This window comes from Gymnogyps californianus, chromosome 3 (assembly GCF_018139145.2).
Source record: "Gymnogyps californianus isolate 813 chromosome 3, ASM1813914v2, whole genome shotgun sequence".
Lineage (NCBI taxonomy): Eukaryota > Metazoa > Chordata > Aves > Accipitriformes > Cathartidae > Gymnogyps > Gymnogyps californianus.
The window spans coordinates 71,277,098-71,349,186 of record NC_059473.1 but is presented as its reverse complement, the minus strand read 5'-3'; positions in this window follow the sequence as shown (position 1 = coordinate 71,349,186).

The following is a 72,089-nucleotide window of genomic DNA, read 5'->3' as shown; positions in this document are numbered from 1 at the left end:
CCTGACTTAAAAAATGTGTGCCCTGGACAATCAAAGAAGATAAAATACACAGGAGAAGGAATCCCCTTAGGTGCGTGACAGACCTTGGAAGAGGACGCTTAGAGCACAAATTCTACAGGAAAACAAGTCTTGTTCTTGTGTAAACTTCGACTGAGTTCAGATGCAGATGTTGTTTAACTACACAGGATCTACTGCAGGATCACTACACTACTGTTTTTCCTTGAGTACACAATTTGGCAGTAGCACACTTGCACATAAACTCAAGTCTATTACATCTCAGAGTAGTGATGTAAACACAGAACTATTGCTAACCTCTCCATCACTCTCATGAAAGCTTAGGTGTATGTCAGTTCCTGGAAAATACCACAAGACTCAAACATTTTCCGTACAACTTTCCTCTACAATTGAGTATTGCCTTGAAGAGAAGGACCTGTATTATCCCAAGTACTGAGTAGTTTGCAAACAACAGAAGGATTTAGGCACAAAATGATGGCAAATATAAGTATGGAAGGCACCCATTACCCAGAAAGACTGGATTTAACATAGATTTTTTCTTTCAGTGTCTCCTTATTGGCTGTTTTCAAGCAGATTCCTGTTCTGCTTTCTAGCTTTTGAGAAGGGTTTTTTAAGGTAAATAATGTCACCCCTGAACTGTACAAGGAAACAGGTGCTGTAATGTCGAGCTTTTCAGTAACCATTTTATGTCTAGCCATCACTGTAAGTGTGGTCAGATTCTCAGATATGTGACAATGAATGAGCTTCTTTTAATTTTTTTTTTGCTGTGTATTTTTGCTTGTCTTTGTTGGAAAACAAAATAATTTTTTTCCATTCATGACTTTCAGTAAACTTTTCATTATAAGTTATTTTCCCTTGATTTCTGATTGTCTTAGAAACTCAAATTAGTCTGTAAACCTCCCAGGTGCTCAGATGGCTTGACGATACTTCCATTTCAGCAAATCTTCACAGTGATTTAGACAAGAATTATGTTAAAAACAGTATTTGGAGTTAGTCTTTAGCTATGCATTCCTCAGATGCCACCTAGAATTCTAAATCCAGCTCCCTCCCTAGATTTAAATGCAGATGGCATGAATTTTTGTCTTTCGAGGCCTGATTCAATTTTCTCTTAAATCTTTGACATCTCTTCCACTAGTTTTAGGAAAGCTATAGTAAATCCACTGTTTGGAGTTAGGCCCTAATTGTAAACAGACTGCTCCACTTTCCATATTTTACTACGGACTGTTGTCACTTGCATGCCTATTACCGCACTAATTTTAACTATTCAAAGACTGAAGGTAAAACTTAACTGCTTAATTTACTGTAAACCTACCAGCTTCCAGGTGAGGATATGACATACGCTACTGTTAAACCAATGATAATTGGTAAGGACAAGTGACTTAATGTGCCTAATCTAAAATTATCTTAAAAATTTTGGATTCGAACATTTGTCTTGAACATCATTATCTTGACATTCTATATATGAAACAACTAAGAAAAAGTCCAATCAAAATAAAACCTAGTTTGACAGATAGTGTAGAGGAATTTCATTTGAGAGGACTGCAAAATGAGAGGTAGAAAACGCAAGAGAGAAGATGTCTTGTTAAAAAAAATAAGCTTCTTAAAATAAAGCACTTTAAAGTTCTCAGTTGAGGAGACATAACAGTATATATATGCTTTAAGAAGAGGATGCATTTAATTGCTTTACTGAGTCAGGAATAAGGTCTGTAGGACATGTGTATTTTATTGGTCTAGTTGAGATCAACTGTGATTTGGCTATGACTTAAGGATTTTTAAAAATCTTCTTTGCTGAGGTAGATTTCAGTTAAATATGCATCTCAGGAAGTCAATGGATGTATGCATATTTAACACTGTCAAACAAAATTCAGATTTAATATACTGCAGAATATGATTTGCAAAGGCATATGCAAAAGTAGTAAGGGCTTTGAAGAAAAAAGCAGCAATGTATTTTAAGTCTTGATGCCTGTAAATGTGGAATTTTCCACTTACTAGAATTGTTGTGGCTGGACCAAATTGGATTTTTACTGTTTTGGGGAAGTAAGGAAGGCTCTAAGATAAGAGGCTCCTAAATAATGTCACTAGGACAGTTCGACCTTAGAGAAAACAGTTGCACGAAACCATAACAATAAAGAAATTTTAAAACAAGCGCCTCAACCAAAACAGACTACCCTTGAAGGACATGATATACATGATCTCAGAACTGAGTATGTGCAAAACCAGAGGTCAGCCAGCGGACACAGTGAGGAAGAGTATATCCTTCATCCAGAGACCCCTGACGACCACCCGGAGACATAAACAGACATGCGCAAGAGACATTTGCATATGATAATGAGTTCCTGGAAATCTGATGAATATGTATGTATAAGCTTGTATATAAACTATGCAATTAACCTGACCAGACACACACAATAGGAGGAGATATCCCCTGTGTGTCCAGCACTGCAATAAAGAATACCTACTTAATAGTCCCTAGACTATTGAGTCTTTGATTTCAGCCTTTCACGGCAACAGTTTGTAGGGAGAGAAATTTACCCAAGTTTTCTAGCTTTCCAGTGCAACCCTGCACTTAGTCCTACCTTCAGGAGGTCACATATACCAATCCCCTAAAAAAGGACACTTGAAAATACGATATTTACACTGCATGTTAAGTTGATGACAGAATTCTCTGTCCTCTCTTCTGCTTGCATGGTTAGAAGTTTAAGTCTGGGCCTTGAATCCGGCAAATCCAACTCAAGTTTGTATGTCAGGTCTATATGCTGGGTAACTTTGCCTAAGTAGAGCAGTCTGCCCTCCTTTTTCAGTCAAAATAGACAACTTTAGAACAATTTCTGTAGTTCTCTGCTGCTCTGCCTGCCTTTACTCCCAGACAACAGGATTCCTTAATCTTATCAGTCTCACTTCACAAGATATTTAGTTACTATTCAAGTAGCAAAACAAAGGCACCCAGTCTCTTCAGTGTTTCAGAATGATTTATTTTCAGAAAGTAGCTGAAAATTGCCTTGCTTTGGTCACACAAAAGATAATGAAATTTACCACAGTCATGAGTGCTAACATGCAGTGTCCACACTACACAAAAAGTTATTAGCAATCACTACAAAAGCAAAACCACAGAACTGAAATACTCATATCAACCCCAGTTACTTCAATAACAGTCATGGTTTGCTCATCCTCCCCACTCCTGACTGCAGAATCAAAAGCTGTAGATTGAGCAAATACCGAGTCTGGAAAAGATTTTGTCATCAGGGTGTGTTTGCCTCCCATGGTGCCTTGGCCTTACAGATCTAAAAATCCTCAATGTTATGAACTACTATGTGCATTTACTACTTGTATTTATGTTTGGCTGTTATCCAGTAATAATTCATTTTCACATTTTTTAACAAATTCACTCTACCTATGCCATACTCACAGTAAGTTCCTTCTTTCTTTTTTTTTTTTTTTGTCACTCCCAATATGCAAGTATCATTCATGCCTGAACACCCTGTCAGGATAATTTTCTCCTTATTACTGAGTTACTGCAGTTACTGTTAGGGCGGGTGACATAATTGGCATCCTCTGACCCTGAACAGTTTCCATTCACCATCACTCTCACTGGTCCTTGCACAGAGCCATAGCAAAATAAGTTGTTTATAATAAAAATATTTCTGAAAAAAAAATCTGAAGAATACAAAAGGTGGTGAATTTATTTCTGTTAAGACAAAATATAGGTAGATGAAAGCAATCACACAAAGTGTAAGGGATGTTAAGAGTGGCCACCTCGTCCAGCAGCTCAGAGCCTGGGGATCCCTCCTGCCCAGCTGCTGGAGCCCTGCCCATGACATCTGGGGACCTGGGGTCTCCATCCCATTGTGATGGATGTGCCTGCTGCTTTCCTGTTTGCAGATTCAGCCTGTAGTGAAGCTGAGCATGTGTCTCAGACACACACACACAGAGATGACACAGACATGGCTGGCTATCCAGACCCCCACTTGCTCCAGTGGCTGACACCACAGGCCAGGGGAGTCTATATCCCTCCTCTGACTCTGGTTGCTGCCCCAACATCCAGTCACACCAGTCGCCCCAGTAGCAGGCAGGATAGAGGGCGAGATTACACAGAGAGATAGTCAAGAAAGGATTTAACAGGAAGGTAGCACAGACTGCAGTGATCAGACACAGGGCTCAGTCTGACAGGTGTACTGACCAGCCCCTTTTTACATGTGACTGTCCCTTTTTATACCCCTTTCTGTCTCTTCCCCCATTATTCCTACCTGATCCCCTTCCCCTGCATATTCCTTCATCAGTTCACATAGTTCCACTGTCCACTCCCTTGATATTCGGGACCCTCCAGGTTTGTATCCTTATCAGTTGCAAGGTATGGGTTTGCCTGCAGTTTCTTGATAGCCCATCAATTAGTGTGACCACTGAGGTTTGTTTCTTCTCATTGTGCCTGCTATGTTTGTCTACCAGGTTTGCATCTCTGTATGTTTTCTTCATTGCCTTCGCTTTTTCCTTTCCATCCCATTTTGACAAGTTCCTTGAGCAGATAATTTTACTGAAATCAACATTCTCACATTGCATGTATCCTTACGAATTAGCGTGACTGACCAGGTTTGGTTCTTATTACTGCCTCCCTTATCATTTGTCGGTCAGGTTTCTTCCTCTCTAAGTTTTGTTTGTTGCTTCCCACCTTTTCTTATTATCCCTTTACACTAGAAAGGTCTTTGACGAGGTACCCTTAACGAAGCAGATGCTCTCTCCTTCCCCATATCCTTCCAGAAACTGCTACACACATCTTTGGAGTGACAGAGTAGCTAAGTCAAATCAATTAAGTAGCAAGGCATCTCCCAGATCAGAGCAGTCCCTGAAAATGTAGCGTAAACGACTAGGATTACAAACAAAATCTCCAATAAGGAAGTGAATTGGCTTTTATTAGCTCTAAATGTAACTAGGATGTCACCTGGGTATTTGCCTCTTATATGAGCTGTCTCAGTCACGGCAGATGTCTTCGCTCCCTGCTTTTCAATAACCTCCATTCTTCACCACAATGCACTTACTTCTTTTTGAGTTCTGTATCTGAGGACTGCGGTTAAAAAAATAACATGGATTGTATGATGCCCTCTTGTAAATGCCATGGGAGCCTGTGTTGATGTGGTGCTTTAGTGTTTTGTCTCAAATCAATCTGTTCTGATTTTTATCTTCATTGTAAGAAAGGTTTCTCTCTCTCTCTTTTTCTCTCCCTCTCTCCCTTTTGCTTTTTTCTGGTACCCATCTCAAGTTTCTGAAGGTATGTCTGTCTACAAATAATATATAGCATCTATCCATACAGTTCTTTTCATCTGTATTTGTAAAAAAATTTATCAAGAGTGACTAAATCTTACTATCCTACTGTTGAGAAAACTGAGGTTCAGAAAATTTTGTAAGTCACCTAAAATCATATGCCCATCCAACTGCAAATCTAGTGATCTTCCACTGAATTTTTTGTCTCACCACTTGTGGACTACAGAAGATAAAGAGGTCTTTTTCTTCTTGAAAATAATTTCATGCTTGCCTGATTTTATACTTACTAGGTCAGATGTCTAATATTCTTATTTTATTCTCTTGTGCTTTCACTTTCTCTGGGAAAATTTCATCTTTGGTGTAAAACCACAGACTACATAGTTATGTTAATGATAAACTTGATCCATTGTGCATCTTGTTTGCTTTTTTTCATATTGGTACTTTTTGTTTTGAATACTTAATGCATCTTTTAAATTTGTTTTCCTTCCATTTGCCTTTCTGACCTTTGTTCTTCTCTTTGATATCTTCTCTTTTACATTAAGTTATTCTTTTTATTTGCTTATTTTTTTGTTTGTTTTTTCCTCACTTCTCCTATCATTGTACCTTGTCTAATGGCTTATTTTCTCTTTTCTGAATCTTTCCTGTAAAGAATAAATTCTTAGGCCTTTCTAGCGTTATTTGATCTGTTCTCCTTATCATTGACACACTCACTGTTACTTACTTGTTCTTCCTAAAGTGTGATTTTAGGTAGGAAAATGAAGTACAGAATATGACTTTTGGCTTGGGAGGTTCAGTTTTAGCATTAGGAATAATTTTTCCACCAGGAGGTTAAGTGCAGCAGTGAAATGAGTTGACCAGGGAAGTTGTGGATCTTTTATCTTTGGAAGTTTTTGATGCTTAGCTAGACAAAAGCAGGAGTGACCTGACCTAGTGTTGGCAATAGTTCTACTTTGAGTGGGAAGGCTGGGCTTGATGATCTGAAGACGTCTCTTCCAATCAACTTTTCTACGATTTTATGCAGTCTCAGATTGAGAACCAGAACCACTGAAGGCCAGTGGGTGCTGAACCCTGACTGCACACAATGCTGCTGCCAGGAATCGTGTGGTTGTTACTTGCAGGAAGCAAAAATCATTCTTTCCTGATGCAAATGGTGCTGATACTGTGAATATAAAAAGATAAAAACAACTTCCTGAACTCATCTATGCTTATAGCATTCTACAGCTGATTTTTAGAACCACAATTAAATGGGGGTAAAGTGAGAGAGGACAGCAATAAATTGCTTAAATAATTTATTCCCACTAACCTAGACAATTTTTTGCTTTCTCCCCAGTTCCTCCTTTCCCCTGTGTCCCAGTACAGAATGTTCTATACAGTCTCAAAGTCATTCAGTAGTTTATGTGCAGAGATGTCCTCACTAATTGTTCCTTTTACTTCAGTACTTTTGAATTGACATTCATTCTGAACATAATTGAAAATCCTCCATAGAAAATCAGTTTGAGCTACACAGTAATTTAATGAACATATGGATCTAATATTCCATGCTGGTCCCAGTTTGTTGACATGTTTAAACTGTAAGCTCTGTCTCTCTTTTTTTTCCTTCTTCTTCTTCTTTTTTTTTTTTTTTAAAACAAGAAGGAAGCATGTCCTTAAGAATTAGATTAGATCCTCATTTCATTGTGGCATCTCGTTTAAAACTACAGCCTACTCAGCCCATGGTAACAGAATAGTAGGTAAATGGGTAATAGAATCTGGAGAAGCAGTTATCAGCACAAACATATGCATTAAAAGGAAACACAAAATGTGTTTGAATATCTTTTTTTTTTTATCCTTTCAGCCCTAAATCTGAGGCCTCATTTTGAAGTTAAAAGAGCAACAACCCTTCCTGTTCCTGAACCACAGTTCTTTGAAATGTTAGGATGCACGCTTAACTTTTGTTTTTTGAATAATTGCTCTGACTTTTCTTGATCTTTTTGATATTATCAAGTGGCATATTCTCAATGCCTGGATAGAGAGGAAGGCAAGCTTCATTTACTTGCAGACTGGAAAATTTACACAGCATCTACATCACATGGGGTTTGCATCTGCAAGAAACTTTCTCGAAGAGGACAGTGCATTAGGCATAAGAATTATCTTAATGTGGTATTCCCCACGTACTACTGTTTCAGAGAGAGCAGAAAAAAGAAGGGAGATAGCAGGAGAACAATACTTTGCTCTGGAGAACCCTGACAGCTGATACAGTGTCATCTTCAAAGCTGCCTCAAATCAAGTACTCTATGAGGTTATAACTGTCAAATAGATGTTAGCATTACTACAATGAAAGAGAAATAATAATTCATTTAATTATCAGTAAAGTGCGTCTGTCAGAGCTGTAGATGGCAGTGCCATATTCTATATCAGAGAACTTTTGACAAAATGCAGAAAAGGACTCTGATTTGTCAAGAAATAAACTTAGTTTATTTATTCACATCTTGTTGATATAAAACTTATTCTTAGTTCCTACTGTGGAAAAAAGATGGAGTCTCCAAAAATTGGGAAGATTTCAAGTCCAGTGAAGAGAAGTAAAGAATACATCTGGTACTACTGATAATAAGTCAAATTGTTGACATATGAGACTTTATAGGTTTCAAAGGACATTTTATGTTTTAGGAGAAGAAATCTCTGTGGATTTCTAGAACAAGGCTATTTGCTGAATCTAAGTATCAGTCTAGAGTGAATATGTATACTACACCTTATAATTTCACTGGATAGACTACAGGGAAAGAGTCTACATGGAAAAAAAATATTTATATGTGGCTGTTAACACTTCACCATGGTTAGAAACTGCTCCATGCTCAAGGTGCCTGCAAACATTTGCTGTATATCACAGAATCCAAAAAGCTGTGAATATAAAAGAAACCTTGTAACAAGCTGTGAGGGACTGGAAGAGTTAATGTCTGTCAATGTCTCAAACATTGTAGCAACCAAGGTGCGGTCTGCATAACAAGGAGGGCCATTAGCAAGAAGTTGGCTGGCATGGACACAGGGGGTGTGCCGGAGGGTGTGCAGTCCTGTGTTCTGGCAGAACCAGCCTGGTAACCCACCACAGATGGCCAGAGGCCACACAAAGCTTATCTGAGGAGGGGGCTTGCAGCTCCTTGGAAAGTCCCTAAGACCACCACCCCGTTAAGCCGCACATGCTCAGTAGATAAAGAACCCTCTGGAACACTACTATATATGTTGAGAACTGTCTGGAATGAACCCATATAAGTCTTCAAGAGGCATGACTGTGGACGGAGCGTTAGACTATAAAAGACACAACTGCAAAGAGCCACGTTGTGCGCGCCCATCACCGGAGGATTGCCACGCTCGTCGCCGACACAGCGGGATCCAAGGGGGATGACTATCTCTCTTTTCTTTCCCCCCTCTTTCTTTTTTTTTTCTCTTTCCCTCTCTTTTCTCTCTTCTTGTGAAAGTTTTGCTGCAACCCACGCTGCCCACCGTTACGCCTTCCACAGTTTGGATTGTTCAAATAAAGCGTTCAAAGTGATCGTTTGGTGTCGTTTCACCTTAATTTAGCCCGGGGGGATCCCAGAACCTCTACGACCCTCTGGTCTGTCCGGTCTGGGTCGTAACACAAGCCATCAGAAAAGCATTATAACTAAATACTTTTTCATGCCTATTTTACATCGCTGAACATGGTTTGATGTAAGGGGAGTTACTCCCCATCAGTGTCAGTCTAAGCAATGAATCAATCAGGTGTTATAATTTTAAAGAGAATTTTTTTTTTTCACTTTTAAATGTCATGACTGACACTATATTAGTATAATGTTCAACTTTATTAAACAAACAAATAATAAATCCCACTCTGCTGCTTTCCTTTTTTTTTTTAATGGGTGCCGTACCATTTTTGGCTTAAAAACCCCCTCTTTGTATACAAGAAAATCAGGACTTTTGTAGTATTGACTGAGCCGTACGATCTGAATACTTGATCCATAGTGCCTGGGTTTTAACTACACAATGGGACTGTGCCAAAGAACTTAAAGGATTTTGGTCTGAAACTATTATAGTTGTCCTGGACACCTCTTTTAAATCTAGTGAAGTCAGTCAAGCAGATAAAATGAGATAACTGGAAGTTTAGTGTGAATGATCTGGTATGAATGCAGTGTTTTTCATACATCATAGCTTATTCCATCTGCATTCCCTACAGGATACCATGTGATTCAGAGTTAAAAGTTCTAATGTACATTTGATCAATTTTCGTTTGTCACTTGGAGGAAAAGCTGTGAAACTGCCATTAAACTAAGTTTCTCTTTATTTAGAATAAAAAATAGTACTTTTGTACTTTTTAGTACAAAAAAGTAACACTGCAAATAATATGAGCATCAGGCAAAGTGAACTTATGCCATAATAGGGAGTGATGCAAGTAAAGCACCCCAGAGTACAGGTAATTGCAATGGGACAAAATTACAAATACAGATGAATTCTGTCTTTCAGAAAAGCATTCATTTAGGTAGACAATAAAAAAGACCCCACAGCAGCAACGATGAAAACAATTCATTTTCTTAACACATTCCTGAAGATTTTACAAAGCCATTTTGCAATAATTCTGCAAATCGCTCTCTGGTGCTTTGGTGTTTCTCCTTTACCCGATAGTCACACTGCTGCAGGGCCCAAGGAAGGTGAGGGTGCAGGAAGGGACGGGATAATTCATAGATAAAGGAGTGATAAAATACATTTGACAGCAATGTAAATATTAAAGAGAGGTGGGACACCTGGGATTTCAGTTGTTCCACTTTCAAGACAAATTTAGTTCCGTATTTTAGTCTTCCTTACTGGCGCATTCTTGGATATTATAGTTAATTTATATTTAAAAAGTTAAATATCCAATTCTTGTCAGGGTCCTGAGGGCACCATCAGGCCTGACTGTCCCTGCCTGGCCCCCCGGGGATTCCTCCACCTGCCCACAGCCCAGGACCCCATGTCAGCCCCTGCCCCAGCGATGCCTCAGCAGGGCTGCTCTCCAACTCCCCACAGCCCTGCCTGATCATGGGTCCTGCTGACCCATGGGCTCACATCCCATCCCAGCCTTGGCCCGTTCCCCATCCCCAGGGAGGTGCCCGATGCCCGGGACTGGAGTTCCCCTGGTGACCTCCAGCTGCCCTGCTTCTGACTGAGGCAGTGCGACTGGTGCTGCTGGTGAGACCCTGACCTGCAGGCCCCTAGGGTTGAGGAGCCCCCAATGCTCCTGGTGCCCCAACCCCAGGGAGCTGCCAGCCCTTGCTGAGCTCTGACACTTCTCATGATAGGGCATCATGCTTTCTCCATGTCTGAAATACAGTTAATTTTCAGTAAGTCAGTCCTGATTTTATATACAACTGGTTACCTCAGATGTTATTAACTGACTAGGTGCTTTGTGAATGATAAATTTGTTAAAATCTAACCTGGCCTGACCTTGGTTTGAATGGCAAAACTGAGAAGAATTTCCTAGTGCATAAAGTGGTTGGCCTGTGGTGGGACGTGGTCAGAGACAGCTCAGACGTCTGACTGAAGATCAGCCAGGGCAAGGAAGGCAGCCCATCCAGCAGGCCCATCCCCTGGGCAGCACCATGGAGGCAAACTTGTCTGTCCTTCAAGTTACAGCCAAGCTGGAGACGTGGGGACCAGGAAAGTGGACAATAAGATGGGTGGAAAACTGAGTGGGCTCAAAGGGTAATGACCAGCAGTACAAAGTCCAGCTGGTGGCCGGTGACTAGCAGTGCTCCTCATGGGTCAATAGTGGGGCTAGTCCTGCTTCACGTCTTTATTAATGGCATGGGTGATGGGAGAGAGGGTCAGCAAGTTTGAGGATGTTACCAGATTGCAGGACAGGGCTCCTATTCAAAGGGACCTGGACAAGCTGGAAAAATGGAGTGACTTGAACCTCAGGAAATTTAGCAAAGGCAAAGTTCTGCACCTGGGATCAAATGCAGCAAAACAGCCCAGCTAGAAAGCAACTTTACAGCAAAGGACCAGACACTTCTGATTGATTGCCAACAAATTAAATGTGATTACCAGTGCACTCTTTCATCAAAAAAGCACCAGTCATGTCCTGGGATGTATTAGCAAGACTGGAGCCCACAGGGTGAGGGAAGTGATTCTTCCCCTTTAATTGGCACTTGAGAGACTGCATCTGGAGTACTGTGTCTAGTTTTGTGTCCTCAGTACAAGAAAAAGATTGACAAACTGGAGCAAGTCCAGAGGAAGGGTAACAAAATGGTTGGGCAGCTGGAACACATGACATAAAGCACAGGGTGAGAGAACTGGGTTTATTCCTCCTGAAAAGGCAGAGGTTAAGGGGAGATCTCATGGCAGTCTACAACCACCTGATCAGAAGAGACAAAGATGAAGGAGATGATGGATAAATTCTCTCAGAGGTGCACAGTGGAAGGGCGAGAGGCAATGGACACAAAGTGCAATATGGGAAACTCTGACTTGATATAAGGAAAAAAAGAACCCTGTGATAGTGGTCAAACACTGGAACAGGTTGCCCAGAGAGGTTACAAAATTTCCTCCCTTGAAGATTTTTAAAACCCAACTGAACACTGCCCTGAGTAATCTGATCTAACTGGACCTGCTTTGAGCAGGGAGGTTGCATGAGATGCAACCTGCAAAGAAGTCCTTTCCATCTTACATGCTTCCACGGTTTTATGATTGATCTTAGTTTATCACCTGCACTAATGGGAAGCAGACATCTCTGAGATAACATAAGGCTTGGTGGATTTATTTTTAATGCATTGCTGTCGTTAACAGAAATATCAATGATTCATTCATTACATGACCCTGTTGCCAAGGCAAGCAGCTCCAGTGCCAGCACAATCCGCAGCGGAGTGCTTTAGCGTGGTGCACAGGGGCGTTTCCTGAATGGGGGGAACCTCAGGGGGGAGCCGCGAGAGCCGCCAGGAGCCTGTAACTCGCACCATAGCGGCTGACGGGACCTGGGTGGGAGCCAGGAGCAACAGCGGCCAAGCCCCCCGGCATATAAAAGAAGCCCCTGGGGAGTGCTAGTGACCAGGAGCGCTGTGAACAGGGTGTGGCGCGGCAGCAAGGGCATTGCGTGGCAGTTTGCATGGAAGGGCATGCAGGAGGGGCACTGAAGCCCTGCCAGCTTGACCAGGGAGCAGTGGTATCCACTTGGCAGAAAGCCATGGCCTCTCTAAGCTCTGCACCTGCCACGACTGACACAGCTTCCCAGACAGAGCTCCAAGGGGAACACGCTGCCACCCAGGTGTCAGGCTGCAGGGTGTGCCCTACTCTTATGCCAGTACCAGACGGCAGTAGTAAGTACACCTGTGGGAGGTGCACCCAGGTAGAGGAACTCCTCTGCTCAGTGACAGAGGACTGGGAGGAGGTGAGTAGGTTGAGGAGTATCAGTGAGTGCGAGACAGAGATAGACTACTGGAATCGCATCCTACCTTCGCTGAGACAGGCCCAACAGGCAGACAGGATGCATGGTATGGAGGATTCCCTATCCTCTCTCCATCTGGCTGAACGTGGTGACTTAAGCGATAGGGGGGGCAACGGCGACAAGTTCCTGCCCGGCTGTCCTGGTTTTGGCTGGGACAGAGTTAATTTTCTTCTTAGTAGCTGGTACAGTGCTGTGTTTTGGATTTAGTGTGAGAATGATGTTGATAACACTCTGATGTTTTAGTTGTTGCTAAGTAGCGCTTATCTTCAGCCAAGGACTTTTCAGTTTCCCATGCTCTGCCAGCAAGCAGGTGTGCAAGAAGCTGGGAGGGAGCATAGCCGGGGCAGCTGACCTGAACTAGCCAAAGGGGTATTCCATACCATGTATGGAATATATACATGGTATATAAACAGGGGGGAGTTGGCCGGACAGCGCGGATCGTGGCTCGGGAACTAACCAGGCATCGGTCAGCGGGTGGTGAGCAATTGCATTGTGCATCACTGGTGATTTTTTTTGTTTGTTTGTTTGGTTTTTTTCCCTTCCTCCCCCTCCTTTTTTGTTGTATTCCTTTTCATTACTATTATTATTATTATATTTCATTATTACTATTGTTAGTATTATATTTTACTTTAGTTATTAAACTGTTCTTATCTCAACCCACGAGTTTTACTTTTTTTTTTTCCCCTCTTTCCTCCTCCTCACCCCACTGGGAGGGGGAAGGGGGAAGTGGCTGCGTGGTGCTTAGTTGCTGGCTGGGGTTAAACCACGACACCGGCGCAGCAGGCACGTCTCCTCTGTGACTACCCCACCTTCCCAGGTGCCCTTGCATAATAGGTATGAGGCCCTGCAAGTGGAACTGAACAATAGCAAGGACGATGGTTGATCTAGCTTGGAGGTGTCGCCGAGGTTGTCAGCCTGCAATAGATGGCTATAAATTCTTCAGAAGGGATAGGCAAGGAAGGAGAGGTGGTGGGGTAGCCTGATATGTTAGGGAGTGTTTTGACTGTTTAAAGCTTGAAGATAGTGATGATAGGGTTGAGTGTTTATGGGTAAGAATTAGGGGAAAGGCCAACAAGGCAGATATCATGGTGGAAGTCTGTTATAGACCACCCAACCAGGATGAAAAGGCAGATGAAATATTCTATAAGCAGCTGGGAGAAGTCTCACAATCGCTAGCCCTTGTTCTCACAGAGGACTTCAACTTACCAGATGTCTGCTGGAAATACAATACAGCAGAGAGGAAACAGTCTAGGAGGTTCCTGGAGTGTGTGGAAGACAACTTCCTGACACAGCTGGTGAGCAAGCCAACTAGGGAAGGCACCCCACTGGACCTGTTGTTCACAAACAAAGACTTGTGGGTGATGTGATGGCTGGAGGCCGTCTCGGGCATAGCAATCACAAAATGATAGTGTTTTCGATACTCGGAGAAGTAAGGAGGGTGACTAGCAGAACTGCTACCTTGGACTTCTGGAGGGCAGACTTTGGCCTGTTTAGGAGCCTGGTTAACAGAGTTCCTTGGGAGACAGCCCTGAAGGGCAAAGGAGTCCAGGAAGGCTGGACATTCTTCAAGAAGGAAATCTTCAAGGCACAGGAGCAGGCTGTCTCCATGTGCCGAAAGACGAGCTGGCGGGGAAGAAGAGCGGCCTGGCTAAACAGATTGTTTTGGCTGGAACTCAGGGAAAAAAGGAGAGTTTATGACCTTTGGAAGAGGGGGCAGGGAGCTCAGGAGGACTACAAGGATGTCGTGAGGTTATGCAGGGAGAAAATTAGAAGGGCCAAAGCCCAGCTAGAACTTAATCTGGCTACTGCCATAAAAGACAATAAAAAATGTTTCTATAAATACATTAACAACAAAAGGAGGGCTAAGGAGAATCTCCATCCTTTATTGGATGTGGGGGGAAAAAATAGTGACAAAGGATGAGGAAAAGGCTGAGGTACTGAATGCCTTCTTTGCCTCAGTCTTTAACAGTAACACCAGTTGTTCTCCAGGTACCCAGCCCCCTGAGCTGGAAGACAGGGATGGGGAGCAGAATGAAGCCCCCATAATCCAAGGGGAAATGGTTAGCGACCTGCCACACCACTTAGACACATACAAGTCTGTGGGGCTGGATGGGATCCACCCAAGGGTACCGAGGGAGCTGGCGGAAGTGCTCACCAAGCCACTTTCAATCATTTACCAGCAGTCCTGGCTAACTGGGGAGGTCCCAGTTGACTGTAGGTTAGCGAATGTGACGCCCATCCACAAGAAGGGCCAGAAGGAGGATCCGGGGAACTACAGGCCTGTCAGCCTGACCTTGGTGCCTGGGAAGGTTATGGAGCAGATCATCCCAAGTGCCATCACATGGCACATACAGGGCAACCAGGTGATGAGGCCCAGTCAAGATGGGTTTATGAAAGGCAGGTCCAGCTTGACTAACCTGATCTTCTTCTATGACAAGGTGACCCACTTAGTGGATGAGGGAAAGGCTGTGGATGTTGTCTACCTAGACTTTAGTAAAGTCTTTGACACCATTTCCCACAGCATTCTCCTGGAGAAACTGGCTGCTCACAGCCTCGATGGGTGCACTCTTCACTGGGTAAAACACTGGCTGGATGGTCGAGCCCAAAGAGTGGTAGTGAATGGAGTTAAATCCAGTTGGCGGCCGGTCACAAGTGGTGTTCCCCAGGGCTCAGTATTGGGGCCAGTTCTGTTTAGTATCTTTATCAATGATCTGGACAAGGGGATTGAGTGCACCCTCAGTAAGTTTGCAGATGACACCAAGTTGGGCGGCAGTGTTGATCTGCTTGCGGGTAGGAAGGCTCTACAGAGGGATCTGGACAGGCTGGATTGATGGGCTGAGGCCAGTTGTATGAGGTTCAACATGGCTCAGTGCTGGGTCCTGCACTTGGGTCACAACAACCCCATGCAACGCTACAGGCTTGTGGAAGAGCGGCTGGAAAGCCGCCTGGCAGAAAAGGACCTGGGGGGTGTTGGTCGATAGCCAGCTGAATATGAGCCAGCAGTGTGCCCAGGTGGCCAAGAAGGCCAATAGCATCCTGGCTTGTATCAGAAACAGTGTGGCCAGCAGGACTAGGGAAGTGACTGTCCCCCTGTACTTGGCACTGGTGAGGCCGCACCTCGAATACTGTGTTCAGTTTTGGGCCCCTCACTACAGGAAAGACATTGAGGTGCTGGAGCATGTCCAAAGAAGGGCAACAAAGCTGGTGAAGGGTCTAGAGAACAAGTCTTATGAGGAGCAGCTGAGGGAACTGGAGTCATTCAGTCTGGAGAAAAGGAGGCTCAGGGAAGACCTTATCACTCTCTACAACTACCTGAAAGGAGGTTGTAGCGAGGTGGGTGCTGGTCTCTTCTCCCAAGTAACAAGCGATAGGACAAGAGGAAATGGCCTCAAGTTGTGCCAGGGGAGGTTTAGATTGGATATTAGGAAAAATTTCTTCACCGAAAGGGTTATCAAGCACTGGAACAGGCTGCCCAGGGAAGTGGTTGAGTCACCATCGCTGGTGGTATTTAAAAAACGTGTAGATGTGGCGCTTAGGGACATGGTTTAGTGGTGGACTTGGCAGTGTTAGGTTAACAGTTGGACTTGATGATCTTGAAGGTCTTTTCCAACCTAAATAATTCTATGATTCTGTGATTCAATGGGTTGCAGCCAGCTCAATGTCACATCATTGCTCTTGGGTTTTAAAGATTAAGTAGGAAGTATATAACAAGAAAGCAATTATTTGCTTCACAAAGTCACTTCAGTTACATTTAACATCAAAATAACAACACTGACTTGCTAGACTCCCCAGTTTTGGGGGATTTAAAGAATTGCTTCAGGTATTAAGTAGAAGATCAACCCAAAGACAATTCTGGAGACCTGGCTTTCTCCGAAGTAACACAACAACAAAAATCAGTGTTCTGATTCTTGAAAATCATTTTGTGCTTGCAAAATACTAAGTGTGGGGAAAGGGCTAATAGCATGTTTGAACACTCTTTTTAATAGCAATAATGTTGGAAAGAAGGCTTCTGTGTACCACATGTTCTGTAGCATGACAGAAAACTTTACCCTGCACTAGCCAGAGTCACTGCTGGAGAAAGGTGGAAAGAGAAGAGAAACAGATAAAGGTGAGAATTTACAGCTTCCTTTGTCAGCTCTAGTAAATCTCTCCTTTGTAAGTGAGAAGGGGCATGGATTTTTTACTGAATAGTAAAACTTCACAAGACTGAGAAACTACAATCACAAGGTAGAACAAGGTAGAGAGGAAGGGTTCTGGGTCACCAAGTCCACTCTTTTCTATCAGGAACAATCTCATATAATCCCTATCAGAAATTTAAGCAGGTTGAAAAGGTTTTAAAGACTATCCTCTTCAAGCTTGACTTGCTCCTAACCAATCTCGTAGTATGACTTCATCCTTCATCAGTGTTTTTTCAGGCAGAACCCAAGATTTTGCTGTGTGGATTTCTGAGTAAATATACACTTCAGCACTTGGTTTAGTATCATTAAATGTGTTTCAATTGTGATCAAAGCTAAATTTCAAATGATGCTCAACATAGTCATCTGTTAAAGCAATTAATGAGCAGAAAAACTCTTCCTTGCATTACTTAGTTTTGCTTTAAAGATAAATTCTGATTTTTCTTTTAAATTAACAAAAGATGGCAACTACCAATCCTACAAAGGCAATGCTATTAAGGCAGCTGAGTTTTATGATTTCTCCAAGTGCTGCTTGGAGTGACTGTATCAGTCCTTAAAAATACCTGATTTCCAACCAGTGAATTGCCAATGAAAAATCTAGCTAATTATGACGCTTGTATCTATTTGTCACTTGATCCAGCATGGTTCTGTAATAGCCTACTTTGGTTTAGCCACAGTGGGTTCACCCCAGCCTCTGAAGAGGGATGGTGCCACTACAGTGGAACTGATCTGAAGCACTGAGCTGACATGAAGCTCATGCAGGTTCTAGCCTATTACGTGTCAGAACAGTAATCTTCTTTCCTTGACGCTTTAGATCTAATGTTTCCACGCAACAGTTTTACCAGCAGCAACTTATGAAGCTCAATGTCTCTATACTCAACCTTCCTAAAAAAGAAATTATAATTGATACTATAATTTTCTAGTAAAAGAGTCAGAAACCTGGTTTAAAAAAAAAAACAAACAAACCAACAACATACTGTGTTGGGTGGAACATGCATTGAGACTACTCAAAATGAACAGATGGAAAGGGAATTGTCAGAAGAAAGGTTGAAAATCTCTTTAGTCCTGACTCATCGAAGTCTGTAAAAATCTTTAAGCATCCTGATAGTGTCATTATCCTCAGTTTTGCCTGAAGTTAAGCATACCATTAAGTGTTTTGCCGAACTGGGCCTTTTGAGTTGTTATTATAATTTGCTTTTACACAGACACACACATATTGTTTATATTTAGGTATATAAGTCTCCATGTGTTTTATTTACACAAAACATATAGTATTACTGAAAATTCCCCAAACAAAAGCCTTTGTTTCAATAATTTGTTACATTACATATCAACAATAATATACTTTCTGTGAAGGCCCAGTTGGAAAAACTTCCGTTTTGCTAGTTTGGGGCCATAACTATACTAAACACATGGTTTTGAGGGAATAGAATTGTCCCAGAGGGCATGATCAAACTTCTTTTCCACACAAAGGAACACATGTGCTTGACCTTTTTTAGTAGAAACTTCAAGAAAGCTGTTTAGCCTGGACAGTAAGTTTTTTAATAGGTGTTATGAAGTTTTCTCAAAGTATATTGAATCTTAAGTTATCTTTTTGGTCTCACAGATTAAACTAAAAATAATTAAAAAAAAGTTCATATTTTCAGCTCTGCAAGCATGACCACTATCCAGCTATACACTGAGCGTCACTATCAACTGAAGGACTAAGCAATGCTCTGGGGCTGAACAGAAGGTTGAATTACTAGGATATTAGCTATTTGTAGTGTTGCAGTGAGTTGATCCCACCCCCCCACTGCCCCCTTTTCTTTCCCCAGTACAAACTTTAGAAAAGTGCCAACATTTTTTATTTTAAGAATAAAAAGAAATGTTGTGACTATAAATCTTGAGCTGGTGCACTTTTCTTCATTGATCCTGGAATACTGTTCCAGACTTTGGAGCCCTAGCAAAAACATAAGCCTTTCTTTTAAACTAATTTTAATAGTCCTGTACCTTTAATATTTTTTTCCTGCTCAAAATTTTGATACTATAGAAGTTTCCTTAGGAAAGCTTTTGCAATAAGATTCTGAGGGTGGTGAAAAAAAATGTTTCCCTATGGAAAGGAATCATGAGGAAAGAGATTAGATTTGAAGATCAGGCTACTGTAGGTCAGCAATTAGCTACTTCTGTACTTACAAAAGAATAGGTGTGCAGTGATTTGTATGTGCACACTCTCTTCATGTTGATGGAGTTGGTTTAAGGAAAGGGATGATGTTGACCATCTTCAATTATTAGTGCTGTGTTTTGGATTTAGTGTGAGAATAACGTTGATAACATGCTGATGGTTTAGTTGTTGCTAAGTAGTGCTTATCTTAAGTCAAGGATGTTTCAGTTTCCCATGCTCTGCCAGCAAGCAAGTGTACAAGAAGCTGGGAGGGAGCAGAGCCAGGGCAGCTGACCTGAACTAGCCAAAGGGGCATTCCATACCATGGAACATCATGCCCAGCATATAAACAGGGGGGAGTTGGCCGGGAGGTGCAGATCGCGGCTCTGGCATTGGTCAGCGGGTGGTGAGCAATTGCATTGTGCATCACCGGGTTCCCCCCCCCCCCCCCCCCCCCCCTTTTTGTTTTATTCCTTTTCATTACTATTATTATTATATTTCATTATTACTATTGTTAGTATTATATTTTACTTTAGTTATTAAACTGTTCTTATCTCAACCCACGAGTTCTACCTTCCTTCCCAATTCTCCTCCCCATCCCACCGGGAGCAGGGCGGGGGCGGGGAATGAGGGAGCGGCTGCGTGGTGCTTGGCTGCGGACTGGGGTTAAACCATGACACCTTCATAAGAAAGAAAATAACAAATTGTCTTCTTTTCAGAGCAAAGGGTCAAACATATTTCCAGGAGAGATGGCATTTCTTTGCACAGAAGTCATTCTGTTAAATGAACCATAAACTGGGTCCCAGTATTCATTTCTTTGCAGTCAATGATTGAATAGTTTCAAGCTGATTTCAAGAATATTACTGCCTGATAAACACAAGAATCTAAACTTCCTTTTGTTTTGACGTTAGAGAAAATTACAGAAACTCAGTCACAACTTTTTTATTTCTCCAGTGATCCTTACGAATTATGAGTACCTGGGGTCTAGGAATACTGGGGCAATTGTAAAGGACATGAGCCCAAACAGTGAGACAGTGAGCTTTATAGACAGGAAAATAAACCCGCTGCAGAGATCCATTTTCAGCATAGGTTTTTCCTCTCACATTCTTCATTTCATTCCACTGAGGTTGAAAATAGTTTAAATGCTTCGGTAGACAATGAAAAGATGTCAACACCATTTGCAGAAAACATCTACTGACTTTATTCTTTTCTAGGTCTAGGGAATTTTCTGCACTGAGCATTAGAAAAGTTGGCTTTGTGCACTGTAAGAGCTAAACTGCCCTTGGCTTTCCTGAATGGTGGAAGAAGTAGTGCAAGATATTCTCTTAACCCTACTCAACAAAGAATAAGTCCTCAAAAGTGAATTGCCTAGTGATGCTACTCAGCTAATTCAGATCAGGTTTTTCTTTCCTGGAAAATAACCACTGAAGTTCCCCTTTTGCCATCTATTTGCATCAATATTTTAAAGTGGTGCATAACTGCTGAGGGCACAGTAAATTATCTTGTGTAGTACTTCTACTTTTCATTGCAGATTTCTATTAAGCTACCAAAGAAACACTGGGATCAATCAGTGCCCTCTAACTCATGTGCTATAGGCTTTCCCTGTATTTGTTTGAGGGAGAACACAGATTTTTTTTTTTTTTAAATGTCCAGTTTGGGCTGAAAAACATCTAGTTAAGGGGAACCTGCTACGTTCTTCGTTGAGTGATGCTTGGACTGATTACCCTCCCTGTTAGTAGTATGTATCCTATTTTTTTATATAATATGTCTAGATTATTTTTTTCCACCTGTAGCTATTGGTTGGATCTTAGGCATTTGTCAGTCTGACTAAATAGCCCTCTTTTATCAATTTCCTGGTTTTCATGAAGCTACTAATATATCCCTTGGTCTTCTTTTTGTCAAGCTAAACAGCTTTGAGCTCCTAGAGAAAATTACCATTAGGGTTATTTCAAAATACTTAAGTCTTTCCATACATCTTCTCTATATCCTTTAATTTATCAACACTGTTTGGGAACTGTGGACACCAGAACAAATTGCATCACTAGGCAATTCATTTGCATTGCTACCAAGAACAGAGGGAATATGATCTTTCTGATCCAATATAAGATTTTATTATATTTATGCAACAGAGGAATGCATTGCTTCTTTTGAAATAGGAGCTCATGTTCAGCTGATTACCTATTATGCACTTCTAATCCTTTTCAAGATTTTTCTATTTTTACAATCTTTGTGGCATCTACAAACAATATTAATAATGATTTTATGTTTTCTTCCAAAGCACTGATAAAAATGTTGCATAGAATACAGTCAAGATCTCAGCCTTGCAGAATGCAGTAGAATATTCAGTCTCTAAGAACATTCCCGTTTATAGCTGCATCTTGAAACCTATCAGTCAATGAAGTTTTAATCTAGTTAATGTCTACAATGCTCATTTGCTGTTGGCTGAGTCTCATTTTTAATAACTCATATCTACAGAAAAGCTCAGAAATTACTTCAGCATTGAACAGTTCTATTAACCTTACATTCTTATACTGTTTTTCAGGTTCACAGAAGCCTCGTATAAAACTTTGGGATATCTTAAAAAATAACTACTGTTATTGAAAACACTGTTATTAACCCACTATACTTATAAAAAAGAAACGAAATTGGTTTGTCAACATCTATTTTCTAGAGAAGTATGATGAACAGTGGTGGTTTTATTATTAATACCATTCTGTACTACCAATTGCATTATTGCTTTTGGGTCATTCTGACAGTCCTTTGAATAGTTAGCTCATGCCAATTGCTTATCTGAACTCCTAGCAAACAATAGCCAAACAATAGATCTCAGAATTTACCGCATTGTCCTAATACTTACAGAAATTCAACATAAATGATAGAAGAATCTCACATACATTTTAAAATTCTAGGAAATAAACTATATAGATCCACTGATGTACTTTAAGCATTTCTGTTCAATACTATACTGCTTCCTATTCAAATGGAAAGTAGTGTATTTTGAAAGCATTTATTGTATTATGAAAATATTTTATTGTTTCCCAACAACACAATACTTATTGGAAGAAAACACTCATTGGAAAATTTCTCTTGGTTATTTTGACTAGTTCTACCACCTTGTCCTGTAAAAGCCAGTCCTATTTTTAGAATTAAAATTCTTCATAAATTAGAATTTAAATTCTTCATACACAAAGAACCTATTATTTTGTAATTGGCTGCAAAGTTATTTCTCTTTTTCCTTTTGCTTCTCTTATAATTTTCTACAGTTCCAAGCGCCTTATCTTTATGACTTATGAGACTCTTTTCTGTTCTTTCATTTCTTAATTTTCTTTTGTACTATTATTTTTATATGCATACTTTTACCTTCCTTCTAGACCATGTCACTGGGTTATTTTACCTAATATGGTTGTCTTTCTCTGAAGGATCATAGTTTTCTTTAAGCAGTCTTAGAGAGTTTCTGATTTTCATTTACATTTTTTGGCTTGATTCTTCTTCCAGTTGATCCAACTCAGAATTATCTTCTGCTTCCAAAATTGCAGAATTGAATCTCGCTTTCATTTTTCAATACTTTCAGATGGTGCAGTTTTATCACATCAAAACTTTAGGAAAATCAATGTTTTCCACACTTTTCTGAAAGTGGTACAATCATAACTGGACAGTTAACAGTGGTTGTTCAAAATAAGATCATTACTGGCCCTAAAAGGTAGTGCAGGAAAACTGTATCAGTTTTGTGAGGAAGAAATATGCTTTCACTATGTGTCCTTTCAAAATCTATTTTATTCATAGTTCCAGTTGTGATTCATAGTATTGGTTCCATAGGAAACAATGAATCGAAGTCGTACTCTGAACCACAAAGGCAGCTCCCGTAGGTTCTGGAGGTTGGTGGTCGGTTAATGCAAAACGTGCTTAGAGAGATTTCCATGTGTCCTGGTTTTGGCTGGGATAGAGTTAATTTTCTTCTTAGTAGCTAGGATGGAGCTATCTTTTGGATTTGTGCTGGAAACTTGATAATTCAGGGATGTTTTTGTTACTGCTGAGCAGTGCTTACACAGAGTCAAGGCCTTTCCTGCTTCTCACTCCACCCCAGCTGGGTGTCCTGGACTGTCATGGTTTAACCCCAGCCGGCAACTAAGCACCACGCAGCTGCTCGCTCACTCCCCTCACAGTGGGATGGAGGAGAGAATCAGAAGCGAAAAAGTGAGAAAACTCATGGGTTGAGATAAAGAGAGTTTAGTAAGTAAAGCAAAAGCCCCACACATAAGCAAAAGCAAAACAAGGAATTCATTCACCACTTCCCATCGGCAGGCAGGTGTTCAGCCATCTCCAGGAAAGCAGGGCTCCATCACACGTAATGGTTACTTGGGAAGACAAATGCCGTAACTCCAAACGTCCCCCCCTTCCTTCTTCTTCCCCCAGCTTTATATGCTGAGCATGACACCATATGGTATGGAATATCTCTTTGGTCAGTTGGGGTCAGCTGTCCCAGCTGTGTCCCCTCCCAACTTCTTGCGCACCCCCAGCCTACTCGCTGGTGGGGTGGTGTGAGAAGCAGAAAACGCCTCGACTCTGTGTAAGCACTGCTCAGCAGTAACAAAAACATCCCTGAATTATCAACAGTTTCCAGCACAAATCCAAAAGATAGCCCCATACTAGCTACTATGAAGAAAATTAACTTTATCCCAGCCAAGCCCAGCACACCATGTAAGTGGACTTTTTATGAGTTACTGAAACATGAAGCTACTTTACATTGGGTCATCTATAGCTGCAAAAATGTTTTGCCTATGGCTTCAGTCAAGAGGCTTCTGGAGTGATTTTTCATTCACCTCACATTTTCATTTAGTTTTTGCAAGCTCTTGATATCTCCTAAGGAGCTTTGGTATTTGTTCCATACAGTTAATATTGAATAAAAACTAACACATTATGGATAATCTATTTCTATGCCTTGCTTTATTAGCTCTTGAAGTCTCATTCCAACCTGGCATAGCCTACTAGAGTCATTTCCGAAACTGTCAAGAGTTTTGGGGATGTGTTAAGACCCTCGTAGCTGTTAATCAATGAGCACCCGGGACCTAAATCTTCTTAACCACATGGCAGATTCTATCTAGTGGATTACCAGACTAGCCAAATATTCAAATGAAGGTTCCTTGCTTCCTTGAATTGAGGCTTTCAACTAAGAAAAATAACTTTGCACTGAGGCTTTCAACTAAGAAAAATAACTTTGCACCAGCACACAGATGCTTTGAATGATAGTTCAAGTATGTATACATGTGCACTGGGGAGACACTTGATTTTACTTAGAAGCATCCGTGTTGCGTTTGTGTAGCGGTGGAGGGGCTACAGGGGTGGCTCCTGTGAGAAGCTGCTAGAAGCTTCCCCGGCTCCAACTTGGACCCGCCTCTGGCCAAGGCTGAGCCAATCAGCAACGGTGGTAGCGCCTCTGTGACAGCATATTTAAGAAGGGGGAAAGACTGCTGAGGAATAGGGGTGGAGGAAGAAGAAGATGGAGAAGGAGGAGGAGGAAGAAGGAGAAGGAGAAGGACAAGGAGAAGAAGAGCTACAGCAGAGAGAAGAGTGGGATGTGGGAGAAACAACCATGCAGACATCGAGGTCAGTGAAGAAGGAGAGGGAGGAGGTGTGCCGGAGCAGAGATTCCCCTGCAGCCCGTGGTGAGACGGCAGGCTGTCCCCCTGCAGCCCATGGAGGGTTAACGGCAGAGCAGAGATTCCCCTGCAGCTTGTGGAGGACCTCATGCTGGAGCAGGTGGCTGGGCCCAAAGGAGGCTGTGACTCCGTGGGAAAGCCCACACTGGAGCAGTTTGTGGAGGACTGCAGCCCATGGAAAGGACTCGCGTTGGAGAAGCTCGTGGAGGACTGTCTCCTGTGGGAGGGATCCCACGCTGGAGCAGGGGAAGAGTGTGAGGAGTCCTCCCTCTGAGGAGGAAGGAGCGGCAGAAACAACACCACAACCCCCTGCATGAACTGAACCCCCACATGAACTGACCGTAACACCTATTCCTCTTCCCCCTGTGTTGCTGAGGGGGAGGAGGTAGAGGAATCAGGAGCAAAGCTGAGCCCGGGAAGAAGGGAGGGGTGGGGGGAAGGTGTGTTTTTAAGATATGGTTCTATTTCTCATCATCCTACTCTGATTTGGTTGTTAACAAATTAAATTGATTTATTTTTCCCCAAGTCGAGTCTGTTTCACCTGTGACCATTAAGTGGTGAGTGATCCCTCCCTGTCCTTGTCTCGACCCACGTATTTTCTCCTCCCCATCCCGCTGGGGGGGGAGGAGTGAGCAAGCGGCTGCATGGTGCTTTGTTGCCGGCTGGGCTTAAACCACGACTGCATCTTTTAATATTTTTGAGATGGTAAGCTAGGGAATCAATCACCAAAGACAGACAGAGTTACTCTGACATTTCAAAGCATCTTAACTGCCTACAAATAAGGGCCCCAATCCCCATGCCGTTACGCTATATAACTGTAGCAGCCAAGTAAGCTATCCCAATTTTATCTCAGTATTTGGAGCAGAAGCAAAGACAAAAAATTACATTTTCCACAATTCTGAAAAAATATTAAGTAATTTATGAAGCAAAAATAAAATGAAAAAAACAGCATTGTGACTACAATGCTGGCTGTCACTGATGTGAGAAGGCGAACGTGTAAAGATGACTGGAGATGAGAAAATGCCAGATATCATGAGGGGTGACCTCATTGCTGTCTACAGCTTCTTAAGGAGGGGAAGTGGAGAGGGAGGTGCTGATCTCTTCTCCCTGGTATCCAGTGATAGGATGCATGGGAATAGTTCAAAGCTGCGCCAGGGGAGGTTTAGACTGGACATTAGGAATCATTTCTTTACTGTGAGGGTGGTCAAACACTGGAACAGGCTTCCTGGAGAGGTGGTTGATGCCCCAAGCCTGTCAGTCTTTAAGAGGCATGTGGACAATGCCCTTAATAACATGCTTTAACTTTTGATCAGCCCTGAAGTGGCTAGGCAGTTGGACTAGATTATTTTTGTAGGTCCCTTCCAACTGAAATAATTCTATTTTATTCTATTCTATTCTATAATTTTGTTTCCAGGCATTTGAGAGAAATGAAATCAAAACATTTTTCTATTTAAATAGTAAATATGTAAGGTGAAAAGTGATTTTACTTTTAAAATAAATCAATTCAGCGACAGAGCTAGTAATTTGTTTTCCATTTACAGCTGCCTAATGTTTAACTTCCACATTACATTCTATTTTCTGTCAGAATAGAGAGGCCAAATAGGTCCATGTGATAACACTAGTGTTAGGAAAAGTTCAGTGGTGCAATGGTGGTACTGTCATTTGTTAGAGCATGTTAGAGGCACAGAAAACTTTTTCATATATTCAGGAGTCTGTATCCAAAGGCCGCATACGGGTATGTAAGAATAAGATAAAACTGATGCAGTCAATGATTTATAGTTGTTTGCTGTCTGCAAAAATGACCTTGTTAAAAATAAGTGAAGTAATTAAATGAAACTGTTATCTTTTCAGTTGAATCTAAATATCAAAGCTGACTCTAAAAATTTATAAACATTTTAAGAAAACAGATGGTCTACTTCTGTAAATAAGGCTTTGAAGAACAAAGTTGGGGAAAGAAGTAAATTAGACTTTTCCACTGATCTTACTATTTAGTAAAGCTTTGAAAGAAAGGCTGTGAACATGTGTGCCAGTATTTTGGGGACCACTTTCATAACAAATGTTAGTTTGTTTTACTTTCACTAGTTTTTATCTTATCTTTCATACATTTTTGTGCCTCCAAATACAATACTTTCACACAATTAAGAAGCATTAAATCCTGAAACAGTTACATTAACAGGAGTAAAAGCAACTGCTAAGTATAGGAAGAAAATCTTAGGTTACCCATGAGAATACACAAAAAGAACTTTAGAGAAATATCTTCAGTTCTTCTTCCATCTATTATATCTCAGAGGGGGAAAAAAGCCATATAACACAGTTGCCTTTAAAACCTGTATGACATATCCAGAGAAAAAAACAAATAAATTTTTTTTTCTTTTACATACCCATGCATTTCCTATTACTACTCATAGAAGCTGAGCAGATTTAGCAGCCTGAATACCCACCTTTGGTGTGATTTTCTGCTGGAGGTAATTGAAGGAGACCTGTTTGCTTCTTTTGCATTTGTTGAGGTCATAGATTTGTGTACTAGCCTCTAATCTAAAGAAGTCTTTTTCTTTCCACATGCAAAGGACCCTCCAAGTATTTTTGGTGGTCACTTAGCAGAAGTCAAGGACCAGCCTGAACCTGATGAGGGGTTCCATGAGTAGTACCATGGCAGTCCTGGACAGGCAGAAGCTAGGACGGTGATGGCATGGCTATCAATGGACAAGAGCACAGGCGAGGAGCTGATTTGGATGGAAGGCATCAGAGTTCTGACACATGCAGATGCCTTCACACAGCGCTGCCAAGGCTGTTGATATAGAGGTCATCTGCAGGGAACAACATGGAGCACGACCTCTTCTGAGGGACACTAAATAGCCATGGCTGTTACATGCAAAGACTTGGTATAGATAGCAGTGCATTTGAAAAGCAGCACTGCTAATCTGCATGTCCTCAGCCAAGCCAAAAAAGAGTGGGTACATTAGTGGATTCTTTTTATCATAGACTTGATAATGCTTAACTTGCCTTCTACAGATTGGCGAAAGTTTGCCATGGCTATTTGCCTTAATGCAAAAGCTACTTGCTCTGGGACAAGGTTCGGGGCTTGGATGTGAGCAACTGCCTTTTAAGTACACATTTCCAGCACTATTCACACCTGAAGTCATGGCCTGTTGCTGAATCTCTGGAAGGCGGTGCAGTTTCTGGTGCTAGCAAAGTACATGCAGAATGGGTTTGAGAAAGCAAAAATGAACGTTTGCCTCCAGCATTGTAATTGTGTTCTCCTGTTACTACAGACAGATTGATACACCTCTGAGCCACCTTTTTAGAGCTGAGTTTCCTGTGGTGATATCATCATGGTCTTGTCACTGGCAGTGGGGGTTTTTTTGGAGACTCCCTGAGGCCTCCACAGAAGCTCATGCTCGTACTTCAGAGTTCACTAATTTCCTTGGTTTTACGTGCTGGTGCAGTGACATCAGTGCAGAAGCTGAAGGCTGTTAGTAGGCAGGGCATGTATGCAGAGTATCTGGGTGACCTGTGCTGTGGGCATGAAGTTGTTAGATTGGGATGATCTCACTGCGACAGTCCTCAGGAACATACTAAGAGCACAGGGGCCATAGTGCCCAGTTGTAATTTGCAGCCTGAATCCATCCTTCTGTGTACATCTTTGTCCACTTCATTTTGCTTATCTGCGTTCACCTTCCTTAATCCAGTATTATTGTCAGATTCCTGAGAATTGCCATTTCACATCCATTTCCAATGGTGAGGGACAGGATTTTGCAGGAGTAACGTTAGTCAGAACAAGAATTTTGTAGTCTGATTAGCTGTATGCCAATGACAGATATGAATGTATCCCTAAGGGACTAAGATGAGACACTCTATCCATTTCTGAGCTTCACAATGATTGACTGCAGCCCCAATTAGGCCGAGGCATTCAGTTGTATTTTGTGTACACTCTTCAAGGGCAACCTGAAATACCTTGTACTCTTAATTCTACCAAGTATACGGTTTAAAAAGTTTTTAAATTGAATTGTAAATTTAATTTCTTTAATGCAGTACTATGCTTTTGTCACAGAAAGGCAAATATTTTTTAGAATGAGTTTATGTAGGGGGTTAAATCTGCCTCAGACATTTAATTTTGAAGTGACCTTGTTTATGCTGGGTGGGAAGAAACGTTCATTATGTGTTTGTAAAACTGCAGCTGCATGCTCAGCATTATAGGAGTCTGGGCCCCTGCCTCCAAAGATTAATACAGTTTTGATTTGAAGTCAGTGAAAATCTTACAATGCTTTTGGTATTATATTAATAAATTCTGTATAAAATTTGACTTATTAAAAAAAGGAGCCTCATTCCACAGAAAAGATGCTGATTTTTCTCATACCTGTGTTTTGGTAACCTAAATAGTGTAGAAATCATCTTATAGCTTGGAAAACAAAGCCTGAGTGACACTGAAAATATTGTGTTTCAATAAACACCACAAAAAGCAATAAAACTCTTTCAAGGGCAGTGCTGTGTTGTTTGAGCATCAGGTGCGAATGTGATTAATGCTTTCTGAAATAACTTTACATAATGTACACAACAGAGGACACATCTTCGTTTTTTATCTTTCATTTTTATCAATGTAACTGAGTCTTTTCTTTCAAATTTCTGTTTATGACGTACTGGACGTATTTTATGATGCCATTTAGTATCACTGGTGTGGTCACTATGGCAGTTTGATTTTAGTAAGTTTTAAACAGGCATTGCCAGTCTGAAGGTTAGCCCTAAGGGTTATGATTTAGAGTTATCAGATTTACTCTGTACTATATCATGAAAGGAAAACAAGACATGGCCTCAAACCATGACATTTAGATGGAGGCTTGAGAAACTCAAAGACTGGAGCTTGGCAGTGTGATGTGAGGTTTTAATTCTGCCTCGTTTAACAAAAAGGTCACTTTGTAAAATTTAAATCTGAATTCACAGTCCTATTTCAAGTTACCCACAACTTTTAGAAGGTTGCTCAGATTCAGGGTTTTAGTAAAATATGTATCATGGGTTGAAATATGTTCTTACCTTCAGTTCTCAAATAATTTTACAGTCCAGGGACATTTTTGAGAGGATAAATAAAAAAAGGTTTTAATTGCAGCAAAGTCAAAACTGCAGTTGTTCACATGGAGTATTTGCTTCCTAAGTTGAAAGAGAGGAAGGAGATTGACTTTTGCAAATGAAAGGCAAGCATCAGCATAAAATGCATTGGTTCAAATCCTGTGATTTACGAGAAGGAAAAAAATAAGATGTAAAGCAACATACATTAACCACAAGCTATTTCTTAAATGGAATCTTTCCTCTCAGCTTTGTTTTTAGATCTCTGCATCTAGTAAGCTGTTTCCTTACTCTCTTGTGAAAGAGTCAGTGTTGATATTCAACAACATTAGGATTTGTATTTATGACCTCATAAAGACAAACTAACTACATATTAGTACTGCTTCTGATTGCATTTCTTTAAGCTAAGTTTATGAACGAATTAATCCTGCTGAGTGCACACACTGCAGTCAGATGGCATTGTTAACTTTGCCATTGATCAAAAGAGCAAAGAGAATCTCTGATGAACACCTTGCAGCCCTCTTTTAACTGTCTGTTGGTACCTGACTTCTGGCATTTATCAGTTCTTCAAACAGCCTTTATTTCTTACCCATCTGACCACCTTACCTGACTGATTTTGAAGAGTTAATGATGTCTGTCATGTATTTCTGAGAAACAAAAAATATGATTATTTGATGGGACACTGATGAGCTAGTTTGTATATGATTTAATTGTCTCCTTCCTGACCAACCCAGTCATCAAACTATACTGTAAGTTACATGCAAAAATTTATTCTGTAATGGTCTTCCTGCAGTCTCAGGCTCTAGACTCTACAGCATCAGATGCTGTAACAATATTCTTCCCATAGTGTTGATAAACAAGCCGGCTAGCTCTTGATGAGGTATGAATCAATCCCTGATGCCTATAGTTAAATTTTTCTGTTCCTGGTGCCAGAAGTTATGTGCAAAGCTAGTCATCACTGACTTCTTATTGCTAGCTGTGGTGTCTGACACATCAGTAGCAACAAACTATAGATGTACACAGACTGAGGCAAAATGGTTCTACTAAAGGACATTTGCCCCCTCTGGAGCTTTAGTCTTCAAGAGAGGTCTTCCAAGCAATACATGAAATATTCATTTGTACTTGAGTTGTCATTTGTCTATGTCCCCTTATACTTTGCTGTTGCTGAAGCGCTGAGTATACTGCTCTGTATTTTATCTCTTTGTATTTCATCTAATACAATCACTATATTTTGAGTTAAAAGATTATCTTCTCTAGGTCTTTCCTCTGAGCAGTTGATTTGTGGAGATTAGAAACTCATTAAGCATTCAAACCCCATGATGATGGGTGTATCCTACACAATAAAACGGACAGATTATTGGAAATGTGTATAAGGTGCAACATAAAACATATTTAGATAGCAATTGAGTGTAAATATTTCATAGCAGAAATCAGGTGCCAAGTCTGAATGCTTCCATCCAAAGAACTGACTGCATTTTTCAAATTAATGTCTCTTTAGCAGAACATAAACAATTTAAAAACAAAATCAGCTTAATGCAGTCCTCCCATGTAATTCTCGGTTTACATATCTGTGCAAATTTACCCTGTTACTAAATCAGATTACTCACTTCACAGACAACAAAAAACCATATATTTAGAAACTTGGCGTACTAATAATATTAGATTTCAAATTATCTCTCAGGCTAACAAAAATAAACCTGGGTTTTTTTTCCTTTTGTAATGTGAAATAACAAAACATTTTCTAAGGAGGTCCCACAGAGGACACAGAAAAGATCATATCCCAGTCGAATTATAGTTACCCTAAACTAGATTCTTTTTATTCTGCACTGAGACAATACTTATACTTGTAAATTAATGGGCATTACAAATATATATTAGCCTTGACCTAATGTAATGTAATGGATATATGTATGTTTATACAAACACATATATGTATACCTGTACACGTATGTGCATGTGTATATGTATGTATATGTATGAGTGAATGGCTCTAATTACATCCTTGTGTATCAGAGCAATCTGAAGTCATACTGTAATTCTCAAGCAAAAGCGAAACATTTCCTAAACACAGATGACAAATCTCTATATAACAATATTTTGCAACTGTCAAACTGGTAAAATCTTTAGGTCAGAATTTTCCAAAAATGCATGTATACTTTAGCTCAAGATTTTTCAGCTAACGTGTGCTTCTGCTTCTGAATTTGTATGTGTAAACCCCATTTGGGTGGGTGAATTTTCTGTATATTGGTATGATCAGCTGCACCTGAAGGTGTTAGTGCTTGAGCTATTGCTCATGTGCAAAAAAGGTTCAAGTCTGAGAATTTTTCAGTATTGTCAGTGAATAAGTAGGTTCCTCTACATTTCAATCTGATATTAAATGAATGTGAATTTTTTCAGCATTGGGGTTCTCAATTATTTTATTTATGGCGAGGATATTTCAACTACTGCATAAATATGTTATCTCATGGGTCATTGCAAATACACTATAGTTTCAGCATGCATGAACACAATACAATTTTACAATAAAAGTCCATAAATTAACGTTCCCATACATCTGAAAATCCTGCTGTTCTAAGCAGGAACTTTGCAGAATTTAATTCCATATCAGGTACATTTCTTTAGAAAATATTTTTTTAAAAGCCACATTACCCATAATTAAAATGAGAGACTGGTCTGGCTTTTTTCTCTTTTTTTGGCCCTTGTTTTGTGCCCACTTAAATTTTTCATACATAAGATCAATACATGAGCACCGCTTGAAAGATACTCATCAGTGTGTACTACGGAACACTGAAAATCCCAGTGGAAATGGGACACAACTAGATCAGGCATTTTCTTTTTCCAACTTCTTCCAAATCTAGCGTAATTCAAAAAAGAACAAAAACGGCACATATGCTACATCAGAGATTTTGCATCCATTTCTTAAATCTCTTCAGATTCAAAGTATATCTCTGCACAGCTTAAGCCTGACTACAGTGACTGCTGTGCATCTTGCTGTGTGAGAGGGCAGCAATGATAAATCACTTCTTGCAAAGTGAGTCATGCTCAGACAACGAACACAGCAAGAGTCCAAACAGTGATCAAAAGGCAGCGTGGCTCAGTATAATACTGCTCAGCAATTCCAGGCTGTGTGGAGCAGTTTAGAAATGATAATGAGAGGTGCAGAGAGTGCCAAAGACTCTCTCTACTCCCCCACAACAGCCTAATATGCTTCTGGTGACCTAGGACTACATAGTCCAGTCATGAAATACCTAAATGTTGGATCTTGATAGTCCTGTAAAAAGACCATACCCTATTAAAAAAGGAAAAGGACACTTTTCTTTTCTTTTTTTTCCCCCAGTAGTCAGCAATGAACAGGCAAAATGTGATATCACTGACCACAGCTGAATCCAGCTTGACATTGTAAAATATGATCGCCTCTGTTCTGGCAGATCTCTAAAGCTAGCTTCACTAGCCAGTTAGTCTGCTTTACTGAGCAGACTAGAATAGCCCTAATATTTTTATAAAATAAGCTGAAATTGAAGGAATGCAGTAATTACATCAGATGAGTTAATAAGCCAGTTAGATATTGACTTATAGTTCTTGGAAAGAAATATGTTTTAAGTTGTGCTCTAGTATGTACGAAGAGCTGTGAAGCCTGTCAACCACTTCAAGAAACAGAGATAAAGAGGTTCTTTTCTCTTATAAGATATATTTGAAGGTTTCTTTTGCTAAAATTTTCTGCCCTTGCTACCACTGATTTAGTGCTACTTCTGATAACAGCAAGTGTGCTCATATGGCCAAGACTTTAGGAGGTACTCTCATCTTTCAGCTCAAGCAGATTAACAGAAGTGTGCATCAGACTGTAGGTGATAGGAAGCCATCCACAACACATTCCCACTTGCAGAACTATTGTTGCTGTAAGAATGAATGAATACTAGTAAAATTTTCAAGATATTCATATCACTGATAGCTAAGCATGGAACTTAGCCATGTAGGTTAGCCGGCTAGTTTTCCCTGATTCCTTTCAAAATCAATGGAAAGTGGGTCACCTCTTCTAGAGGGTCACCTTAGGGATCTTCTGTGTTAGACCTCTCCTTTGAATTTTCCTCTGGATGAACCTACTTCCCTGCACTGACTAATCAGAACAGACAGAAGATTAAAGGGCTGAATTGAGTTCCTGAAGATAAGTATTTGCCAAGATTGTTTTGGGTAGATGAGACCTGAGGACAGACCTAGGCTGTGTTTCATCAGAACTGTCTTTTTAACCACTTGACAAAAGCAGACTTCTGTAGTCTTATTTTGTATGGTGTGACAGTACTAGCATCAGTAAAAGTTTATTATATGTCAAGAGTGTGGCTTTACATGTTAGAAAGACTAAATTAAAATACTAGCTCTGAAACATCTTTGATGTTCGTGGGAACTCTCCCTAATGAGGAAAGAAATTAAGTAGAGACTTCACATTTTACTTTTGAATGTACTTCAATAGAGCCTATGGTAATAATTGTCCCATATTACATGGTTATTACCAGTAATAGACAGGAACTATTTTTGTTGTTGCAGAATTAATAGCAACTTGTGTTGCTACTCTTCATTAGATCACTCTAATGCTTAAAGTTTTATGGCTGTAAAAATATTCCATGAAAATCTAAAGTCAGCATCAGGTGGTCCCCAGCCTATTTGCTTTCTGTTTCATTATTCCAACAGATCAATGGAACAAAGCTTGCTTCCTCTTAACGCCTTCTGAAAACTCAAAAGCAAAAATTATCCTTTTCTGAATTTGTTTTATATGCTGTCACTTTCAGAATGCAAAATTTGTCTCGTGCAGGATTTAAGTGTTTGTGGTACACTGCTAAGAGTAATGACTCCAGAGTCCTTTCGCTTATCCATGTGAATCATCATTGATGAAGACACATCAGTTTTAAAGCAAGGTAAGCAACAGGAGAATCAGTTTCTCTTAGTAGCAAAAGATGTAAACTTGTCCTTTGTGAAAAATGTAGTGTCAAGGAGAAGCCCAAACACCTGGGAATTTTGGCTAGGTCTTAGAGTTGTTAACAAGTACAAGGACAACGTAATACTCTTTTTTTTTTAAACCGCAGGAACTGGAAATTTCTACAGGTGAGGATTTTTTGTTCAGACTGTTCTGAGGTAGCTGAGGGATGCCTCTTTGTTTTTCATTCTTGATCTCAGGGATTTTGTTTCAAACACTTCTCACTCCAACATGCATTTCCTTTTTGCATTTGCAGTATCCCTTATTTTAATATATGAACATCTGTAAGAAAGATCTTGAGTCACAGATCTGGGTTACTTAGAGGATCTCCTTTGAAACCTTAATTGTTGACTGTTGCAACACAGAAAAGAGAGTTTTCATATTGAAAGTAAACTATATTACAGATCTTGATAATTTGAAATGTACATTTATACATCCATGTAATGTTTTTAATAAACTGGACCTGAAAATCATAACTTTTTAAACAACTGTTAACTTATCCAACACCAGTTTGATGTGTTAATACTAGGTAGAAGCAAATTTTTTTCTTAGAGTTCTACATATTTTCCCAAAAGGCAAAAATTTAGTCCTGTTATTTGTGCCCTCTTGCTCATCCTATAAATAAAATGTGGACTCTCATTATAAAAGGGAAAAGAGGCAAGTTTTCATCAGTTTTATAGGATTTTGGTGAATGTGAAACAATCTTTAGTCTATTTTGTAAAAACATATAATACACAGGGAAATTCAAGGAATCATACAAAGAGTTACAAGTGTTATTTTTGTTAAACATTTCAATCTTAATAAGTTTACGAACTACATAATTTAAATATTTCCCAGTTACTCATAATTGAGAAAGCACCTGTTTTATGTGACTTCAATTAAAGCAGCAATTTGAGATAAGTTCTAGAAGACAGATAGTTCCTGGCCTAGTGCAATCCAGTCCAGGTGTGTGTCCCTTTTTATGTTTTAGCACTGAGGGTTTTATTCATTTTTATACTGCTTTATTTGCCCATTTCCTACACACCAAGAAACTTTCCTTTACTTGGTTTTCAATTTTCTTCATGGTTTATAAAGATTATTAAAAATTGCATAATACGATTTGTAAGCTTCTATTTTTTTAAAAAAAAGGACCACAGAAGGCAATAATACTGTTAGAATAATGACCCTCTTACTCATAAACAATAGCACTAGGCATGTAGAAATAAACTGTCCTGGCATCCTGACATTCTAATTTCCAAGCTGAAGATTTGACTCTAATGCTTATTTCTCCACAGAGTCTTACTGGATTCATGTCATTGAAACACTGTCTATAGAAGTGTATTATTTGCTTCGACACAAAATTCATGTGATGCTGTGGAGAACTGAGGCACCTAATACTGAAGCGTAACACACAGGCTACATACAAGACCATGTAAGACCATTCTTAAATTTAACACAGTATTTGAGCACTCCCAATAAAGGTAATAAGACTGCCTGTATGAAGATAAGAGTTACTGTGCTTAAATAAACACCAGTATCAGAGGTAAGTTAATTAAATGCTAGTATCTAAAAGTAAGACCTGTACATGAATGTGAGAATAGTTTCAGTTCTTAGTGTAACCTTTTTAGACAGTTTGTTTTGCTCATGGGCAGAAGAGACACATATGAACTGGTCATCTGGTAGCAAGAGCTAGACCATCTCTAATCAGTACTACCAAATTCAGTGATCACTGAATGATTTTCTGTAAATTCAGATACATCTAGTGGAACTGTTTAATCTCAATCAAGCTTCTACTTTGCACACACTTGGTAAGCAGGAACATTTGCTGATTATACATTAATATACATTCCTTTTTGTTTTCATTACTTACATCTTTACATAGGTAGCTCAATAAACTGAGGGAAAAGCTTAAACAGATACATAATAACGAATCAACGGAGCAAAAAACAAATCATAAGAGGACATTGTCTTTCTGTTTTCATAACAGCAAAATCATTCATCTACCTTGACTTCTGTAAGGTCTTTGACACAATCCCACACAACACCCTTGTCTCTGAATTGGAGAGATATGGGTTTGATGGATGGACTGTTAGATGGATAAGGAATTGGCTGGATGGCCACGTCCAAAGAATTGCCATCAATGGCTTAGTGTCCAAATAGAGATCAGCAATAAGTGATGTCCCTCAGGGTTTGTATTGGGATCAGTACTGTTCACTATCTTTATTAATGACATAGACAGTGGGATTGAGTAGCAAGTCTGCAGATGACATCAAGCTGAGTGGTGCAGTTGATTCTCTAGAGGGAAGGTATGCCACCCAGAGGGATCTTGACAAGCTTGAGAAGTTGGACAACATGAACATCATGAAATTCAGCAAGGCTTAGTGCAAGGTCCCAGACCTAGCTCAGGGCAGTCTCCAGTATCAATATAGACTGGGGCATGAATGGATTGAGAACTACTCTGCAGAGAAGGACTTGGGGATAGTGGTAGATGAAAAATTGGACATGAGCCAGCAATATGCGCCTGTGGTCCATAAAGCCAATCATATACTGTGCTGCATAGAAAGAAGCATGGCCAGCAGGTTGAGAGAGGTGATTCTCCCCCTCTACTCTGCTCTCCTGAGACCCCACCTGGAGCACTGCATCCAGCTCTGGGCCCCACAGTAGAAGAAAGACACGGACCTGTTGGATTGGGTCCAGAGTGGGGCCATGAAAATGGTCATAGGGCTGGAACACCTCTCCTATGAAGAAAGGCTGAGAGAGTTGGGGTTGTTGAGTCTGGAGAAGAGAAGGCCCCAGAGGGACCCTATTGCAGCCTGTCAATATATAAAGAGGGCTTATAAGAAAGATGGAGAAAGACTTTTTACCAAGGCCTGTAGTGACAGGACAAGAAGAAACAGGTTTAAACTGAAAGAGGGTAGTTTAGATTGGACATAAGGAAGAAAATTTTTACTATGAGGGTGGTGAGACACTGGAACAGGTTGCCCAGAGAAGTTGTGGATGCTCCATCTTTGGAAATGTTCAAGGTCAAGTTGGACGGGTCTCTGAGCAACCTGATCTAATGAAAGATGTCCCTGCCCATGGCTGGTTGGAACTAGATGATCCTTAAAGGTCCCTTCCAACCCAAACCATTCTATCATTCTATGATTTTGTTCTCTATCTTAACAACCTTACATTTTCATACCTGATTTTGGGTTCTGAACTTAGTACTATGACTTAAGATAGAGTGCTTGGAATTATAACAGATAGTTCAATGAAAACATTAATTTAGTGTTCAGTTGCAGTTAAAAAGAGTTAATTAAACATTAGAAATTTTATGAAAGAGGTAGAGAATAAACAATAAATGTCTATTCATCCATCCATCTGTCCGTCCATCCATCCATCCATCCATCCATCCATCCATCCATCTTTATATATATATTTGTAGCTACATATATGCTTGTATTTAATATATATGTATGCAGATAGAATTTACATATATAACTATGTCTATCTGTATACCTCTCAAGCTGTATCTTGAATATATCAGCAGTTTGGGTTCTTCCAACTCAGAAAGGATACTAGACTTAGAAAAGTTAGGAAGAAAGCTGACAGGGATGATCAAAAGTAGCTATATGACAAGCATATGAGACAAACTATGAATCTTTAGCCTGGAGAAGAGAGAGATGAAGTGGATACTATGGAACTCTCTACGGTCATGAATGTCAAAGTGTAATATCTAAGGCATGAGTGCAGTTTAACATTAGCTACCCTAAGCTAGAAGTAAACTACAAAGCAAACTTGTGTATTATAGTTGTGTTTTCATTTTTTAGTATGAACATTTGCCACAAAATGATAGATATGGATTAATGTTAACGTCACATAACATAGTTTAGAATGATGCTACGTAATGTAACCAAGAAAAAAAAAAAAAGAATTAATTTGGGGGAAGAGGATCTTGAATTATTCGTTGTTTTTACTTTGCTTCAAGTTCAGTTTTACTGAATTTGTCATTATCTTTTCCCAAACTCTGCTTCTACTTATTTTCTTTTATTTCCTGTTACCCTGTCCTGAAAATTTCAAACCTATGATTTAGACCCATGTCAGCCAGAACACTTCCTTTGCAAGCAGCAGAAATATCCTGTACATTATTCTTTATGGTTGGAATGATAGCACCATAAAACTACACTCCTTTTCTTATTTTCAATATTTGATTCAGCTATGAATCATTTAAAAATAAAACTAATAATGAAATATCTGTATTTTATATCATACATTGACATGACGGTTTCCTCAGTTGATACTGGGCAAGTTAAATTTTTATTTTGAAAACTACTTCACAGTGAAAAACAAACAGAAATGGGTATTTTAGCATGAAGTCATTTCACTGGGTCTACTAGATTGTTTTGGAACTCCAGGAGTGTGTGTGTGTTTGTGTATACAGTCATTCATAATACAGATGCAGGATAAAATATTTTAACATGGTATTACCTTCACTATTGTCTGAAATGAAATAGAATTCTCAAATGCAGTCTTTCATATTAATGTGAAACGGGTTTTTTTCTTCCCTCATAAACATGATGACATGGCTGTGTTATAATTCTGTTTGTTGATTATGAGAGCTGAGAAAAGATCTCCCTCCAAAACCTCAGATTTTGCATTTTGCATCTTTCCATTCTTTTTCCCAGCAAACTTTTTTTTTAGAAAAGTGTTCTCAACCCTGTTGATATGTTGATTAATAAATTATCGGCTTTTCTCCACAAGCCTCCAGATTTTCTTTGTAAAAATTTTCCAATAACAGAATACAAAGTCTCTTGTACAGTTAGAGTGCTCTCTCATGATTCTTCTATTTAGTTTCCTATACTTTTCTTAAAGGAGTCTCTCCTGAATTTATGACTTAGAAGGTCTTTACCACAACCACAAATGAGGAAGGATAGGTACTGTATCTTCATAAATCTCTCAGTAAGAACTCTGAAATCTCTATGAACTTCAGAAAACTTGCTCTTCACAAGACAAAACTGTTTTATAATTTTCTCCTTTATATTAGCATTTGCAGAGATTTATTCTTTAAGAATACTTTGATCCTGAACTGCTTTCAAATTTTATGACATTGATTATGAGTATTTTACATAAATTTTTGAAATTGCTTTAACTGGGACATATTCCATGTCAGTGTAATAGTAATATGATATTATTTATAGTTATAAACATAATACTAAGCATATTTCTCATTTATATGTGCTAATTACTCAAATTATAATATTAATTATAGTAAAAATAAGCACTAGCAACATACTAACTGTGTTGATCTTAGAAACTGAAATCCTGTTGTAGACTACTGAACCTCAAAAAGTGAACTAAAAGGTTATTGTCTGAGATTATTAATAGACAAGGGTAACATTCATTTGATGTCAATGTAATATTCTTGGAGGGTGGTCAGTGTCAGATTGATGACTGAAGTGAATTGTTAATGTGATTAGCAAAGAGATAAAAGCATTTGGAAAGAAGAAAAAGAATGTTGTATATCTGCTTTTTTTTTTTCCCTTTCTGGCACTTATTTGCATTTCAGAAAAATTTCCAAAGAGGCCATATCTCTGCAGCCAATAAAAAACATGTCTTGTTATAGATTTGTCATTCCCTAAATGATCCACAGGTTTCTTTTTTATTATAAATTTCTGTAAAAACCATCCTGAAATTGCCTGGTGCTTTTAAACAATTTTCCACCCAGAACACAGAACTTCCCTTAAGCTGATTAATCAGTCTGGTCATGTATGCTATGCATGGCAGTATGGCATTACAGCATTATGCATTTTATGCTGGCATCCTTAGTAATAAATGCAGCAATCATTGACCAATGTTTTGTCAGAACAATTTTTTTTTTCTGTTTTGCTTTGTTTTTAATTTTGATGGACATGTATATTATCTAGTTTCGTAGTCTTGCCAAATACCCTACTGTACAGCGTGTCTCCAAACACCACATTTCTCCCAGCTATGTTATTTCTTTTCCAGAGGGATTACATAATAGAAAACACTGAACAAGGAAAAACAAACTGTGAAACATATTCATCAATGAACTCTGTCCATCTTCAACCCTAAATGTCATGAATCTTGTAAGAAAAAGTGATAATGAGTGGCCATGTTATTAAATATTGCACTTCAAGTTGGAATTGAGTCTGTATAAGCAACTGTAATCCTACTTCCTCCTGCCTTGTGTTTAACTTTTCAACTTAAATAATTGCTGCACTTCCGTATGTTTGCATTTAAGTACACGTGTGAGTACCTTAAGAGTGAACAAAAGATCATAAAACTGGTTTACTCTGTGTGAAAACCCAATTTACTAATTCTCTTTATGGGATAAAAACAAACAAACAAACAAAGGCAAAATCTCTAGACTGCAACATACAATGAGTATTTATTATGTGACTAAGTAAATCAATTGACAATCAAAAAACCCCAACAATTGATAGGCGTATTCATAGGCCCATTCACAGGTCTGTTTATAACTGAGAAGTCACAGTTCTTGTGCTGGATTTGCAGCACTGGCTGCAAGTTCATAGCAGTATGTGTCTTTTCAGAGACAGCTACCCACTTCCCTAAGTATATGCATATAGACAGATGTAAATTACATACACAGTACATACATATGTAGTATGGTATGTAAAACAGTGTCACTTAAGAAAGTGTCACTGAGTGTATATATGCAAGAATCTGAAGGAGGCAAGCTTGTACCCTATTACAGCTTTGTGACAAGGAATTTCAGGCAAGAGTTCATTTCAAAGATAACTCAAGCATAAATATTCATGTACAGTAACAAGAATGTTTGAGTGTAGATAAGTAAATATGTACACTCAAACTTTTAGTCCATCACCCTCTGATACTACTCAGGAAAAATTCCATAACTAGCTGTCAAGAAGTTATTCTGGCAGATATTCAGCCAGTTATTGTATTTTGAAAACTTTACTGAGAAACTTACTTTCTCTTCCTTCATTGTTGAAACATAAATAATCAGGACTGTCAAGTCATAGTTTTTTTTAGTCTGTGGGGATGATATGTATCTACCTAGATTTTGATTGCACTTTAAGTCTGACTGGAAGACTGTTCTAAGCTGGTGACATTTCATACCTGATGGGTAGATAGTGTCCAGAAGAATGAACATGCTCCTTTCTGTATCTTCTCCAGTTTGGTACTTCATGTGGTCTAGAGAAACATTCAAGAGTAGATACTTGGTCACCCCAGACACAGGTGCTGCATTCCTAAAAAATAGGTACTTGTCACTGAAAAGATTCAAATGCTGTCACCTAAGATTTTTCTTAGGGGAATTTTATATTAGATGGCAGGGAATTGAATTTCAGGCTTTCTCATGTAAATATTGCTTGGTGGAGAGGCAGCCTCCTCTTTCCTCCTCTCCTTGTGCAGTACCATTTTGTTTCTTGCCTGCAGAGCAGCTGAGATTCAGCACACAAGGCGAAGAGAGGCTAGGCGATGGTTGAAAGTGGAAGACAGTTTTGAATGTCCTGAAGGTAAGACAGGAGTTGAACAGAGCACTCCCATCCTGTGTCTGACTGCTTTAATGAAAGCAGCAGCACCATTTCATGAATGTCTCCAGCTGCCTGCACTTTGTACAAGACTGTTCTTGTGTGTCAGGCATGCATCAACTAACGCCTTACAACTAGATGTGTTTGCTTGTGCTCAGGCACCGAAGTTCGCTGCCCAGACAAATCTCAGGCTGACAGGTAAATGCCTCATGAGCTTTAAGTGGGTCAGGGATAAGGCGACTTCAAATGACTGTGTTTTCCAGGTGGATTTTTTTTGTACTTATGCATCATAATTTCATCCAAATTTTATTTTAAGCATGAAAGAAGGTGCCCTGAATCTCAATTCTCATTTGTCTTAAGGTATGTCCTTGTGCCTTTCCATACACTTGGCTATTCACTTGGGTTTGTCATCTCAGCTCCTGCTTCAGTGTAGTCTGGTTGCAAATAAATCAAGGCACAAAATTCTTATCTTGGCAATGACATAGGGGTTTTTTTTTTGGTTCAGGACAACATAATCTTAAATAAAGTTAAGGTGACATTTTATTCTTAATCATCCCATAACTCTCATAATTCAACTTAAAATATTTTATTGAAAGAATTATTTGCATTTGCTTAGTTCAGGGGCTATATTATTTATTCTGAGAGAAATACTGGCAGGCTGTGGGATCTACCACAGGCAAAGAAATGAGTTTCTGATACTGATAACAAGCCACAAACTCCTTTTTGTTTTCAAACACCATTTCATTTGCCAAAAGGGAAAAGAAGACCACCTCGTGCCTACCCTTTGTGTCTCTGGTCTCCACATGCAGACAAAAGATAAACAAAATGACTCCTACAGAAGGCTAAAATGGAAGGTTGCTAATCTTGGTGCCAGACCTTTCTGAGTGACACACGTGCTGACTGTGCTGAGTGAGCCCAGGGCACGGGGCTGCTCTCAGCTGGTGGCCAGGCCACAGCCGCTGCGGTGCACTCAGCCACCTGGGTTACAATTACGGGGCTGGCATGTGGGAACAAGACAGTGGAAGGAAAAAAAAAAAAAGGGGGCTTGAACAAGTTCCCCCCGGCATTAAGAAAGGAGGATAACTGCATCATGATGGATCACGGCTGATGCCTCTTTTTCGTTTCCCCTAAGGGAAAGGAAACTGCACCCCTGGGTGCTCCTACTCGAGCTGGAGCCAAGCACTGCCAATTGCTCGTCCCCTCTCCAGGCTCCCCTTGGGAAGCAGTCTCGTGGCACACCACTTGCTGTTGTTGAGCTGTGTCTCCACTCACTCCGGCTTCTTTGGCTGCCCTGGTCCAGCGGTTGCTGCAGCTGCCATGGAAACTGCAGCAAAGTCCTGAATTGTCACGCTCTGGCATGGAAATTGTTTGTGTTTTGCAGTCCAGCTGTCCCTACCGAGCTGTCTGCTGTCTTTCTTCCTCTGATCCTAACTACCACTGTGTTTTTGATGTACGACGAGGGGAAAGTGGGAGTTAATTGCCAACTATGGGCAGAAAGAGGGAGTTTACTTGGCCAGCTAATGGGTAAAAGCAAACAGTGTTATGTGCTGAACCTTGAATATTATATCTGGGTGGAAACTCTTTCTCTAAAAATAGTCTTCTAGTCCTGTGCTGACTGTGAATAATGTATTTGATCCGGATATCTGACTGCAAGATCTGTGCCTGATTCAACTGTGTCTTTCCCTCAAAGGGTAAGACATAAACCAGAGGTTTGCAGCTTCAGGAACGGTCTATTTAAGAAATTGAGAAGCACAAAGGAGTTCTTCAGAGAATGTTCTTCAAGCTCATCAGGCAAACTGTAAAATTGTGGAAAGTTAATGTAGAAAACTAGAAACTTTGAACCAAATCTTTCATTTATCTTTAGAAAAGGTAAAAGCACATGGATTCAGCGTATGGGATTCGCATGTGGAAATCTGATGTCAGATGTCTGTTCCTGCCTACTCAGTGCCACCTGTAACCTCCTAGTAGAGGAGGAAAGAGAAAGAAAGAAGAACATCAGGGGTTCCAGGGGTAGAAGTGGGAAAATCCCAAAAGAGATTAAACACACACAGCCCGAAGGCTCTGTAAAAGTTCTCCTCCACTTTCTTAAAACCTATTAACAGTAAAGTACATGTGGTGGCTCCTGCATCATGTGGATTTTTTCATTGCTCATACAGGAAGGAAGAGCTAGCAGAATAGCTAAATGCAATGAAAGTCATGCTGAAGAGAAAGACATGTCCTCACTGAATACTCTGTAATGCCTGATAATGCTCCGTTATGATCAACCTTTGCTGTTCACCACCACAGTGACTCCCTCTCTCAGGTGTCAGTACACAACAAGTGAGAGGGAACGGGAGAATGAGAAGATGAATGGAGTCAGGCTGAAAGCCAGAGGTGTCCACGGTTTCTCCCATGGAGGAGATTTCTGTAACCTTGTTGAGTAACTTCTCTTACATGATCTATTAGTGTAGGTTCCTAGATGGGCTGTGGTGCAACAGTAGCAAACCCAAGAGTCATGGATATGTTCCCCTTTATTATCCATAAGTGACTGGAATATTGTAGTCTTCAGATTTATTAGTTTTCCTGTTGGAAACTTGTAAACCTAATTAATACTTCTTAGTGCAGTGCCAGAAACATGGCTAGAGATAGTGGGGGAAAAAGTAGATGGTAGTTGTTTGAATCATTTCCATAAAACAATTTGATTCCAGTTTCAGCTGTTCAGTGAGTCCCAGACAGGTTTCCTGCAATACCTCTGATTTCCTGGCAGGAACGCGGCTTCTGCTCTTGCTGGTCCTTGCTTAGGACCCTAATTCCAGAGCCCTCTTCCAAGCAGCCAGCAGGCATGCTGCCTCCAAGCTGTGGGCTTCAGGACTGTGGCGCTACTGTTGGTAGCTCTGCTTGCTTGCATGTAAAGTTTGAAATTTGGGGATTTTTTTCCCTGAATTTAAATGGAATCAAATTTCTGTACATTTTGAGCAGTGAGCAGAACTGCCTTTCTCATGCCACATCCAGCTGCAATTATGTTCATATCTCTTTTCCTTTGTTTCTCATACTCTTTTTTCTTTTTCTTTTTCTTTTTTATTTTTTTAACACATGTTTTCTTCTTTTTATAGCTGTAATGATTCAGGCTTTCTCCTCAGTGAGCATGTCCCACAGGCTCTGATTTTCCCCCTCAGTAGGCAGTACTGGTAAGGATCCAATTAAGGTCTTTTTAAGTCCTCCTAGGAACACTCCTTGCCTTCAGTGATTAAGATTGCCTCTGTAAATTTACCCATTTAATACAGTCCTAGTTTTGATGATATGAACTTTGTTCCCAAGGTTTTAAAAGATTTCCCAGTCGTTCTTTTTGTAGTAACTAATGTGATTGTAAGAAATATTTCAGTGTCTAAGAACTGCCTGTTAAGCTAGCCTCTTTGCTCTTTGAAAGTGAAGCAGTTAATCCTACCAGTAAAAGAAGGTTAAAAGGTATATTGAAGCCTATAAAGCAACATGGGGCCTGTGCACAATTTCTTATTTCGAATTTTCGGCTATTGCGCATGTAACTTTCTTTTCTGTTTACAGTAGCCCTGCGTATATGTATTTTAGTGAAACAGAACTTCCATGGAAATGACCTGGGAAACACAGTAGGTATTCTGTGAGGAAATAGTTAATAAAGAGTTTAGAACATTTGGAAATTATCATACTCAGCATCATTAATACAAATGAATCATCTTGACTCAGAAACATCCTTAAGAAAATATTCTGTAATCTACCAGATTTAATTAAATACAGGGGAAACAGAAACTGTGGATTCAGTTGCATTTCTTGTCATTCAGGAGACAGAAATCACATTCTCAGCTTTCCCATAAAGAGCACCTATAACAGCGTGGCATTCTAAAAATTACCTGGGCATCAAGGACCCCAAACAGCCAGGTGTTCAGGTAGTAAGAGCTGGTTTAGGTGGTGATTACTGCTGAGTCTTATTGGAAGGTGATCCTGATTATTTCTGATCAGGATGCTAAAGGAGTGGAGAGTTTCTTTGCTGGAGAAAACTGTCACTGGTGAAGGAGATTCAATGGACAATGACATAAAAGCTGCAGCTGACTTGAGATGGAGGTGCTAACTGTCGTTGTCCTCCAATCACTCGACTTCAAACAGCACTATGTCTTTGACAAGACTTGAGTTTTATGACGGACATGCCTATGCCAACAGGAGTTAGAAATGTGTGGTAAACCTTTTATTCTGCTATCTCCATATTAAGAATTTACATTTCAAACATTCAAGAAAAGCACATAGGGGCAGTAACTATGCAAATGAAATGTGGGTGTTCAACAGTGAACTAAATGCTAAAGGGTTACTACTGTAATATCACCTAATTCAAGTTTATCTGTATTAACATGCAATATAGAGATGTCTTACTTTTTGCAAACTTTGGGGTTTTTTTCTGACAAAAATAACACTTTTGACTTGCTAATTGGACAGAGAATCTCATTCAAAAAAACATTACTTTAAGCACTGTAGTGTTGCCCTGTTCATATATTTACACAGACTTTGGATTTTCTTGATACCTTGTGCTGTAAATTTTGAATATTCCTTATGAGACTTTGGTATTTTTTTAGCACAAGTAACTTATGTAGTTTGCCTATGAATCTATTTAACTCAAGAATTAGACTGCATCTAGATTAAAGTAATTTAGGTTTTGGTTTTGACAATTTTCCTATTGTTGTATGCTAATTGATTAGAAGATTAAGATGTAAATGAACTGTCTCACATACAACTATTACAAGTGTTGTTTAGCCACCGATGTGGGGATAAAATACCATGCTCAAAATTAATTGCACTGGGGGGAGCAAAGATGCAGCTGAGCCTGAAATGGACAGGAGAACTTAGAAGCAGGGATCTGGGCTAGCAGGGTAGAGGCAATAGATAAAAAAGAAAGAATGAATGAGAGAAGACTCCTTTCTTATACAGGCTGCATCTTTAGACTGTGAATATTCTCTGTAAGGCATTTTGAGTTAAAGCTATCCTAAGATTTTTGGAAACCCTTGGTGCTGAGGGTGCAAATGCACAATACTGTGTATATTGAGAAAACTGAATTCTATATACAGCAAGTCAGGATTCACTGCCCGTGTGGTGTTGGTATTCTCTGTGCTTGAATCATCAGTCTGAAATATTGTATTTCACACCTACAAGCACCAGTAATTGTTCCCAATGCTGCCTTCCAAACCAGGCTTTGTGTAGCCAGTATGTAAGATGGCAGAATTTCTAATAAAGGAGGATATGTTTTCTATCCTCTTGTTCCTCCTTGAAAAGAAATGTTGAGATAATGCTTTGTTAGCAAGAACCTTCCAGAAGGAGGGCATGTGGGACTAATGACTAGAGGATCCCTTTTGCTGTGAGAACCTGCAATGTCATGGGCAGAGATAGAGATTGGTTTTGAGGATGGACTTGAAAATATACACTTTTCAGTGATATAAGGTATTTACTATAGAGTTTTATAGAGTTTTCTTTAAATTTCTGCATATTCGAAATTAGACACTACTGTTGGTGGTGAGGTGTTTTGCAGACAGCTGTGTCTTCCTCTGTCTGAAACTGGAGAAGCCCTCTGCAAGGGTAAAAAGAGATGCGAGGGGAGAAATATTACAGAACTGTCCTTCTGTAAGACAGCCACAAAATGAGGCCAGCGGTGGAAGCTGCTGTGTGCAGATTTCTGTGATCTACAGCTCTTATGGTGAAAAGAGAGCTTTGGCTGCTGACTAGTAGTGAATGGAGGACAGGGCTGAACAGGTGATATTTAGTACAACAGTGCAAGGGGGATATGTGTTAAAGCTATTTGGGTGTAGGGGTAATACCCTCTCACGGTAAGACAAAAGACCATTGCTGCATTTAAATCACTTGGGAGGCTCAGCACAGACAGTTCCACAACACCTAATTTTTGTATGCATTCCAACAGAGACACACTTCTACGAAACAAGATCTCCTCCTCTCCCGGTCCTGGCCCTGACTTGGGGTCTGTGTTCATGAGAAACGATGTTCAAGGTGTGATGGTGATGGAGTTGAAATCTCATCTCTGTCACAGTAAGGATTTTCATTCAAGCTGCAAGAAGTACCTTGGTGCTTGTGTTTCTGTGGTGATCTTTACAGTAACACCTATAGGACTGAAATAAATGGTTTGAACAGAGATTCATTATTTCTATAAATGGCATGGCAAAGGCTGTGTGGCTGAAGGTTATGAGAGATCATCTTTCTTAGAGATCTGTCCGGATTATGACCCAGAGGTTGAGATAAACCCACTGATGCTCAGCACCACTCTGGAACTTCACTACACGGCATCTGCAAACTATAACTGGGATTCATGGGCAGGGAAAAAGAGGGAAGGAAGAAAATTATCTCAAGAGTTCAATTCTATTTGCTGGAGAACCTGTGCAACACAGAAAAACTGAGGCAAAGGTTGTAGCCCACTGCCTAGAATACATGTTGCTGAGTATTCCCCAGGTAAATATTTTCATTATAGGACACATAAAAGTGTAGTCTTAAGGAATGAACATGTTAGGAACTGTTACCTATTTTAAGGGTGTCTAAGGGAGAGGATAACCTTTCCCAGATATCTGTGTGTGAGCATAATCCTGTTGCAGGGGAAGTAAGGAGGATGAACATGATTTTTGTTCTGCAACGTTGTGTAGGCCTAAATCTTGAACTGACCTGCTGACAATGTGTCAGTTACTGTTCTGACCGGATAAACCATCATGCTGCAGTTCAGAAATCTTGGCTTAGGTTCAGTAAAAACATTGTAGCTGAACCTTCTCATCTGCCCTTGCGTGTCAGGTTCTTCTCCAACAAGCAGTAAAAAGCTGTCACCAGCTCTGGGCTGGCCAATTGCTCCTGTTCAGAAACTGAGTTGAAATGCCATAAAAGTTGTCACTGGGGTCTTCCCAGGCTCTGTTCCAGGTAAAAGCTTTTATGTCTTGTTCCATCAGTCCACATTATGGTAGGAAAATCAGGTTATATTCCTCTCTTGTCGAGATAAAGAGAATGACATTCAGTTCAGTTGCTCTGACTGCCAGCCAGATGGCTCAAACGACACATAAAACATGAGAATATAAAAAGCTGTCCCTCTCCTAAGGTCAGTTTTAGTATTTAGAAAAGTAAGAATGCTTTGTATATTATTCACTTTGTTTTTTTCTCTGCAAACTATCAATTGCAGACTATTTACTTGAAGTTACCTTGGTAGAGATGGGAATAATTGTCTTTGCTATCAGATTTAGTGTATTACATCCATACTATGTTACAAATCCCGCACATGTATTATATAGCAAGTAGATACCCATTGTGGATCCCTACTCATTGTATAGTATTTTGGACCTTTCAACCTGAGTGTGTCTGCAGATAATAGCTAAAGGAAACTTAAGGCTTGTGTCGGGTTTGCGTGGCAAGGTTTTGGTAGTGGGGGGGGCTACAGGGGTGGCTTCTGTGAGAAGCTGCTAGAAGCTTCCCCTATGTCCGATAAAGTTAATGCCAGCGGGTTCCAGGATGGACCTGCCACTGGCCAAGGCCGAGCCCATCAGCAACAGTGGTAGCGCCTCTGTGATAACATATTTAAGGAAGGGAAAAGAAGTTACAGGGGAGTAGCAGTTGCAGCCAGAGAGAGGAGAGAAATATGTGAGAGGAACAACTCCGCAGACACCAAGGTCAGGGAAGAAGGAGGGGGAGGAGGTGCTCCAGGTGCCGGAGCAGAGATTCCCCTGCAGCCTGTGGTGAAGACCATGGTGAGGCAGGCTGTCCCCCTGCAGCCCATGGAGGTCCACGGCGGAGCAGATATCCACCTGCAGCCCGTGGAGGACCCCGCACCGGAGCAGGTGGATGCCCAAAGGAGGCTGTGATCCCGTGGGAAGCCTGCGCTGGAGCAGGCTCCTGGCAGGACCTGTGGACCCGTGGACCCATGGAGAGAGAGGAGCCCACGCTGAAGCACGTTTGCTGGCAGGACTTGTGACCCTGCGGGGGACCTGCACTGGAGCAGTCTGTTCCTGAAGGACTGCAACCCGTGGAAGGGACCCATGCTGGAGCAGTTTGTGAAGAACTGCAGCCTGTGGGAAGGACTCACATTGGAGAAGTTCATGAAGGACTGTCTCCCGTGGGAGGGACCCCACGCTGGAGCAGGGGAAACATGTGAGGAGTCCTTGCCCTGAGGAGGAAGGAGCGGCAGAAACAACGTGTGATGAACTGACCAAAACCCCCATTCCCCGTCCCCCTGCACCGCTCAGCAGGGGAGGAGGTAGAAAGTTCAGGTGTAAAGTTAAGCCCAGGAAGAAGGGAGGGGTGGGGGGAAGGTGTTTTTAAGATTTGGTTTTATTTCTCATTATCCTACTCTGATTTGACTAGTAATAAATTAAATTAATTTTTCCCCAAGTCGAGTCTGTTTTGCCTGTGACGGTAATTGGTGAGTGATCTCCCTGTCCTTATCTCGATCCACGAGCCTTTCGTTTTATTTTCTGTCCCCTGTCCAGTTGAGGAGGGGGAGTGATAGAGAGGCTTTGGTGGGCACCTCGCATCCAGCCAGGGTCAAGCCACCACAAGGCTACTAGAAGCGAGTCCTATTCAATATTTCCCCATTCTCCCCATCTTATATGGCTGCAATAGTTGTGAAAGAAAGCAAGCTTCAGTACTGACACAACAGCATGTTAAAGTAATATTACACTTTGTTGTGGTTTAACCCAGCAGGCAACTAAACACCACACAGCCGTTTGCTCACTCCCCTCGCCCCCAGTGGGATGCGGGACACACTTCTAGATTGGTCAGGATTGCTCAACGAGAGATTTGAGTCTGATTTTTAGACCCCAGAACAAGCTTGTTATGCAATGGCATTTTTTGAGACTGACGAGGAGCTTAGGCTGTTGTCCCATACATTCTGGTCTATTTTTCTCACTGAAACATACGCAGTACTAACTCACTGCTTCTTAATCCTTGGAGGCTCTATGACACTTTCTTCGTCAGAGTCAATTTATATAGCACTTCGCAGTTTTAGTTAAGTAACTGGTGAATGACTGTGTATGTTTTAGATAAGGCAGAATTCCAGAGTATGAGACCCAGAGCTTATTCTTTGCGTGGTTAAGAACAGACTAGGAAACAAGGAAAGAGTTGTATTACTGGTATGTAATACAGTTGTATTACTGGTATGTAATACAGAAAGTACCTGAGGTGCATTTGGACATTACTTTCCTTAGAACTTCTGAACCCTTTGTATCCCTTTCTAAAGGGAAAGAAAGAGTTTGAGAAGTGAACAAAAGGAGTATTTTACTTCAAAGTTGGACAATTAGACTTTGTGCTTGGCTTGAGCACAAGAGCTTTTGCTGTATGGTATTACCACAAGATGTTTTTGTCATGATTCCGCTTTTAGAGTTCTCAGACTGCATTACTCTGCAGTCAGCTAGGAAGAAATCAGGGGAAAAGAAATCACTTTCTTCCTTTTCTTTCTTTTTTTTTTTTCCTTCCCCTGCCCACTAAAATCTTCAACTGTCATTTGAGGTACAGATGATGATAGAAATGAAGTTGTTCTTGGCCAGTCTGCTACACAGCAATCCCTGTTTCTAGTTACACATATGGGTTTTTTTAAACTGAATCCTTCTAGAAAAAAGGCAATATTAAAATGAAGTGCTATACATATAGTATATAAGTTAATAACACCTGCTCCTCAGCTGTTGGGATTCTCTGCCACTTCCAAATACCAGGGGGGAAAAACAGTCCACAGAAGTTGTACAGAGGTAAGGGTAATGAGAGACAGGGAGTGACATCCATGTAAGAAGGGAATGGTAAAGAAAAGATTTAAGCTTGCTTGATTTAAAACAGTAATTGGTGTGTGCAACGCAATTAAAAAAAAAGAAAAACACAGATGGACTCCTTTTCTTCCACAAGTAAAGATTTGTGCGGAAAAAGGGTCAAAAAGATTTCTCTTTGCATCCTCTTATAACAAAATAACATGGAAACATTCACTGAAACTGACAGGCATTACATTTAAAAGGAACTACTTTAACCCAGTGCATAATTAAACCATAAAACTCACTGTAATAACATCATTACAGATACAGTTTTATGGAGCTGTGAATATTGTTATCTATATAAAATATTTTTGAAAGACTGTCTCTTTTCAGAAGAAAGATAAGTCATCATGCTTCGGGGTACAAGTCAGACTCTAACGAACAGGACTTAGAAGCTCTCCTCCTCTACTAGTTATGTCAGATGACTTTATTCCTGGGTTTCTGCATTTTCTGCTGTTTCTGATGTGGTCGTTCCAGTGCATTTTTGATCAGAACTCCATTAACTCTTCTGATGGCCACATTTCATTCTAGCAATGCAAGAAATGTCTAGGCAGAGCAGGGTATATTTACCTGTGGAGTCTTAAACAGTTCTGAATATTTGATGGGACCAGGGATCAATATGAACTTGGTATCTTACACTGAAGACCTCAAAACTGGGTTGAATGGGAAAGCAGTACAATAACGATTGAATGTCATTTATTATTTGCAATTTTCTGGTCTGTTTCTCTGGGTAGAAACAAAACAAAATCAAACCCTAATCAAAACCCGATGCAGAGACTAGAAGCAATCACTTTTCCGTTGCATCCAACAGGCTAGCTAAAGAAAACAAATCATGATTTCTGAATTAGTGATGATGCACACCATTTGGTTCAGAGTGCACAGTGAAATGACACAGAGAAATAGCTACTGTGATATGGAAGCAAAAAAATGGTTGCTGTACGAGCGCCAGTGCGATGCTGTGTGATCACAGGGATGCTGCTTCTGAACCTACAGCATTCTTTTAGAGTTAACATACAGTGAACAAACTTGAGATGTCTTTTAGCCATAGTATATGCCCTAAGAAATAAAAATGACATGCAGGCGGCACTGAGCCCTCTACTGTCTAGTGGTTGCAGCTATTTCAGCTGTATGACTGTGGCTGACACCAGGTAAAAACCTTTTCATGTTGTTTTCATCTTTGTCACTTCAGAAAGGAGGTGGAAGCTTTATTCACAAACTGATTTAGAGACTTAGGAGCATGTATGTCCCGAACCAATCTAATCTAGTAATTATAGTGTCTTTTAGCAGAGAATGATCACCAGAGCTTCCACATGCATGTTGAAATGCAGACAATAGGTCTTACTGTACCTTATCTTGGAGTACCTCTTCCAAGTCCCATTTCAGTGAGCAAGACAACAACCCATGCCTCCTAGGAGGACCTGTGTCTTCACAGGAAAAGTTTAAGGGCATTTAGAAGGTGTTCAGGTAGTATGATGATACTTAAATAGGTGAACATAACATATTACAGCCAGTAAAAATGGCAATGGAGATTTAAGTATTCAGAATGTAATTATTGGAGCTGGAGTTTAGCCAGCACATTAACTGAGTTAATGCTCTTCTTTCATCAAAGTACAGTGAGATTTCTGACTGTCTGAAGCAGTTCATATCTCTTATGACAAATGTTGTGTGTGGTATTAAGGAGTTTACTTGCAGGTCAACAGTTTTACCAGTTCTTTCTTGAAACCTGTATCCCCTTCTTATCTCCTTGATGTTACAAGATGGCACAGTGAAGACTTGGAGAGGAAGTATGTGGTGTCTAACCTATTTCTCAATTTTGTCAGTAAAGTACAATTGTTCTTGAATTTCAGTAGGTGTTTAGGTTTGCCCTGGAGACTTACTGAAGAAATGTGTTAATATAACTTGTGTAGGTGTTTGAAAAAAGCTTCCAAAGAACAATCAGATGTTCTTATTTAACTGGGGACTCCCACTTTTTTAAAGATGATAAAAACTGCATTAACTACAGTTAGGAAGTTTAGCATGTGTAAGTTTCCACTTATCTAGGAAGTCTTTCCAATTGTGAAAAAAAGACGATATGCAGCACATTAATATTAATAGGCCTTTAGCTCTATTTGAGCAGGTATTGCTCCATTTGTTATTTCCTACTCTGTTCATCCACACTCACTTCATACTTTTGCATGTGTTCCTATTTTTCCTGTGCTGTCTCTCTCCACATAGTGAAGAACAAAATTGTAACAACTCATAATGGGCTTGCACCCATAATGGAGCTAAGCAGACATGAGAGGACTTCTCTCCACCTCTTATTTACTTTCTTGCAAGACAGAAATTTGCTCTTGGTGCCTTCAAGCACAGTGTGATTTCCTCTGATACACAAACATCAGTATAGCTTAACTCAAAGCTATTTTCTCTTGTTTCTTGCCCAAAGACTTGAGAAAGGAAATGAATAAAGAAATTAATATAGAACATGTACAATTCTACCTGTAGGTCTTAGCTTCATCAGGTTTTAACGTTCATGCCCTGACAAGCTCCAGGCCACCAGGAGCCAGATGCAACCAATTTGGAGTGACTGAATCTGTCAGCCACCTAAAAATGAGTTGAGTTGTGCTGCTCCTTGCAGCCTGTGTGTCTTGAAGGAGCCCAGTGTCTCAAGGAGTGTGCTACAAGAGTTGTGACATGTAGCAAGCAGCACTTGCAGTCCCCTCATGGGCCTCTTTCACATGATCCAGCATGCAAGTACTGCATTATCAGTTAGGCGGATTTGGTATTTCTCCCATTGGAATAGATGCAAGTGGAGAGGTTTGACTTTGTTTTCGTGTCTGTAGCTATGCAAACTAGCTTACCGTTTAGATTTTAACTTTTTTTGTTCTTTTCTTTCTTACAATTACTTGCATCCCTTCCTCAACTCTTTCTTCTTGATCATGTTCCACCCCATAGTAAAGGAAGATTCTTCTTGCCTTCATCTACCAACACACCTGCTACCTCTGTTTTCAGATACCCTTGCAAACAGACTCAAGCATTTTTGTCTTCCAAAAACTCTGTTCTCTGAATGGCTGCCCTGGGCTTTTGCTCTGCAGGACTCACTGTTTCAGAGGCTGGGTCCAGTGATGTGTAGCATCATATAAAAGAACAAGAAGTGCGGTTTATAAGACTGGATTTGAATGAAAATTGAAACTTGGGGGGTACCCTTGTATTCAATGAAAAATGACACCAACAGACATTGGGTTATATCTGTTTTTTTAATTTAAAAACCAAACCAAAACAAAAACCCAAACCAAAACAGTCATGTGGTATAGTTATTGATACAAGGACACTTACCTCTGAAACTTAGTATTATGTCTTAGATTAAAGAACTAGCACTTGCTAGGGGTAAAAAATCAGTGTATACATATTAAAGTTCATGAACTTCAGCATGCTTTCACCAGCTGTCCTTTGAGCTATTTATTTCAGATTGGATGGCAGTGGTAAAGGTCAAAAAAACTTGATAACAAATCTCAGTGATTTAAATCTTTGGTTTGATCTTGAGAGGGGAAAAAAAATCCTTTCTAATTCTCCTTTGCTCAAAGTACAACTGCATCTTAAAAGTACAGGATGGTTTGTGTGCTAGTTCCCCATCTTATTTGCCACTCAGCTGGGTATAAAACCATTTTTTTAAATGCAGTGAAATGTAGAAATAAGCTTGACAACTGGCACTGCGCATCTGCAGAGTTAATGCTCATCTCCTGTTGTGCTGCTTCCAACATTCTCCCCACAGCATCTTTCTCTTCTCTGTTCCGTGCCAGTAGCTTGTGGTCTTTCAATATTTCCTATTCTAAATCCTTTTTGGTCCTCAGCTGGAAGCTGGCCTTGTGAAATCTTCATCTGTGAGGAGAGAGGGTGGGAATCTAGATGCAAACTGTCTGGACTAATTCCAAATTACAGCATGTAAGGTATACCTAAATAATTTTTTTTTTTTTTTTGCTTTTAAACTCTACAAACTAATCTAATCTGAAAAGATAACTGCTTTTTAGATATTTTTCTTTCTAATGAGAAAATATTTATGTTTGTATAATTCTACAGTAGTTCGTAGGTGCCAGCTGTACAGTATGCCACCTTACAATGAAAGAGATATTGCTTAGTATATTTAGGGGTTGTTTGCTGACCTGAAAAAAGAACCACCCCCCCTTCCCCCTCTGCCAAACGACCTCAGGCTTTGAAGGAACATGTAGAACTCACATAAAAATGCTGTAGTGGTGAACAATTTGAGTGATGCAGCAAAATGTGGAAACAAATGGTGACTACTATACAAGAACAAGTACTTAAATATTGCCTCTGTAGTATAGCATCCCTTTTCTCCTGGTTACCTTTTCTTGCCTACAAGGTAGTGAGCAAGTGATGAGTGATTGCTGGTGGTAGTGATGTTGTCATGCTTCAGTGAATCTTATTTCTTGCCCTTTTTCTACTTTTAGAACTTAATAAACTGAAGTCCCACCAGGGAATTTGTATTCAGAAACTTATGAGCTCCAATATGTGGAGCATGCTCCCTGTCTTGAATGATGAGAACTTTTTACCTCTCATTTCCCATGATTTAAACTCTGTATTCTATAGTCTTCCTCATTTCATCATTAAAAAAAAAAGAGAGAGAGATGAGCTTACATTCACTGAGAAACCCTTTCTGTTAAATTTTCATAAATACCTACGTATCTTCAAAAAATCTGCTGGCATCCAGTTCGAGTTCTCCTCCAAGCTAAACTGGAGAGCTTAGGTCTAAACTGGACTGTTTTGAAATGGTAGTTTATCATCATGCAGGCTTTTACTGAAAGTATTTCAGACTCACAGCTAATAAAATGTTTTATTAAATGTCTGTTTGGAATTCTGCCAGTCTGGTAGCACAATACATTATGATGCAAATACAGCTACTAATTTTCCTCCACATTCATGCTAGAATAGGTGATATAGAACGAGGTTTAATTGCTGAATGTAATTGACAGCTCTTTCCTGAAGTTAAAAAGGGAATTAATTGTCTGTTATTTGTTACTTCTTGCTGTCTTCTCGTATCCTCAGGATTGCAAACAGACAAAAGAAACTGTGCTATTGTGCATGTGCTTTTCTCTTCTGATTTAGCTCCTGTCTAACTTTGGGTTGCTGCTTCTGGTCCCTGAGATATTGAACATTCTTGGGATGATAAACAGATTTCTCAACCCTGTATTTCTCTTGAGTGAGTGGGTCTTTTACTGTACTGATGTAAAGTTCATTAAGTATCTGTGGGGGGAAAGCAGCTTCATTTTTCTCTTGAAAGCAATTCATTGGCTCGCCTCTAAGAAGCAGGCCAGGAGGAATGCTGAGAAGCAGCAGAAGTGCATCAGACTTGATATACTGCTAAACAGTAGCTATTAGCTGTGAATATGGAGAGATACTTCTTTAGTATTTCCTCCCAGGAGAAGACTTTTGAAATGGAAGTTTTATCTGCGTCATTATGTTTAACAGTCTTGGGTGGATTTATTTATTTTTTTAAATTCAACACTTCATCAATTGCTTCTTAATCCCATTTAATATTTTCTACCTCACCAATATCTTGTTTGCTGTTTAATCTGCCTACAGTTGTGCCTTTCACCAGAGAGCTAAAAACCATGGCTATAGAAACAATACTTAGTTATTAGTCTCAAAATCACGTCTGTTATGCAAACACAGGCTGTTTAGTATTCCAAGATTTGATGATGCCAGTGGACAGCATTGCTCTTTATGAAGTCATAGCAATCTCATCTTTCCTTTTTGATCAGTGTGCTATTTCAGGTTACGTTTAAGAATACCTTTCCATTTGCAGCTAAACAGGCCAAGTTTTTTCTGTATTCACAGAATAGTGACTGTCTAGTGGTCACTCAAAGTGACTTTGTGGAAGACTTTTATCACAATGAACTTAGTTAACATTTGCTATTTACCTAAGCAGGAAGATTTGAACTTAATAATAATTCATTATAAACACATCAGAATCTACTCTCCTAATATCATTAAAGGTAAGGCAGGTGGGACTCTGCCTTGTACATTAATCTTTATCTGTATTCTTCCTACTAGTTACCTTGTTGTCAAACTGAAAAGAAATTTAGTATTAGATGGGAAAACAGACCATGTGTTTAAATGGAGATCTCAGTTCAACTGCCTTACACAGGATATTTGAAATACTAATAATACCCAGTTGTGGGGACTATGTTGTTGGGTGTCACTGGTAAATTTTCAGTGACTTCAGGTCAGTGATGTCGTGAATGCTGTTCTTAAGTACTGTCCATGGGGGTAGTCCTGAGAGAGGAGGTAAAACGTGAGGAAACAGCTGAGAGCTCTCTCCTCAGAGAGCTAGCCTCCAGGAGGGGGATACAGAAACGTACTGCAGCAAAGGATGTATGACAGTATGTGTTGAAAGCAGTTGCTTATCTTATTTTAAGAGACTACTTCATGGTACAGTTCTTCTCCAAGCTTTTTAAATGAGCATCACTCTTGTGAAATTCATTATTTAGTTTCTTGGGTGGCCAGTGAAGATGCATTTTTTTCCTGTATTTTTAGTTCTGGGGTGGGGTGGGGCGGGGCAGAACGAGAGAAAAAGTACGAAAGTGTGGGGGCCTGAATGCCCTCTCATGTTAGTACGAACTGGAAATAAATAGTATTAAACTCAAATGAGTTTACATTTAATATACGATTGGAAAGTGAGGTCTGGCATCTCTTTTCTTTCTTTGTGTTTGGGTCAAGTAATTAAAAACTAGACTTTCTACTTCTAGTTGGTGTGAAGACATAGAAGTTTTTTATACAAAATGCTGATCAATATAGATAATTCAGTATTTATAAACTGGTATTATGTGTACATATTAAATGAGGAGGAAACACAAGAAATATTGTAAAATTCCCAACAGCAGTTACAGCTTCTTTCTCAGGTCTAGATATATCTATTTATGAAGTGTGGTTTGATTTCTTGACTATTATTTGACTTCTTTGAAATTAAAACTACCTTGCTAGTTTCTTGTAACTAACTATGAAAGAGTGGCAATTCTTGTGTTTCTGGAGTGGCAGTTCTTGTATTTCTGTGAGGGGAGGAACAATGATTTTCATTGATACATATGTTGAGCTAAAATTGTAAACTTAGTTTTGTGTCATGTACTATACCCAGAAACTACTAGGTGAAAGAAACTGAGAAAGGAAGCAGGAGAGGTGACCAGCTTAAATAGACTAAAGGTTCTGTAACTTCGGTGCTAAAAAAATGTAATTTTGAATACTTTGCTGTTATACTGTGAGAAATAAATGTTGTAGGCAAAAATGAGACCGAGTTAATTACAGTTATCTATGATGTTTAGGTAAATGAGGAGTGCTAAGCAGGACATGTGGCAACTGAAGTCCAAGAAAAAATTGATTTGTGGGGGAGGGCTAACTTATGGCAAATGAAATAATATCTTTGACAAATTTAAAGTACTGTCCACTGGTCTCAGTTGGAAGCAGAAGTATGAAAATAAAGGACTGAAGGAAAACAAAGATGGCCTTTGGAAAAAAATTTGATGAAAAGGGCCCCTCTTGGGCTCTTTTTTTCTTTACCCAGAAATTCAGTTCAATCCTTTGGAAAAGACCCAGGTCTGTAGGCTGGGAATTGCTGGGAAAGGTAGATATGAATTTTTCTCCAGTGTTAAATTGATAGATGTGTTCTGGTTGCCAACAAACACTTGTGAGAATAATACATATTCCATTTGGGAAGGGAGGAAAGCTACAAGGAAGGGAGAATTATATAAAATTCCCAGAACTAAAAGGTTTATAGCACTTTGATATTTTGTTCTCCAGACTGCAATATGGCTTGCTCATGTTTTGTAAGGTGTGGTGGTCTAAAGAGTCTAGTAAAAATAAATTTGTGTAATTTAAAAATGATATACAGCTGAAAGATCAACTGTAAAGAGGACAAAAATATAAATCCTGAAGAAAGAACCTGGAGCAGGCAGAAAACCAAAATGAACCATGAGTCAGCTTCACTAAAAAACCAAAAATCAGACCTAGTTTTTGGTGTGGATAAGTGCAGAAGAAAGGATTGTTGGGGGTTTTTTTGTTTTGTTTGTGGTTTTTTTTCTCTGTTTTGGGAGACTGAAATCTCAGTTCTTGCACTACTGTGCTTTTTAATTTAAAAGTAGTATTTTAGTTTTAGCTGTCTGCAAACACATATCTAGCTACATGTCTTGTTCGGTCCTCATTTCCAAAGGAAAGAAGACTTAATGTGATCATTCCTTCTCAATTCTCCCCTCAACATTTAGCCTATTATTCCAAAGAAATGTGTGCTTAATCCTTAGACATCAGAGAATTCCTCAGTTGCCCCCATAGGAGTCGAAAACTTGTACCTTATTAGATATTTAGGCATCATACCATGAGACAGACATGCACAGTGGGGATTTTTAATTCTGCTGACTACAGAACTTCTTGTGTGATTTCTCCAGAAGCTTGTGGCAGACTGCTGCCAGAGGTAGATTACCCAACCTGTTGCAAACTTAAGTCCTTGCTGTCAAATGCACTTAATTAAATGCATATTGGTCTGACATGTGAATTCCCGTAGGCAGAGATTTTTCCAAAAACCAGAGCAGTTTCCACTTCTTGGAAACAGGCATAGTTCTGAAATAAAATAAAAAAAATAAAAAGGCACTGAATAGATCTGGACAGTTTATCTTCTGTTGAATAGCTTGCCGTCTTTTTTCCTTCCTGATTATAACCAGACTAACCTTTGGGGAAAGGGTCTGAATGTCCAGGAAACTCCTATAAAGAATACTGAAACTCCCATAAAGCATACTGAAAAGGTCACCTTTTGTGTAATGCAGAATTGTGTAATTCAAAGGATGCAGTTCACAGAATGGCATTCAAGTTACCTCATCATAACAAGAACTGTTTCTCCATAACTGATGGAAAAATAGTCCTCCCTAAGTTATTTTCCATCTTTTCTCTTCCTTTCTTCTTTTTCCCTGTTCATGTACATATTGGTTTGGCATGCACAGTTTTACAGTCACGTACTGCATAGGGCAGCCTCATGCTTGAACAGTGGAATAGACTTATCTATTGGGTATACACCTTGTCCTATTGCTATGAGCTACAATGAGCCATTCAATTATAAACAGGTCACAGAGAGCCAGTATAATAGCTAGTGTACACACTAAGTTGGATTCTTCCTGTATCAGCTAAAATATATTTTTGTGATTTACAGGATTGTTCAACTGGACAACACTTCTACAAAAAGTAGAAAGTCCAGAAAACTTTCAAGAGTTCTACAGCTGGCATTATGGTCTGTTTTCTTCAGATCTCCTGACAAGGAATGATGATAGAAGGGACAACCCAGGTTTGAACCATTGGGCCAGGCTGAGTTCCCATGTGCTGTTGATGAAGGGGGGTGGTGGTGTTTGTGTGTTTCCAGGAACACTGCTGACATGTGAATCTCAAAAGGTTTGGGAGTTCATTTGAGCTTTTATATCCCAATCTCTTTGATCAAGAAATCTGACTCAAAATTCTCAGAATAAAATGTTTTCTCTTGAGACTTCCAGTTATCTTCAGAGGCTATGAAAGTAGCTGCACTTTCTGTATTTTGATGATTTAGGAGCTCTGAAGAAGGCAGAAATACATTGTTAGGGCAGGGGGAAACACAGGGAAACACAGTAGTAATACTGTTCCCTCCAGTGAACTCCAAAATGTTCTGCAGTTAAACTTCAGGGAAAATTCTGGTTCTTGTTTTAGCAAATAATTGTATTCCATTTCTCTTAGGCTTAGCAAATCAGAACTGACATGGAAAACAATTAAATCTATTGATTCTAAGGTGTCTGGTGTATTAAAAAGCTGGCAAATTAAGAATATTTCCTCTTATGTATGATGTTATTGAGCATCACTCTTGTCATGGCTGTTATTAAAGTTTCTAGCCTCAGATCAGCCAGGCCCATAGCTATTAAACATAGAGATGACAACTTTGTCCTGAGACTAGGTGTTAGGAGAAACATGGCTGAAGAACAGGGCAGGAACCAAAGTCTGACTGGCTGTTGGAGACCACCTATTCAAAGGACAAATACACAGAAAAACATTGTTGCTGGGAATCCAGTGGTAAGCAATTTCCCAACCACCTATGTGCATATGGAGGGGAGCTTTCAGTGTGACTGTGAATGTTTTAAGGCTTCAGAAGCCTTTCACAGTTCCTCTAACTTGAGCCATTTTTACATGGTCACTAATCTCTCCTTAAATCCTCCTTTTCTGAAAGGAACAATGCTATTTCCACACAAACTTAAAAAAAAAGCCCAAAGAAACAAAAAAAAAAAACCCAAACAAAAACCCCCAAACTCAAAGGATCAGTGATATTTGCTTCTCAGGTAGTTGGTGGAGAACCAATGAGCAACGAAAGAAAGAGAGCTTGCTTTTCAAGAGTCAACTTTCTTGTTTGCCTTCTTTCCTTACAGCACTTCATTTGTGCACATCTAAATCAAACAATTGTAATCCTCTATTTACAGCAATGTCTGCTTCCAAACTACTTCTAATTGGTTTCTATTTTATGTTTCTTATTCTGTTGAGAGCCTTGCTGACTACTTTAGGTATTCTTGGTGTTAGTAATGAGATAATTTATATTTTAATTAAACAGAGCTGCTACAAAATATTACAATGGATGCTAGGAGCATTTATCTCTTGACTCTTGTCTCCTTGAATTTTCAACTGCATGGCACTCTGAAAAGTGGCTTTTGCTGTCCAAATCCCACAGTGTGTCCAAGCAATGCTCTTCCTTTCATCAGACTATAATGTTGTTCTACCCTTTTTGTACTTAATGACTCTTGCTATTTGTATGAAATACTTAACTAGGTATGCAGTGGAAACAGTACATCTGCTTTTCAAGTACAGTCTTAAAAAACAAGATTACAGGGCAGGTTGGTTTTTTATTTTTTATTTTATTTTCCCTGGTCAAGACTGTGCACAGTAATGGTGGAAAAAGAACCTCATCCTTCTCCCCTTCCCTCTGACCCTTCAGGTAAAATAAAGTTACTCTGGCAAGAATTTTTTTTTTTTTTCATTATTTTCAACCTATCACATCACCTCTACATATAATGTACAGGAGCTTAATTTTAGACACACATCATTGCTGAGATCGCTTAATTCAAAGTAAAATAAAAACTCTGGCCATTTTATGACCTTTCAGCAAGAAAAAAATTAACTTAGCAGTCGTATTTTTACACCTTAGAAAAGAGTTAAAATGGGAAACACAAGAGACTGGAAAACCAGTAAAAATTAAAACTCCAAAAATTGTTCTGTGAATATGTAGCAGGGAAATGGGGAATAGCAATAATTGCAAGGGAGTGAATAATTTAATTTTGAAGCTAAGATATATGCTGCTAGATTCCTCCCTGAACTGCTCCATTTTTAGTATATTGCTAATTTTTATATCCAGTCACATTGTTGTCTGATTTGATGTATGATGTTAAAGAACTTCTGCTGTGCACAAGTATTTTGTGTTAAAGCTTAAAATTCTCCAACCATGCACCTTGTTAGTAATTCAGATTATTTTTACATAATTTACCATGCATATCATTGTGCATTTGTGGATGATATTATCAAGTTGTATGTTCACCATTGTAAATATTTTCATGATTAAAGCTATGATTTTCTAAAACTTTTTTATGATCTGAACAGTTAAAAGTCCAGATTCTTGTCTTAGAAACACCGTACATTTGTTTTTAAAATTTCCTTTTAAATTGTAAAGTATTTTAAAATGGGACAATGAATTAGACTCTGAAATTTCTTGGCTCATTTAAGAATCTGTTCAGTTCTAAATTAATGGGCATATATCTCATGATAATGGTGTCCAGTGACAACTTATTTCCCTCTCTCCAACCCATAAATATGTGTCCTCCAAAAATAATGATTTTTCCCCATTACTTGCTATATAAAAATAGTAAATTTTATTCCTGTAGCATGCTACAGTGGAGATCAGCAGCGAGTAGGTGAAACGAAAACACAGGAAAAAGTTGAGGTGTATGTGCAGTGACTTGGTTCTCTCTATCGTTTTGCCAAAAAAAGTGCATGGACGCAATATTTAACAGCCTTTATCTTCTTAATTTGAAAGCAGAATGTCCTAAAAATGGCCCCTTTCATGCATGTTTGCTTTCAACTGAACATACATTTATTGAATGATTTATTGTTTTCAGAGTCAAAGCCCATTGTCACTTCAGTTCACACGACAATCATCTCCTTTAGCAGGCACAGGTGAAGTCAAGAAGAACAGCCATCTTAGCAAAGCCAGCTGAGAAGTATGCTCAATAGCAGGGCTGAATCCTTCAGTAGGATGATAAAATGCTAAATTCAAAAGATGACTAGAAGTGTGTGATAATTAATAATGGCTTATTTGACATTCTCAGATGCTTCAGAAGGAGAGATACAGAAAGCTTAATTAACAGATAGGGCACTTGTTCTTGTCTCTGCCTATTAAAAACAGAGTGCATACAGTATCTAATTGTTAGACTTCTGCATTTAAACAGAAGACAGAATTTTTTGGTTGAAGGCTAGACATACTGAAACCAGATCACTGACACGCATTTGGTCCATCTCAACAGCAGCAAGCGTTAATGTTTAGGTTTAAAAGGAGATGAATTGCTTCTAGAGGATGAATTTGAGGCCATACCCTCAGTGGAAGAAAACTGTTCCTTCTGGCTTGGAATATGGAGCTTTGCAGTAGCCTATCCAGCCTTATTCGTGCAGTTATGATTTCTTAGCTCGTGTTTACTCTTGACAGAATGACTGTGTTGTCAATTGATGGTAGTCTGGCAAGGAAGAGGGAAAACACAGTAAGTACACAATACACTGTCCATCACTTTGCATTCCTCTGCTTTTATTCAACTACTGTGCAACTAAAGACAATTTCCATTATTTACCCACCTTCTCCTTCTGCCTAGTCCTGCTGTTAAGTCATCACATGTTTGTGACATTTGTCTACTGCAACAGAAACTAATGTGATATAAGATATTTAGGATCATTATGATTTTAGCGCAAGATTCAATAAGTAAAGGAGGTGGGCTGGAAGTTTGCAGATGCAAACCCATCACTGCTAATATAAGAGTATGTCAGGAATAATTACAGAGAAAGAGTTGGAAATAGATTTGTCTGAAACATTTAAAACTCTCCTGAAGCATGGAAACCTACACAAAGAAACTATTCTCTGAGGGACTGACGTGGCCTTGCACATACTCAGAGTTTTTTATAAGAGCACTTACTGTGCTATTTTAATGGTGCCATCATATCTTGTGACAGTGGCATGTCCTTTGTATTGCTATAGCGGTAACAGGATAAAATACTGCTTTTCTCGGTTGTTTAGCACCATCACTGATTCACACTGCTGTTCCCTGAATAAAGTAGACAAAGAAAATTACCTTTCTTCTCCTCAAATTACTCCCTTCCCTTATTTTTGTACACCAATTTAAAATGTATTTCCTATCCTCAACCTAAATCTGTTGGCTCTGTGATTCCACAGTAATTTCTGAAAGCTCAATCTCTTTCTCCTTCACTAAAAATGCCTGTACTGCACAGTATTTGGTCCTTGCAGAAGCAGTGGTTGGCAGGATAGTGCTAGGCTCTTTGGTTGTGCTCAGGGCGTGACCGGTCCGCTGAGCACAGGCGAAGGGGAAGCGGAGGAGAGGATTTCTGCAAGCCTGGAGAAGTGGAGTAGCCTGGCAGGGATTCTCCAGGCGCTTGCGGTTGAAGGGGTTGGTTTAACTGACTAAAACTCTTGTTAGCTCTCTCCTCTCTCAGTTTCCAAACACTGTTGGCAAGGGAAGATTTGGTTAGCCAGTCTCCTGTTTGCTTGCCATAGCAGTAGCTTGGCTGCCTCCTTTCCCTCAGGGCTGAGGAGGCAGCCGTAGGGTCAGCGCAGAGGCTGATGAGGTTGCTCCCCTGCCAGAGGCCTCCTGTGGCCTTGTGCAAATATATAGGATGAATTCCCTGTACAGCCTTTGCTATGGCTCCGATAACCAGGGGTGTATATGTTGTGTGGCCGTCACTGCTCATTAACACTTCTGCCCTCCTCAGAAAATGGTTGGTTACAAAAAGTCAAGTTTATATGAACAGGTTTGAAAAATAAACTGATGCATACAAGGATGTTATTTACCTGATTCATTTGACATAAATGCAGGCATGTCTTTGAATGCTGATGCAAAAATAGAGTGCAGCTGTTGTAGCGCAAACAGGCTTGAATTGCTTTATGTTCTCAAGGTTATCTTCACAAAGTTTAGATTTTTTGTTTGTTTGTTTTTAGAAGACAACCCCCTTTTTACTGCTTAAAGGTCATCTGTGGACAGAAGTTCTCTAATAAGTAACCTCTGGCTTCTCCTTCCAAGGGATGCCTACGAATAGGAATGTTAAACGCGTAAAATATCATTGTATTGCCCATAATCAGGTAGACTTGAAAGGCTTCTTCAGAGGAAAACATTCCAGCTACCAATATAATGTGACTTATTTAATACCAGATGTTTTATGTCTTGCTAATTTGCTGTAGTATTTCCTTTTATTTTTTATTAAAAATTGGTGGGAACCAGATCGTTGGCTACAGACAGCTGTCTAACTTGCTTTGATATACAAAAGTGTTTTCTGTTCTCCTTTCTGCAGACTTGTAAATTATGAGTAACTTGGTCATTTTGTCTGTTTTTCTATGTGGATAGAAATTGAGCTATGGAGGCAACAGGGATGATAAGACTAGTTTGTAGTGGCCATGGATTACTGCTTGCTTGAAATTTTTCTCTTGCTTATTTGAAGAAAATAGGCAAAGCACAACAATATCTTGTTTGCATTTTACTGAATATTTAGCATTGTTTAACAATAACAAAAATTTTCCACGGCAGATGTGCATTTACACGTTTCAAGGACATAATTCCTCACAATGCTTACCCCATCAACAGTTGCTGGGCATTAATGGTATTCTCTCGAGGGAAAAGTCTGTTATCTCTTTGATGTGAGCAGATCTTTTATCAACGATGATTACTAATCTAGTTGAGGGAGACCACAGAGGCTGTTAATTATTCTGTTCAGGTGTGCTTTAATGAAGTTATTAGCAAAGTACATCTGTGAACTTTCTTTTACAAAATAAAGCTTGCATAAATGTGAAATTGGATTTTAAGGGAAGAAATTCTGGCATTTGCCTGCAGGGTGGATTGCAAAGTTTGTGAGCATAGGTATATTTGTTAGTTTACCAATAATCTTCCCTAATGTGATTCATGCAAGGTAATTTCTATTTTAATGATAACCATTACTTATATTGGTAGCTTCTTTTCCTGGTAAGTAATGGCTTTTCCTCCTGTCAAGTTTTTTAGCTGTGGGTATTTTTTGGATCGTCATTCCTTTCCTCAAGACAATGTCAGCAACCAAATAGACCTGACTCAGGGTTCAGTGTGGATCCTCCAGTAACAAACACTATTGATCCAAATCCTAAATTCTGGGACAACCCCACTGCCTGTAGATACCTTTAGCAGGCAATACTTGCACATCCATGGCTGGTGAGCCTGAACTGAAAATCCAGTTGCAGAAAAGGGAATAGGACATTACCTTGGGAGAACAGGGCAGTAATAGCTATGTGGGACATATTTCTTCACAGAAGCACAATTTTATTAAAAGGTTGGAGTTTGGGGGTTTTGTGCTTCTGTTCCCTGCAAGTGCATATGAATAGCCAAAGAGATGGGTAGTACCATATAATTCCTCCATTCTCATCTATTACATTCTTCCCATGAGTTGATGCCAATCAGTGGGAAAGTCCCAGTATCTTGGCATAACAATGTGTTTGAACCGCAATTGTTGTCAGTTATTTTATTACTTTTTTTTTTTAAGACAGTGGATCACCAGTGCTATTCTGGCTTTTCTACTATACTATGTGGCATTCAGAGTCTCACTTTTTTACAGCTGTGGAAGCAAAGGCTCAATAGATAAATGTCTACTGACTGGCAGTTCTCCTGCCCTCTCCTACTCCCAGTTTCTGTCTGTTGTTGGTAGTTTCAGCAAAAAACTTTCTGCACTGCTTCCTAAAGAAGTATTTCTGCATTGCTGTTCAGCAAAAGTCTTCAAACTAATGTTTTTAGGTCAGATAATCATGGTGTCTCCCAAGGCTCATATTTCATACACCCAAAACATATTCTTGTATATTTTCAGATGTAAGGGCTTTTGGGAATTTTGAGTAAGTGAAAGTAATATTCCCTCCAGACATCTCTTAAAGAACAAAAGTCTTGTGGCGATGCGTTTTTACCAGAACCAACTGTAAAGGGCAGGATGTGGCCAGCAAGAAAGAGAGGTGTACACGAGGGTGGGTTAACAGTAAACACAGTTTCTCAACAGGCTTGGATTCCCTATGGGAAAAAAGGATTGGCTGACTAACAGTTAAAGAATACACATAAACATGCACAGCCTCTGTAGCTGCAAAGTTATTATACACCTTCTAATACTTGAGGGCAAGTGTGAACTTCAGCTAACAAGGCTTGTGTTTTCTCTTGTGGTCAGTTTTTAAAAAAAAAAAAAAAAAAGTTTGAAGGACACACTCAGAAAGTAACAGCTGGTTTCAACAGAGACTTGGTTGCACTTTCCCTTGGATTTCCAAGATGCTCTGCTTTTCTGTGTTCTTACTGCCATCTCAAAATTAATGCAACATTTAATTTCTCTTCCTCTGTGATGTTTTTAGTTATAGCTGGCATTGGACACCAGAAGGCACAATCTCTTCCCGGCTCTTTTCTTTTTGTAATAAATTCCTTCTCTAGATATATTTTATAGTAGGAAAATAACTCTGTTCAGCTTCAGGGATGGTGCTTAATTTTATGTAGCTATACAGTCCTGTTGGTTTAAACCCCTGTTTGTAGTAGATCGTTGCAAAACTTCAACCTGGGATTGCACCAGCCAATGATGCCAGCTGTTCCTTTCACGCAACCAGGGCAGCTGTTACACCTTGGGGTTTAAAATCGTAGTTCACCACTAAATCAATTGCAAGATTACAGGTTAGAAAGTTGGTGAGCAGTATGCAAAAGCCTTGTAATGAAGGTTATTCTATTATGTAATGGACAGCCTGGGTTACAGTAATGTTAATATTGTTCAGTAATGTGGTGGGTTGAATCATTGTATTACATATGAAACAAAGGTGGAGAGGGTATTCAGAAAAAAATGAGATCTCACTGAATGGCGTGGCAGAATTCTGTTTGATTTCTTCAGAAGTGGAATTGAATTACCAAGGGCAAAGTTAGTTTTATTATATTTTTTCCTAGCAAGGGGAAAAAATGTGGCTCTAACACTATTTAACAAAAGATAGGTTACCATATGCCCTTTCAAAATATAGAAGTAGAAAGAAAAGCAGCAACAAAAAAAATCTCAAGCCCTAAAACATCTCAGATATTGGTGAGTTGAAATTGTTCAATTAGCAACTGACAAAATGTTATTGGAAATCTTTTGCCTTTTATAATTTACATGAGAAATTGAGTCTTCTGGACTTTTGGCAGGAGTTTATTGTTCAGGAACTAAAGGTTCTAGCCTTATGAAAAGAGCGTGGCAGCAGGGCAGCACTAGGTTTTGAAACCTTGCTAGTGATTTGGTTTTTGCTTGTTGACTGGGTCGAAACAAACAGATCCCACTACTGCTACTTGCTTAGGTCTTGATCTTGTTAACCCTTAAAAAGCTATTTAACTTGTAAGTGTATTATTAATATTTTTTTTTCAGGCTGTACAATTATATCATGCTTAATTCATACAATACTCCTCGTTCCTTTCAACCCAGTAAAATTCTAATAATTTTCTCCCACTGAAAGTCTTTTCCTTACTGTATTCTCCCTCCTTTATAAACTCTATGAGAGAGAAGAAATATTAATGTCATTTTTAATGCTTTTCTAGTGTGCAGTTTCTGAAAAATTGTGCAATCCCAGTATTTTTACATTTTAATACATACTCTGTTTGCAGAGACTCACACTAACTTTAGCGGTAATTTCTTTTATAAATTTCTGCATGCCATATTTGCATTTAACCTAGAAAAACTATTCACTGGATGAGACAGAAAGCAAGAAGTCTGCATCAATTGTTGTAAATCTGGTGGTTTTCTTCTGGTTTTCAATACATCAGCAAATTATCTCTCAAAAATCTCCTTCAATGGCAAGAATTGTGTGTTTATTTATAATTTATGTGATGTAGGGAAAACAGGAAAAAGGCTTATTGTATGTGTTTGGTATTGTGCACTTTGTATATTACAATGTAGCACTTTGTTCCTAATGTTGCTGCACTAACATAAACTTTAAATAAAACAATGCATGCTAATATTCTGCTTTAAATTTCACTCTTGAGAAACAAAGAAGCAAAAGGATGATATCTTGCAAAATTAGATTCTGTATTTTTGCATGCTCATTCAGAAAACTTAATTTACATGAGCAGCAAACACACGTTTTTATATGCAATTTAAAGGCAGAATTGTTTTCAGAGGCCACAACTGAAAATATTATGTTATAGATGAACTCTACCCAGGTGGGTAATTTCTGAACTACATTATTGATAGATTAATGTATTTAGTGGTGTTATGGTAAGTAAAAGGATATTTATATCTATATAGCTATATGGTATATAACATATTGAGAAGACGTGGTGCACCATATAGGTGGCATCTGACAGGGCTTCTGCAGTGGCCAGGACAACTTGCACCACCTCAGTGAACCCAGGCAAGAAGGAATCGTTTGCAGAGATGTTGCTGCGGGTATCATTAAATCGCAGGCCTGTACTGTGCAAGCCTTGTGAACCCCAGATTTCCAGTGTGAGTGAGGAGGACGGTCCTTGCAGGAGAGGTATGCCACTGGGCTTTCAGCCTGATGGCAAACCTCTCCTGCAAGGACCGTCCTCCTCACTCGTTTTCCTTTTCACAGAGCCGTTGGTCTCTCTGCCTCATCCTTCATGTCTATGCCCAAGTTCATGTACAACCTTCAAGTTCATCTACAACCAGAGCTTCATCTTGGTTATAACCTCTAGCTATACTCTGCCTTCTCTACCAGGCCCACAAACAGCTCTTAAATTTAGCAAAATACTCAACTTGTACATGTTAAAGTGTTGATACTCCTGTCATGGCTGTTTCTGGTATTTCAAACCTAGTGCATAGGTCACTAAGTAAAACTGATGGAAAAACACGTGCTTACCACACAGATCTCGGGACAAACTGAGATACTTCACCACCTGATACGTAAAGCAAGCTAAGAAAGGCTCAGCCATAGCCAGGGGCCTCTTCCCCACCAACACTGCTCTGTTCCTTCAACACCTACATACTCCTAGGCTAGGAGTCTCCAAAGCACAGCCTGTCTTTCTGTTTGCTTGAGCCATCTTCAGAGAAATAGTACACAAATCCTTCTGCGGGCTCCTTTGAGACTTGCTGTGGTAGGAGCAGCAGCCTGGCATTTTCACAGGCTCCATTATGAGCCAGGGCTGTTCCTCAGAGGACAGAAACTAGCTTGTAAAGAGAGAAATGGGTCTGATAAAAGGGCCGTGCATTTTCTCCATCTCACCAATGAGGAACATTTCACAGAAACTCTTTCACAGGGATATGAAAAGTTTCTAAGCTCTTCTGTACTGCTTTGTATTAATCTACTGTGCTTTGGTTTTTCTTAAAATTTAATTCAAGATCAGAAGGGACTGTTGTATCATCCAAACTAATTTCTGTATCACAAGCCTTTAAACTTCTTCATATTGGGCCCGATAGCTTTGGTTTGACTAAAGTATATGGTAGATATGACTAAAGCACATTTGTCTGAAGAGCACCCCACCTATGTGCAGATACAGAAAGACACAGAGTTCACCACTCTCCTGGCACCTTCTCACAGAAGCCACCCTTGCAGCCCTCCTGCTACCAAAACCTTGGCACGTAAACCCAATACAACCAACACTGCAGACGACAGTAAAGTTGCCTCCCTGCTCCAATTTGGTATCTTTGATTCTGTTTACGCATCCCAAAATTTCTTGGCCCCCTGATCATAGCACTGGGATGGGACTTCTGTTGTGCTGCGTGGTTCAAATCTTTGTGGGATTCTTGGCACTCCACAGCAGTCCTTTGATTGTATAGCTGCGGCGTATTTTTAAAAGGGTTGCTTCAAGTTTGTCAGTAATACAATCCCCTTTTAACAGACTGGAATTATTTAAAACAAAGGTTGTATATACATATAGACAT